General features: G+C 38.1%; 4 protein-coding genes across 6 annotated transcripts; all 4 read left to right on the top strand.

Moving 5' to 3' along the window:
* The first annotated feature begins 20,023 nt into the window (after positions 1-20,023).
* Positions 20,024-26,140, top strand: LOC108668041 (mediator of RNA polymerase II transcription subunit 29). Its single transcript, XM_047884719.1, has 6 exons — positions 20,024-20,135; positions 20,362-20,566; positions 20,876-20,937; positions 21,447-21,531; positions 22,143-22,268; positions 25,004-26,140. Exons 2-6 carry the CDS (start codon positions 20,534-20,536, stop codon positions 25,133-25,135), a joined length of 438 nt encoding a protein of 145 aa, XP_047740675.1. The 5' UTR covers positions 20,024-20,135; positions 20,362-20,533; the 3' UTR covers positions 25,136-26,140.
* A 6,822-nt stretch (positions 26,141-32,962) lies between these two features.
* On the top strand, positions 32,963-46,417 carry LOC108668040 (proline-rich extensin-like protein EPR1). The gene is made up of 5 exons (XM_018155169.2): positions 32,963-33,076; positions 42,279-44,669; positions 45,162-45,319; positions 46,004-46,087; positions 46,413-46,417. The coding sequence occupies exons 1-5, from the start codon at positions 33,051-33,053 to the stop codon at positions 46,415-46,417; spliced, it is 2,664 nt and encodes an 887-aa protein (XP_018010658.2). The 5' UTR covers positions 32,963-33,050.
* A 363-nt stretch (positions 46,418-46,780) lies between these two features.
* Positions 46,781-55,732, top strand: LOC108668054 (nucleolar protein dao-5). The gene is made up of 3 exons (XM_018155185.2): positions 46,781-47,048; positions 50,372-50,408; positions 52,632-55,732. Exons 1-3 carry the CDS (start codon positions 46,797-46,799, stop codon positions 53,177-53,179), a joined length of 837 nt encoding a protein of 278 aa, XP_018010674.1. The 5' UTR covers positions 46,781-46,796; the 3' UTR covers positions 53,180-55,732.
* Positions 55,733-57,507: 1,775 nt separating this feature from the next.
* Positions 57,508-69,807, top strand: LOC108668053 (delta(14)-sterol reductase TM7SF2). 3 transcript variants are annotated; one of them, XM_018155183.2, is made up of 12 exons: positions 57,508-57,583; positions 62,837-63,032; positions 63,519-63,732; positions 64,226-64,374; positions 64,797-64,982; positions 65,364-65,532; positions 65,721-66,013; positions 66,264-66,356; positions 66,698-66,849; positions 67,098-67,225; positions 67,582-67,704; positions 67,980-69,807. In XM_018155183.2, exons 2-12 carry the CDS (start codon positions 62,868-62,870, stop codon positions 68,138-68,140), a joined length of 1,833 nt encoding a protein of 610 aa, XP_018010672.1. In that variant the 5' UTR covers positions 57,508-57,583; positions 62,837-62,867; the 3' UTR covers positions 68,141-69,807. The 3 variants fall into 3 exon arrangements, with proteins under 3 accessions (XP_018010672.1, XP_018010670.1, XP_018010673.1); XM_018155181.2 differs by having other exon boundaries at positions 57,542-57,617; XM_018155184.2 differs by lacking the exon at positions 57,508-57,583 and adding an exon at positions 58,566-58,732.
* The last annotated feature ends 2,282 nt before the right edge of the window (positions 69,808-72,089 follow it).

Genomic DNA, 72,089 nt, shown 5'->3' with positions numbered 1-72,089 from the left:
GACAAGTAATTTAGATCACAGCAGGCATTCAGAGAGATAACAAAAAATTTAATTTAATTATGCAATCACCGGAATGGGTGAGTCTTTGTCTGCTTGACTAGAGTTCTTGGTGAGAAAGTTTCGGAGAATATGGCGCATCCGTTTTGTATAGAATCTTTATTTGTTTTCTGAATAACTGAAAACTCACTAAGGTCAAAATCAAATTCATGTTTGCAGTTGTTTTTTGAATAAGAAGGGATGAACAGAAACTGCGTTTGTATGTTTAGAGCTATTTCCCCTTCTAATATTTTATCTCAGATTTGAGGAATTTACCATTTAATAGTCTATTAAATTCACTGTTGGACGAGAACAACATTATTAACATGATAGGCGGATTAAAACGTTGGCAAACGAAACGATGAGATGGCCAGATCAACTTTGGAGATGTTGCTTGTCGATAGTTGATGATTGTGGGGCACATATTTTACTGCTCAAATCTGAATTAGAACAAAGGTCTTGAATAACAATTCTGGGATCGCTTTAAACTATTCAATATTAGAGGAATATTGAATACATCAGAAAATCATCTATATTGGTTGAAAATATTTTGGTTATTTCGCCCTCTTCGCAAACTATTTTTCATTGTCAACTAAAAATATTAAATGAAGAGCCATTATTTTCAGCATTTTTTCAACGCTTTAATTTCCTAAGCAAAAACATCGCACCTTGACGCAAGCTGACAGGAAAAGTCTTCCTCAATTTAAGCGGTGTATTATAAAGTTTTTAAAATCGTTAGGACTTTTCACAGCTCCTTCGTCCAATATATATAATATTATTAAGTTTTAATTTAAATAAGCACTAAATAATCCAAGATAATTAAATTAATTGTAAAAGGAAAATATTTGTATACCTGAAGTAAATCAGATATGTAAACAATACTCGGATTTATTAGTAACCAAGCATTCCCTACGACACCAGAGGTTTAATTTAGAATATCCTAAAAATTTGCAATTAAGAGAAGAAATTAAGAGACCATGAAATCTCATATTGGCTTCTAAATTAATTGAAATGTTTAAAGCATCAACTATTTCTACTTTTGTACTCCATATTTTGTTATCAATATTTGCAAGTTTGTACTCTATACTGTAAAGAGGAATAACACATGAACGAAAAATTCAGAGGTGTAGGCAAAATTATCTTCTATTTAAAAAACGCTCAAACGCACCGTAACCAATCTCGCCAGTATAATCGTATATCTTCTCAAGACACTGTAACTAATCTTGGTAGTATGACCGTAAATTTTCTAATGATACCATAATTAATCTAGCCATTATGACTGTTTTCTTCTCATGCTACTATAACTTATCGTGAAACCATGACCGGTTATCTTCTCTTGACACTATAACATAATCTTGACACTATGACCGTATATCTTCTCATGACGCTATAACTAAGCATGAAACCATGACTGTTAATCTTCTCCTGACTCTACAACTATAACTTTTTTTGACACTATATAACTAATCTTGATACTATAGATCGCATATCTTCTTATGACGCTATAACTAATCGTGCCACTATAATCGCATACCTTCTTACGCCACAATAACTAATCTTGACACTATAACTTAACTTGACACAATGATCGTATATTTTAGGAACTGATTTGAACAAAATATTTTTCCTGTTCAAATCTTTGCCCGGCAACGTAGAAAGTTTAGAGTTTTCAGTGGAAATAAAGACTCGTATGCCAGCGCTGCAGAGACTGTAAATTGTCTGTGATGCAGAGACGTCCAGTTCCGTGCGCATCTCAAACACAGAATATTTCGCTTGAGTTTCTTATGCATTTTTTGCAGTGAGGGTGGGCCTTGTGAATATCAAGATGGCTCGTAGCTGAATACACTTTATTTAGGGGGTTTACATTAAAAGAAAGGCGAATTTAAAATTCATTTACACGTGTGCGTTACGCTTCAAAAGAGCCTGGAGCTTCAACAATAAACCATGAATTTCATTCAACTATGAGAGGGCAAGGGAACCAGAGTGCCCATGAATATTTAGGGGAAAACATTTTTTTTTGTCAAACAAATGCATTTGTTCAGCTACGAAATAATCATTACGTAGCAAACGCTGAATATCAATGCGAATTTGTGAACATTTATTTTCATGCAACATCAATTGTTACTCAATCTTGTATACGTTTTTGTTTAGATGGAACCTAAAAATATTTTGTTCGTATGAATTAGCTCCGAAAAATTGGCATGCAAGGACGTGAACCAACTTTGCATTGTTATTCATTAATAGTTCTGAGTACGAAACAAGGACAATGAAACGATGCTAGCTTTGCTAATATTTCTTTACAGTAGCAAATGTTTTTTATTAAACTCTTTATATTCAAATATCAAAAAAATTGCTGTCGGGAACTAAACCTTCATTACTTTCATTTAAAAAGTATTGACAGCCCAGAGAAAATAACATTTCTTTTCCCTCTGATATTAAGGTTATGTTAAAAGTTAGAGGTAAATGAGAATTAGAAAAAAGTCAACTAAGTTTCGTTCATGTGGAAACACTGTTGAAAAACATTACATTCATAACTTAATAATGTGAATACCGCGAGGAAAAATGTTGCTCTGTTGACTTAGCGGTAATACGAGCTTACAGTCGATTTCAAATGCCAGAATTACTGCGGAAAAATTTCCAAACACTGAGTGTGAATTTCATTTACCATGCGAAATAAGAAGTGATTGGCCTGACTGAATTGAAGCGGAATGAGGGCTGAATTTTTCAGTTTCTTGATGGACCAAATATAGATTGTCAAACAATTGTTTATAATAATTGTACTGGAATTACATTTCTCTTGCAAAAAAAGAGAAGCAAGACTTGCTTTATATGTAGTAGACATCGGAAAACTATCTCATGACTAAAATAGACATCCAAGTGTGCGCACAATTACAGGCACAATTGGTGCAGACAATAACAATGATGGGTGTGACTCAGTATACGAGTCGTCATTGCGCTGGCATAAAGGAACACGCGACCGGCATCCGCGGCTGTGATTAAAGCCCTTGAACTTGAAATTCAAGGCTTGGCTTCTGGAATTTTTTGCAGGATTTCTCATCTGAGACAATAGGAACAGCAGGCCATCCTTCCGTCGTCACGGATCCTCGATGATGAGGACCTGTGGAACCGAACAGCTATTATGATATAAGAAAAATGTTGTGACTTCCTATATATTTAGACTGGTAATAATTTGGGACCGTGTAGTTTGCATGCATCAATTCCTCTTACTTCCGTACAATGTTTATATAATTCTGGGTCTCAATTAACACATGGTACTATCATCACTTATCAATAACTTTTCTTTTCAGGAAATTTTGTATAAGATACGAATAAAATGTTGAGTTTTGAAGACATTGAATTCATGTCGATATAAAATTGTCGGAACATTTCCATCGGATAAGCTACTCAAGAATTGTTCAATTGTTCCCTTAAATGTTCACAATGTTCAGTTATACAACAAAAGGGGTATTTGCGACACATTATACATCGAATTCCGTAATTATAGTTTCTCAAGCTCTACCTGTATATTAATTTATAAATAAGAACTCAATAAGGGACTGGGCTTGTTTTTTGTGTTTCACTAATAAAGTTTGCAACTGAACAAGTGAACCGTCCATGTTATGTTAATAATGAAAATGAAGTCCAAGAAAATTTTAGTTGACGCTCCCAGCAAAATGTTGTTGGCGCTCGAGTAACATTATTTCTTCAATGCCAGCAATTAGTCAGCGAGTTCTGAATTTATCCCGACCGAGCTCATTTCTAGGTTTCCCTGCCAGTAAAAACTTCATGCGTGATAACCTATTTCGTTAAAAAGTTATTCGTTGGCGAGAAAATTATTCCAAGGGATTAATAAATTACCAAGTCTCAATAGCATATTTCACAATTTCATGTATTTTTTAACGTTTTGGACTGCGTATCCACGATTTATTATCGGTAAATTTAGATATTTTTCCAGGTCTGTGGATGTGGTATTTCAATGCCCATGTTGACATACGTGCATAAATATCAAAATATAGTTTTCAGTTTTTATATGAAATTAAACAAAATTAATAAAATACAGCGGTATATCAACCAGATTCCCGGATTTGACTGTGTAGTTTAGTTTTATCTCATATGTCTGTGTTGTAAGTCTGATGATATAAGGTGCTTCTGGAACGCCTATTGGCAATATCTACTGTGCCAAGATTTGCATGGATTTGTTGTGTGAGAATCATAAAATTTAATCACGATTATCGTGATTAATATAAGGTAAATAAGAAATACCATTTTACCATTATCAAAAATTCTAACTAATTCTTCAAATTGGTGCGTGAAAATTTGATTTAAAAGCCAGATAACTATTTTTAGAAAGGGTTGAGTATTATCCTGAGAGGGGTGTTTAAACAAAATATCTCCAAAATAACAATACTTATTGTTTCATTTGAAAATATGAGAGTATACGGGATAGCAAGATTCTCTAACATCATGCAATTCGAAAGTTGGGATACGTGATTTTTATTTTCTTGGTTACAAGTTTGGTTTTCATACATTTTTTCACAGACGGAGACAAATGAGAGATAGACGTTGATTGTGGGTTCGAAAAGGTCACCCCTAATTACCATATCTACATTTCATGATTAGTATCGGTATTCAGTGTGGCTGGATTCGGGATTATAGGATTCAGATTTATAACATTTGGTATGACGAGATCTTGTTTGGCAGGATTTGGAATGGGGGACTCTATTCAGACGACTCTATTCAGAATAATAGTTAGAGTAATTAAAACTGGAATTAATAACGAGACTCCCAAAACTCAGATTATTTATCTCAAGCATGGCGAATTAAGCCACAATATTTCCACTAAGGCAATTTTATATAATTGAGTACGTAAAGAATCTGAGCTGATCAGAATCTTGAGTGTTTTCCAGAGACGCTTCGAAGATTTGTCCCATAATATGATTAATAATCAAAAACCTGCTATCCCACAATTGTAATTTACAGTCGTCATATTCAGACTTTATCTCGTGAAGACCTCAATTATGCGTTCGCTTGTGTAAATAGTCATTCTCTTGCTGCATCTTTTGCCTTTGGTTAACAACATCCAGTCCGGTTCACAGTTGCTAGTGAGAGCCTTTCCATCAGCACGTTAGCCCCTATATTAATTGGAATAGGCATACCCGCTATCGGAAATGGGAGCTTCCCCCACAATCAGCTTACTCCCTATTTATTGAAGGTTGTTAAGAAATTATCTGGAGAACACTATTATTATTATTTGTGAACTATTTGTGAGCTATTTTCAGAAAATTTTATCTATGAAGGAGGTACGTTATTTCCTTGTAATGTTTGATAAAAACACTCCAAATAATCAAATTCTGTGAGTTTGATGTGTGTTAGCTTTAGGAGCAAGTTACATGCAAAACAAGAATATGTCTCATTTTATTTATATCTCTGAACTATATTCGTTCCTGCATTGATTTTAGGAATTATGTAAATAATCGAGCTCAAACTTTATTTATTTGAATTAATATAATTAATTTTTCATATTGAATCAGAGTAAAATTTTCAAGGCAATTGTCAATTTGATAATCACAGCAATAGGAAGTATATATGTAACTTAAAGCGTGACTTGAATTATTAATATTTTGCATTCGTAAATAATAACTTTCAAATTTTTTTAGGCTCACTGAAGCATAATACTTTGCCAGAATAATTTCTAGGCAGGAATTTTTTGTTCTTGCATAGAAATTATTTTCTAAACTGACTTTATTGAACTAAGCAATATTACTTAACCAAGTCATGACTGCTCAATTTTTCTTTTTATTGAATTTCTTCTTAATATACTGAATAATATACATCAGTTATTAATGTTTTCTCTCGAGGCTGTGGTGAGTGACTACAAAATCGGAGTTTATGTAGCTTCGTGTTGTGTACGCTTTTTAAATTTGGTCACTACATGGAGTTACTGCTGATATTAACCTTTCTTTATTGTGTGAGGATTATTCATTATTAAACCACTCATCTTCTGTGTAAGTGAAGATTGGTTTTGCATGCTAATTATACAGCTAACTTATTCTTCATTTGGTATATTAACCTCATTAGTTACAATGCGTATTATCCTTCACCATGCAGGTGGGCGTCAGAAGCATATGTTCTTTGATTGTGGTATACGCCCGTTGTATTTTGTTGACTTCTGAATCTATGACAAGTCTCCCGTTGGGATCGCATTCTGGGAACGAACGTTCTGTCGCTAGTAACTGATATTTGACTGTGAAGCCGTGCAGAGATCTTAGTACATCATAACTGGAGCGTCTTAGCAACACGGAGCCGCTGGATATCCTTTGAAATCAATGAATTAAGTGTGGGGTAATTGAGATTTGAATTGGAAAACTCGTTTTCCCAATTCTGCGATTGTACTTTTTTATTCTCAGTTCAATCTTATGGTCCACAATCCCTATGAAGCAAAATATCTTCTGTGATCGTTTCTTCCTTGTCCATTTCAATAAAACTGTTGTTAAAATCTTTTATTGCTTCTCCGAAAATTGTAACGACTCTTAACTCGGTGACGTTAAGCTGATACGCTAAATCCGTACTCTTGGCGTCAATAAATGTCGTGTATGTGAAACGCTCTTCCGCAACACACAAAAGAAAAGTCACTGTTCAAAAATGGGTTTCAACCAAACACTAAACAACCTATTTGAAATTCTGTTATCGAAAACTGAGCAACCCTAAAGTTTCCAGTAAAATTGCATTTATCGAAAAAAAGCAACTAGTGTAAACATCTCGAGCCGAGCACTCCGTTTCAAGGCAGCCATCATCGGCGCAAGATAGCGGAAGAAGCGTAACTTCGTCTGATCAACTGACACAAGAGCGGCGCTCCCGAAAGAAATTCACATCAATTTCTTCTGAAAATCTCCGGAGTTTTCTCATTTCGAAAAAAGCATCCGCGGCCAAGTGGCGAGGAGTGCTTGTTGGGAATTCTGGCGCAACCCACTCTGATTTCACAGGCGCATCAGAGGTGGCCAACCGTTCGAATCCACGGCCGGCAGTAATAAGTCTATAATTTGCCATATACGGGTGCGAGTGTTCAAAGGATTGATTGACAGCTTCATATCTTCTGTCAAGATTATTTATGAACGCTTCTAGGCCGAGGCGCTTCCGAGAACTTGCTGTCGTAAAGTTAGTGTTGCGTCGGGCGCATGGGCCTGCATGCAAGGGAATTTTCTTATACAATACTGGTAATAATTCCAACTCTATTGTTGGACATCTGTAGGGAAAATATTCATTATAGTTGGAATTGTCTAAAATTCATCGTTAGAAAATTATCACATTAAAACCAATTTACATCTGACCTGGGATAACTTAAATGAAATTTAATTATATTGAATGTAAATTTAAATAAACTTCAATTAAATTGAATTTCAATTTAAGATAATTCGGAAGAAAAGATAGAAAATTAACTTCGATTGATACCTACTTATAGCAAGGATGTGGAATTGTCATAAGTGGCGTAGTTAGCGCTGAATATTATAATGATAAATATATGGATAATGGTGTAGACACTAAACATGGAATTAATTTAGATCAAGTACAACTTATTGACATGGAGCTTCATGTCAGAGATCAAAATTATAGTTAGTATAAAGTAAACATTCAAAACTAATGTTCTTCAGCCAGAACCTGCATGTTATGTAATTAAGGCATATAAACTTAGTAACATCTTCTCGCGGTCGCAAATTTTTCAAGCAAAATCATCAGTGATTTAAGAATTTTTTCAGCCAAACCAACACTAGTAACAGAAATTTCATCACCTGGTAACGATCTCAGGTCGATATAAAAATTGCTGAACATACTATTTGTTAGAAGTTTATACAAGATTCTTGCATGAGTTTAGCGATCTGCTGCCAGCTAATATTTTGAGACTGGATAAAATCGTTCCTAGAATGGCACTCGGTCGCGTCATTGCGATGTTGGCACGGAATATCTCCGCGTATTTTCCACTATATATACGACATTCGAGGATATGCCGTTAATCGTCTTAGGTTGCGTTCACGAGGCTGGGAGCTTGGCTGCCTGCAAGTAAGGAGGAGTAATGTGCCGTTGAATTTAACATTTCACTTTGATAACATTTATGATTCAAGATAAGATCGTACTACCTTACAGGCAAATAATGTTAAAAAAAGTGAGTGCGAGTTGCTATTGTCGAAACAATGTTTAATCAACACGTTTTATGCCAGTGTCTGGTGCGATGAATTCCGCATTGTACATGACTGTTCGCAAAACACGGCCAAATTCTTCAGTTTTCAGATATTATGTTTGTGAATAATCTGAGATGCTCAATTCAAAGAGAGGGAGTTCGACAATTTTCAGTTATCTCAGTCTAATGCATGAGGGTTCGGTTGAAAATTTGCAGCATTCGCTACCTTCAACCCTCCATATTTTCTTAGATTGGAATTCGAATAATTTTGAAACGGAAGACCACATTAAACTTATAGATGTATTTCTTGCTATGCTGCCTGAATTTGAATTTCTTCATGCAAATTTTATTTTAAAGGGGTTATTATCGATTGCACGATGAACTTGAAACGAGTTGAAATTAAGCAGCCAAAACACGTTTACTCAGAAAGGCTTTAACTCATTTGCTTTAACAGATACAGCTCGAACTTTATTAAAAATTGGCATTTTTGGCTTCGGATATGTGACAAGTTCCAAGCTTGTTCTTTGAAATATACTGAGTGATAAAATTGAAGGCATTTCCAAACTATGCATAACAACGTGCATATAAACGTTGCGACGTTTTATGTAACTAACGCCACATAAAACAAGATTTCGGAATTTTCAGTCCTGAGAATTTAATTTATAGAACTCATGTCATAAAACAAATTAAGAACATTTTTCCCTCCTTGCCTCATAGGACACACGCAATTGGAGTTATTCAGCTGATATATATTTTTTTCAAATATATTTTGCACTTGGAACGTTACTTTCGGATCGCGAAGCGCAATGAATGTTACAGCGCTGGTGTCGCGGAGTTTTATGGCCAACTGAAATTATGGCCAATCGGACCCCCTCCTTGTCACAGGTGAGTGGAGTAAACATCGCTACCCATAAAATAAATTCAGTAAAATACGTACTTACTAAACGATTAATCAATCATCAATTCTTGGAAGAATGTCGAGCGCGGTATTGAAAAAATAAGTTATAAACTTGGGAATAAATTTAGTGATAATATTCAATATTCTAAGAAAGCATATCACCACCTGGGTGCTGTGCTGCATTCATGTTCATGACTGGATGATTAGTCACTTTAGTTCCGCCCTGCAACTCCGAAAATTAGTTTTTCACCCCAGTAAATTTAAGGCTATAATAATTCTGAGAATATTTCATCTACTATTTTTCTGTGAAACACAAATTACCAATGCCTAGTAATCAGAAAGGAATGAAGATTTTATTATCTACTTATTCACTCATGGACACTTTCAGCCTCGTTTCTGTCGAGAAAAAACAAGACAGATCTAGGAAATTATAAAAAAATCATAATCTGTAGGTTCGGGTCATATTCGCCAAAATATTTAAAAGAAGAATGAAATTAAGTAGGTTCGAAGGTATTGAGTGTTTCTGTTGGTTTTTCTTCACGGTTCTCCAGACAAAATTTTGCTAATTTTGAAGGCCAGTTTAATAATTTTCAAATACAAGGCAATTTTATACATTGGTGATTTGTATCCCATCCATTCTACGTCATTTGAGAGGAAATTACTAAAGGAAACATGGCAAAATTGTTTATGTGTTAATGCAGTAAGGTTTTACTCGCATTCAAAATAAATAAGAGGCTCAGAATAGAAGCACCTACGGTATTTTTAAAGTAGACAATATAATATGACTTCCACTTGCCATATTTTTCAATATAAAATCACATTAGACTTTCACAAGTCACTGATTTTCACATGCATTAACAGTGTCAGCAGACTTTTACTAGTAAATACTTTTTATTATATTTAATTTTTACATAAACAATATCAACGGACTTTCACTATTCAAATTCTTTGAAGATTTATTTTTACAGCTCTCCTTACTTCGAAAAATAGAAGAATCGCTCAGTTTAAACTATTTAAAATGAACTGTTCACAGTCAAATTTCGGTAGCTGGAAGGTGGTTCGAGCGTTTAATTTTGAATCAAATACGACCTCGTTTAATCCGCTGCAGGCTTCTAACGTCCAGCCTGGTTTGGCAAACGAATGTGAGAAAGTATCTTCATGTACCAAAGAATGGCAAATTTATTTATAATGCTGGTCGAATTGCCATCGTAATTAATTCTGCTCAGTTACTTCCCTTAAAGTCCGGGTCATCGGAAATGTTTTTCTTTCTGAATCAGGAAATTGTGGCAACCGAATGAATTTATGACTCCGGAGCTCCTGTGGCGAGCGAAGTCGAGGAAAATATTCGAATTTAGGTTCTATTTTCTTAATCTGCTAATGCTCTGAATTTTCCTACGTGTTAATTTGAACTTATTTGCGATAAATTGGACTGTTCTCCGAGATTGATGGTTGTATTACAGATAAATTCTAGAGTATGGACAAATGTAAGCAAATTAAATTAGTTTATTGTTGCTCAAAAATCTGAATTCGATACTGCGGAACGTATAAAAATTGGGGATAATAACAATAAAATACTTGAATAACTTTTACATGGTTTTATCGTTAGTGGAAAGTCAATCACTGTATTGTAAGAGGCACTAATGTTCAGCTCAGTACAAAATCCTAACTTTTTTACAACTAAATCGTAATACATGTTTCAAATTTTAATAAATTTAAAAGTATATACGAAGGCATTTTGACATGAAGTAAGATCCATGATGACATTAAGTAAAACAGTCCATCCGCCTATTCATTTGTTGCTTCGTGTGATGGTATAATTACTTTAGTCAATAAAATTGTAGGTTGTTATTACAAAGCGACAAAATAACATGAACTATTTTCTTTTGGGTTCTTCCAGATTTAGTTATTTTAAGAACAAGAGAGACCGTAACGGCCTGCGTGATGCAGGTACTGGCTGTGACTTCTTATTATTGGAATTAAATTATTATTATTATTCTCTGGGCTGGAGATATTCACAAGGTGCGCTACTCAGACATAATTACGGTGCACACTTGCAGAAGTGAGCGCGACATTGTCCAAATAGTGATGCACAATTTCCTCTGTTTGGGTCATCCTCACCCAGTTAGGCCCGACAAATGAGTGTATCTGTGCTACGTCTGCTCTCTGCATGTGTCAAATAGTGTCACTTCTTGCACAACATGACCCTATAATTTTTCTGAATGTAGCTACAGTCAGTCGTTGAATTCGGAACAAATAAAACTGATATGATTTTATCAAAATTGATTTTATTGAGCCAGTTTTAATGAAAATTTCGATCAAAAGCTGAAATGTATCTTCTGTAAAATTTCCAGATATATTGTCAGTTTTAGGTATTACTTATTCAGATAGGAAAAGTATCAAAAGTATCGCATATGGTTTCTTGATTTTGTAGGTTAATTCCTGTGCTCAACTAAATGCTAAAAAGTTGCACATAAACGTAGTCTGATAAAGTGACGTTATGAAATTTTTTAATTCTGACTTACACGCTTTTACATGTTATAAAATTTCAAATTGCACCGTTGCCTTCACCAATTGCCTTCGTTAATAAAGATATATTACAAATAAATATATAGTATCTCAATATATCATAAAATCTATACAAAATAAAATAAAATATATATAAAATAAATAATGAAATATTATCAAATTACCTGAAGATGTACTATCTCAAGCTGGAATAAAGATACATGACAGTCCCTCTAATTATCGTTTTGCCAACAGGTTCATTAACCGTCATGAAAATGAACCGCAATTTATACGATTTTTTTGTCCCGCAATTAATACGGCAGTGCAGTACGTGTTTAGCCCCAGGGCGGTTCTATGAAAAATAGTTCCGAGTTTCTAACTCTGTCAGCCAATCACTGAAGGCCTTGCAAGCCATACCCACCGATTACTTAATTACTTAATTAGGCAGTTACGTGCATAAATAGACTGCTTCGCGTACTTAAGTCACTTCGTGTACTTGATTAGGCCGCTACGTGTACTCACGCCGCTACGTGTACTTACGCCGCTACGTGTTATTAGACTGCTACATGTGCGTAGGCCGCTACGTGTACTCAGGCCGCTACATGTTCTTAGGCTGTGACATGTGCTTAGGCCGCTACGTGTACTTGTCGATTTTTGATATTACGGCACCAGATACGAAAACGCATAAGAATGTTCGTACTTAGGAATATTCACGGCACGTGACAAATGTATAGAAGTTAATTCCTAATTGAGGAGGAATGCTGAGAGATTCATGGTCTAATTAATGTGGTATTTCAGTGGCATGCGTCTCTGTGCCACTCATGTTAATGAATCTCTGGACTCATGTTAATGAGTCTGGAGTCTGCTTCATTGTCCCAGTTGCAGACAAGTCCATTGTTCTTGTTCTCAGGTTTGTCAACTTCGGTAGCAAGCTATTTTGTGACATAAAGTTTAAACACATATGAACTGAAATTATTTAATTTCCTGTACAGTTAGAGCCGTTGCTTTGGTCCTGACATGTAATACGTGAAATTAATTTAATTTAGCGCGTACATCTCTGAATTTGAGATTAAATATTGCATTGGTTCTGGTGATATTGTAATTTTATCAAGGCAAAGATAATTGCTTATAATAATCCTTATTCACGATTGAGGAGGTCAGCTAATCGATCAATAGAGAGAATAAGATACTCGTGTAAATGATTGCGATTGGTTATTTTGAAAAGCCTTAATTATCCATTAGCACTTACAGCGATTCATATTATTCCTGAAACGGGAACAATTATAGGTATGAAAGATAACTACTTACCCTATTTTTTCTTCTTTATTCCATCCTGACTCAGGGTGCAAAATAAATCTATAAAATTTACTGAATTGCATATACTGAAATATTCGATATGGTAGCCTCGATGGTAGTCGTTTGTATTACTTTGACTTGATATATTATTTTAGAATCATCATCATGATGATTCGCAACACGGTTGTTGTTAATTGCCAGGGATCGCTGCACGGCGGCGCCCCAGCAGAGGCGGCGGCTCCGGGGGAGGGGGAGGGAGCGGGGGTTCCACTCCAAGGATGTCGGAGAAGGATGGGAGCGATGAGAGGAAGGCCGCAGTCGGTCCGGGGTTAGACCAGAGGTCCAGAGGGGTCAGCAAGGTGGGATGCGAGGGGCAGCTGAAGAGGTGATGAGTGGTGTGGTCCAAAGTGCCGCACTCTGGGCAGAGAGGGCTGTTAGCTGCACCAATGCGGGCAAGGTATGAGTTGAGCCGCGATGAGTAGCCGGAGCAGAGTTGGGAAAGGGTGCTTCTGGCCGCCCTGGGGAGGGAGAGCTCGCTGGACGAGATGGAGGGGGCAGGGGTCAGCAACACTTTGTTAGGAGCTGCTGAGGCCAGGTGAGAGGAAACAGCAGAGCTGTGCAGGGTCCTGAGGGTGGTGGAGTAGGAGTCGGGGGGAAGTGAACCCTCCTCCAGCAGGTGAGAGACTGAAGGGAGGAAACGAGTCTGAAGCGTGTGCTTCATGGAACGGGGCCCCGATGTCTGGGTGACGATGGGGTAGCTGGGATGGTGCGGTCGTAGGGCACTGGCTAGGTATTGTGAGCAGAGCAGAGAGAGGTGTTCAGCCACGGGTAGGACCTGAGCTTCGCTGTGCAAGTGGGAAGCGGAGGCCATTTGAAGAGATCCCGTGGCAATGCGGAGGGCAGAGTTTTGAATGGTTTGCAGCTTGGAGATGGACGAAGGAGAGGCGTTGGGGAACCACACTGGAGCAGCGTAGGGGAAGAGGGACTTGATAAGGGCCTTGAAAGTCACCAAGAGGGTTTCCTTCTGCTGGCCCCAGCTGGTTCCGGCAAGAGACTTCAGGATGTTGAGGCGCGGGCGGGCTCTCTGGCATATCGCAGCGATATGTGGCGAGAAGGTGAAGTGGGGGTCAAAAGTGACCCCGAGGAGCTTCGGGGTCCGACAAAGTGGAAGGTCGGATCCCTCCCAGCTGACGTGAGGGTCAGTTTGTGATTGGTGGGTATCGGAGGTGAAGAGGGTGGTGTGGGATTTGGGAATGGATACAGATAATCCCTTCCGGCGAGCCCACGCAGCCACGTCGGAAGCGTGGGAGGTGAGGACTGCAGACGCGTCGGCAATCTGGACGGCCCCCGCAGCGGCAGTGAATGAGCTCATGCCAGCAAAGAAGGAAATGAAATTGAGAGAAACATGATGAAGACTTCAACTAAATAACTATTGCTGAGTCCAGGTGTTACAAGCGGTCAACGTGCGACTTCTTCTTCACCTACAACCCGCGACCACCACCACCAAACCGAAAGTGTGTGATAATCGATCTTAAAATTTTCATCGGATGTAAAATTAAAATGGCATTTTTTCACGTAATGTAATAATATTGCACATCATAAACGTGGGAAAAATCCCATTGTTTAACTGGGGTGCACGATTTACTCGGTAATTGGTATAGCCTAGGCTGCCTAGCCTGCCTAGGCCTATACTATATAAGGGCAGGGTGGCACAGTGGTTAAAAATTCAGAGTACCAAGATTGGCGCAGAGAGGCGCGGGTTCGATCCCAGCTCTGTGCGCCAGTTTCTGGTCAGAATCGGCGAGGAGGCCAGGCGGTTAAGCACAGCAGAATTGTAGCCTAGCAGTGAGTTGTGAGTTCGAGACCGCAAAATGCTGTGAATGTTCTGTGATGTTAAGAATCGGCAACAGGCCTACGGCCTAATAATGCTGAAACCGCTATTATTATTATACTAGACTCTAGAGTAGAGCACTGAGCACTGGACTACACAACAGGTTTCAAGTGTCAAGATAGGTATACCTACACCTTAAATCCTTGTCTCCTTACCTTACCTGCAGTTCTCTGGCTGGCCTGCCCAAGGCTCTGCCACCCTGGCAGTGGCAGGCTGGGAATAAATAAGGGTCATTAGAAATTAAAGACATAAATAGCCTCTGACAGGCTGTGAGAGCTAGGTATGTGAATCTGGCTGGTCCTTTTTAGAAATTCTGAAGCTAAGTAATTTAAAGTAAAGTATGCAGATGAAGTTTAAGGGGGGGGGGTCTAGCCTACAAGTTGTAAATATGGCGTTTTTAGGTTTTATACTCATCTTTAAGCTTATATTCTGCCATATTCAATGGTAGGTAGTAGGTACCATAGAGATGGTAAGAGTATAAGAGAGATGTAGAGATTGTAAAACAACATTTTACCATCTCTAGACTCTGTACGTTGATTTATGCATTCAGGACAGATCATGAAAGGAGGAAGGGTGGGGGAGTTCTTTAACAAATTATATAGGAGGTAATTCAGTTCCCAGCACTTTAAATAGTGTCTGCTTGAGCCTGAGGTGCAGCTTAGTTACTCATTTAGTCTCAATCATGAGACATGAGACTGTCTCATGCTGACGGTGAGTGTGGTCTCATCTTAAAACTAAACATTCTGCCCTATCCAACGGTACCATTACCATCTCTATGCCGTAAAATGGGATAACTTAGACCTCTTTTTTATGAATGATGCAATTTTTTTACTAGCTAAATTAAACTTGAATTGAAACGTGCAAAATACAGTTCTATACTCTAGCTTCACTCACCATAAATTACTGGCTCCTAGCCTCCTGCCTCTCATAGTCTTTATGTAATTTCAAAAAAAGTGATGGTCTTTGTTACCCCAGCTCTTGGGGCATCTTAGACCGGGTGGTAAAATCAATTATATTTCTTGGTAAAATAACTCCAAATAACTCCAGGTTTTGGTGCATTGTAGTAGAACTCTTCTAGTTACATATGCAAATGACAAACTTGAGGAAAGTGTCATAGTTTGCAAATGGGGGGCGCCGCCCCATAATTGAGGAAATGTGACTACCTAATGGCAGCCCTGAGGGGGTAAATATTAACTGGCTTGGAAATTAAGTTAAAATTACCATATATAAGACTCTTTAGAGTCTGAAACATAAAGAAAAAACATAAATAGGCTGTCAAACTCAAACATAAAATATGTTATGTATGGTAATTTTATATTAACTTCCAAGCCGGTCTATGTTACCCTGTCTGGCCTGTCAGGACTGACATTAGGTGGTCTGAGTTCCCCCATTTGGGGGCAGCACCCCATTTGCAAACTATGACACTTTCCTAAAATTTGTCATTTGCATATGTAACTAGAAGAGTTCCACTACAATGCATCAAAACCTGGAGTTATTTAACCAAAAAATAAAAAAATTGGAGGGGGTACTCTGACAGGCTTTAAATAATAGTTTTTTTTTTTTTGTGGGTTACATTTTTAATTTTTTAACCTATTAGATATGCAAACTTTTCAAATCTTTCTATTGTGTTATGAAGCCTTAGTATTAGGCCTTTAATGCCCATTGACAAAATTTTTCATGTCAAATAGTTTTTGAGTTTTGGGGGTTTTTGTTAAAAAAACGAAAAGTGGTCTAAGTTACCCTGCCGGTCTAAGTTACCCCATTTTACGGTACTTAATTTACTGCAGTGGTTCCCAAAGTGGCCGATATCGCCCTCCTAGGGGCGATGGAAAGATTTTGGGGGGCGGTAAGGGAGAAAAGGGCGATAGGGGGGCGACAGGAGGGCGGCAGTCCGAAGCCGAAGTCAGAAGTTCGAACGTTTGTTTGACGATTTGTACACAACACGTGCAGCACATGACTCCCAGCGATGGTTTTTTTCACCCAGATCTGTTTTTAGCGCATTTACTCATTTATGGAAAAAATGCAGTATTGTGCTCGCCATGTCCGTCCGTCTGTCTGTCCGTGTGTCTGCCTATCTTGTCAGTCTGTGACTTCACGTTTTCGTCGACGAGAAAATGCACTCTATGTCACTCACTGTAGTGAGTACTGAGTTATATTTTTTAACCTCTCCTGGGTTTACGTCTCCGACAAATTAACGGCCTGACTCGCGGCCGGTCTCACGGCCAATTTCCAAATTCAATGATCAAGGAATACCTCTCAAACTAATAAACTTAACTCAATGAAACTTGGTACACGTATTCATTAGGACCTAACAGTAATGTAATTATGTAGAGCTTGTGGAAATTTCTTTTAATTTTGCCTTCAATTGTTTTTGCCATACTTATATGGCAATATATAGTCTGCCAGCTGTGTTGTTGCCAGCCTTCAAAAAATGTAATCTTTTTTTCAACACATTTGAGTTGTCACAACTTTCAATCACAATCAGAAAAGCTTTTTCGTTCTTTTTGCCTATCTGAAATATCAGACCAAACTTTCCTAAAATGGCAGGTAAAGACAATCATATCATGGATAATTTCAAAAAATTGCATGTGAAAATAGGCCTTTTTCTATTTTTAGTTACAGAATAAATTGGAAAAGGTTGCAGAAATTAGTGAAATTTTTCATATTGACAAGCGTTTTTTTCAATTTATGGATGGCAATGGAACCCTTCAAATTTTAATTTTGACCATTGTTATATAAAGTTTTTATTTACGAGTAGCAAGTTAAGTGCAGACGCTGCTGAGTGGCAACTCATGTGTCATTGACAGTAGAAAACGAGATAATTTTAGCAATGAATAACAAACACAAGGCCTGCTAACTGGCAACTTCCATGAATCAGGTGTGGAATATATGTGCTTTACTGCCATTTTTGGAGCCACAAGATACCAGCTTGTTGAATTATCTCCTATCTAATTGTAAACAAAAGTGTATGATCAAGGCTAAAAATTCTAAAGACATAAAATGTCACTTTATTGTCAGCTATGACATATTAGTATTTAGTAGGAAATTTCCATTCGTGTTATGACTCATGAATGATACACAAGTTGCCACTTTGCAGATATATGCTGCATTAACTTGTTGCTTTTCATGTTGTCAATTTTCAACTACAATTTGCAGGATAGTGGGTTGTGTTTATCCCATAATAACTATTACGTTCCTGTGAACTGATGGGAATATGTGATTCAGTTTGTTTATGAAATTAACTATTTATTTTGAAAGGTTATAACTAGCAACATTGGTGCTGTGGCAACTTGAAGGGGAGCATCTGGGTCCAAAATAGACCATTTTTGGCTTTTCCTGTTTTTCTGCTCATCTTAAAGCTGGCATTCTGACCTATCCAACGGTAACCAAAATCAGCTCTACATTGATTTATGCCTTCATGACAGATTCCAAAATAGTTGCTTTTCATTGCATCCTCCACAAATCCCTACCTGGAATATTTACTGAACCTGCACATATAAGCCTTGTTTGAAAGCCTTCAGCTTAGTTAGCCCCAAACTGTTGTGCGGGAAGGTATTCTCAGCATTCTCTACATTGCTGACTTGCTTTTAAGCAGTGTTGGCAACGATTAAATCAAACTGACTTAATCATGTGAATAAATCATTTGATTTTTTATAAAAAAATCCTGATTTTTTAATTTTTTTATTTCTGATTTTTTTATATATTTAAATATATTGTTGAGTGGCAGTCTTTAATTTATTTTGAGGCATTATATTCATAGTTTAGTATATTGGCCATTCTAGAAGGCAATAAGTGCCCTTTTTTGCCATCCATTATGATCCATATACTGTTATTGTTAGTAGGCTATTCGCAACATAAAAAATAACATTTCAAACAGACAAATAAGCTGAAAGAATCGAATAAATAAATAAAAAATCATGAAAAAATCCATGATTTTTTATTTTTGTTTTTGAATAAAAAAATCACCCACCCTGCTTCTAAGTGAAAGAACACATAACTCTGCTATCACAACTACGGGAAACGGCTATATTTAGCGCTGTGCAAGCGGCTGGCCATTGTCGGCTCTCCTGTACATTCCTGAATATTGCACCTATTGTCACTGAGAACCTATCTCCTCCTACAGTTTTTAAGCTACAGAATTGAGAGATATACCATTTGATTATAATTTTGTTATAGTTTTGAAGTTTTTTTGAAAAAAGTGGGGGGTGGGGATGGGGGGAAATGAAAAAGGGACAAAAAATGCTCCATCATCTACAAAAATGGGAATTTCAAAAAAAGCTATGACCAATTGATAGATATGGTCTTTATGCATCAAATTATGCGCGTCTCAAGGTGGTAGCTCAAAAATCCTAGGAGATAGTTTTCTACGGTACCCTCTTATTGTCCGTTTTCTAAGAATTTCACATTTTCTTTCATTTTTTTTCATTTACACAAGCAAAAAAGTCTTAGATTTCTGTTTTACACATGTGTACCAAGTTTCAACGTGATCCGTCTGTAAATAAAAAAGTTTTTCTGGGACCCAGGTGCTCCCCTTAAATGGCTTTTTCATCAGCAGGTTAGCACTTCACAGATAATACCTCCAATATATCAATCAATTATCCCTTTAATCTAAATCTTATCCATCTTGATTCTTGTCATCCCAAATCTTCTGACATTGCCTGGTATTTATCCATGTTATGGTTTTTTTTAAATGTGTCATAACTTTATCTGAAATATATCCGAATGTATGTTATCAGAAATTGGTTCAAGATTTATCTTAATCTATGTTGTTTAGGATGGATAATGCTTGCAATGATGCAATCATAAATATCTACAATAGCTCAGTCTTTTAATGTTGACTTACTCGCAATATAATTGCAGGAATTAAGTTTTATTTTTTGCATAAAATAAATATGATTGCCCTTGGTTTGGCAGATTGGTTCAAAGCTTAAATGTTTCTAATATTTTGCCTGGTCATCCTCATGATGCAAACTATGTAGACCAAGTAATCTGATTTGCTCTTCTTCCTAGGCTACGAAATATGCTTTTTCAGGCAGTCCGTGCAGACTGTTCCTAGTGGTAAAGATGATCTCTGACATGAGTAAACATGTATATATACCAGTTATCTCTTTTCATTCGTTATATGTGAAAAATGTAATTCTATGTAAGATTAATACTCTCATGTTTCAGATTTTGATATTTCTTACTCTAGAGTTTAGCGCTTTAATCTGAGATGTATAAAAACGAAATGAACAACATGTTAGCTCAGCAGCAAGCACAGATGCAGCAGCAGCAGCAGCAGTCACAAGTTCAAATGCAGCAATCTCAGCAAGCAATGATGATGCAAATGCAGCAAGGTAAGCAAACATCATCAATTTTTTCCAATTTCAGATGCCAAGCATTTAGGCAATAGACCAAAATATAATCTTGTTAAGAATTTTCATGGAATAAAATTCAATGACATTATGGTTAGCATAATTTGGTGACGTTTTCTTTTGTAATAAGAAACTAGGTATGCCCTTGAATCTTGCTTTAATTCAGTGTATATTTCTTCATCATGTAAATTGTTGCTTTGTGTGTTAGGTGGTCATCCCATGCAACAGCAAGTGCAGCAACAGCATCTTCAGAACCCAATGAGTCAAGATCAAATGCAGCAGCAACCCCAGCAACAGCAGATGTTGGCACAATCTGCAACACAACAGCTCAACAACAACAACAGCAGGAGCAGAAGCATGACAACATCAGCAAAGTGAAGATGCTCAGCACTCAAATGAGTGATACTCTGATGGTGCGCTTCATAAACCTTGTCATTCTAGCAAATTGATTATGAATCATCTTCATTATGGAACAATAGTAGTGCAGCTTTATCATGCTTGAGATAGGTACAATGCTTGCAATTAGAATTATTGTGTTGTTACGACTTGTTCGCACAAGTAGTATATAGGTACTTTTCCTACCTATTTGTTATATTGATATATTACCTCAAACATCATGATTTCATTCCTTGTGATGCCACATCTTATTTCTTCTTCTTTTACAGTAATAAATCATTGTTTTAATTTCACATGCAAATTATCATGTCATGTATTCAATGCAGGAGACTCTCCGCATGGCTGGAATAAATCTGTCCTCCAATGCTCAGGTAGAGCTTGGCAACAAGTAAGTCTTGCACTTCTGTTTAGCAAATCTATCTGTTGTTGTATGATGATTTGCATAGTTATTTTTTGATGAGTGGAAATGCTTGTTGGTATTCTCCTTCATGACTAAAATTCAACCTATTCTAATGTCTTCTATAAATTTTGTTAATTTTCCAATAGAGTCAATTTGCTTTAATGTTATTTTCATTCCTAGAAATAGTGAATGTGCCTCGTCATATGGGAACTTTTTCCTGTTCATGTAGATTTTTCTTCATTTTTAATGAAATAATTATTATGATGCATATATGTATTGTTCTTGTATTTATAATTATCAGATTGGAATACCATATTGTATTTTCAAACAGTATTTAAATTTCATTTACAGCATCAGTGCTAAATGCTGATGCCAATCTGAGTGTGGATTAGCAATGCAATCAGGAAAGCAAGGTCTCTTATACATAAATACACTCTTGATTGTAGATGTGTCTCAAATGTTGACAATTAATTACTGAGTAAACAATTAATTTTCAGGCAAGGGGGAGAGATGAATGCTGCTAAATATGAGGAGTGTCTAGAGAAGTTTTATTCCATCTGTGACCAGATGGAACTGCACTTGGTAAGACCTCTGCCTTATAGATTTTCCAAGATTTTCCAACTCATGTATTGCACAAAAGAAACTTTTGCTTACTGTGATGAATTCCTAGAGAATTTGATTGAGTCGTTAATCAAATATTTTTATCGTCACTAAAAATAAAATAGCTTACAACCAAGCATGATGACTCAAAGAATTCACTTTCACAATGCAGTAGCCTATTGTTTCAAGTACAAACATTTTCAAAGCAGATGCCAGATATATATTGCACTTATATTCTAGGTGCAAATGCTACTTTTTTATTGTAATTTTATTATTTAAATGCAGGCTTGAAGACATTTCTTCTGCGGATTCATGAAATTTGGATGTGCATAAAGATTACCTCAAGTTAAGGTTTGATTATTCTGTACCCATTATTTAGTTTATTGAATATGTTCTGTTATATACAGAGCTGCTGCTAGCTTTTTAGATTTTGAGCTATCATACTTCCCAAAGTTTGACTAGGGAAATCTTCCTATTTTTCAATCTCTTCTATTATCATAATCGTGCTGTTTATATAAAATGGTCAATTTTCTATAACTCATTTGCTCTATTTGGGAAATTCTGGTTAATTAAATTCCTCATGTTCTCAACAGAAAACTGCAAGTGCTCACCAATACCAGAGCCAAGCCTCCCAGCGCTACACCCCATCTACTGTCACTACAAACCCGCCCCCTGACATCCACAAGTACACACTCTACACAAGCAACGTCAGGCAACAGGTAAAATCAATTCCTCAGCTGCTCAAATGCTCATTTCTGAATAATGTCACTAGCAAGGAACTGCACACACGCAACACCCAGTTGGGCAGTCAGGGGAAGAATGCCTGTCTCAGTGTGGAGATGAGAGACCAGTTGCCATCCTCAAGGCTGAGTTCTGTATGGTCTGTTGGCTTGCCACAGTGGTGCGGTTGGCAGCGGAGTTCCAGATGAGAGGAGAATATTTTATGATTGGGCGTGTGTTTGTGGTAATGGTATTTTCCTTAGAGAAATCCCTGTAGGTGCGGATGTGCGTGGTGCCGGTCGCCTTTGTAACTGGTCGTGATGGGGGAGGGGACTGCTGCATTGTGTATCCCAGGTAACTCTCGGAAAATTTGTTGATTGGTCCAGGGTAATGATTAAATTTATAATGGAAAGGCCCATGCGCGGCTGATCGGTTCGATCAGCAGTGAAAAGTGTGATGGAGGGTATCGTTTCACACAGAATCAGTCTGACATAAATGAAAGGATATCTGTCAGGTCCGCCTGTGCAGCATTGAGCACAAAACGAAAACTAAGATGGTAAGGCGTATGAAACACTGTTTGAGACTAATGTGGAGGAAGTTGAGGGGCACAAGTAAAATAACTTATCCCTAGGGCAATCCTACGTGGACTGACCTGAAGAGAGATCAGGTTTTGCAATAGAGGCAAGATTATTGCCTGCCTTTTAGGGTACAGTTAAGCCAGTGGACGAGATTGGGGTGGAGGTCATATGCTTAGAGGTGGCAAGCGCTTGTCAGTGCTGTTGAATGTAAATGGCGGCTACTGTGGTGCGGGCTGGCAGTCACGCTGAGTTGAAGCCCGTCTCATTCGAATATGCAAGAAGTAGGAGAGCAGTGACAGCTAAATAACAAAGTTTGAAGCCATGCTGCGACAGAGCAATGACAGGAGAGTCTAAAAGTTTTGGAACAATGAGCGACTCTTAGACTGCTGGGGCCACCAGAGGTGAGAAATGACGTGGTATGAGGATCATGAGCTCTTGAATTTGTAGGCTTTGTAATGGGAATGATTATTGAGTTCTTCCGAATGGCTGAGATACATCATACAGGGTACTGATTTGAAAAAGTGAGTGGGGATCTGAAGGTCAGGTACTTCAGATGGATCACGGTAAGGCCCGTCTGTTCCTTGGGCGGAAAAGTTGCTGGTGTCGTTGGTGGCCACAAGCAATGTCTATCCAGAGAACATCCAAATAGGATGCAACGCGCAGTCTGGGTTGTGAAACCGTGAATGTGGAGGGACAGTACAGGATCTGGCATATTTATGGTAACGCATGTTTTTCTTATTTCCCAATGAAACAAATTGGTGAATTAATTTTTCATTGGATGAGCCAATGGCCAAGAACTAGGCACCTAAACAATTTTCAAACGTATTTATTCAATGTGACCACCATGAACTAACTGGCCGTTATGACTGAATGAGACTCAAAAGATGCCAGCACATTCTGAGTCTCACTGAGGATGGCATGCTGCCCAATTTGGTGTCCAGTGACGAGAAGAAATTTGAGATTGAACAAAGCGTTAGCCATCAAAAGGTTAAAGCGTAGGTTGAAGTCCGTCGTTAAAAATAAGTGTGGTCAATTTGAATAAATATGTTTGAGATTTGTTTGTTGACTGTTGATTTACCGATTTGTTGAGTGACTGCAAAAATGGCCATCTCTTAGTTGAAGTATTTTGGTGAAATCTGGGATTATTGGGGTGCCGAGCTCTGATCATGTCCCGTTGCTCAAGGAGCCCCAGGCAGCCAGGGTCTGTGGAGAGAGAAGTCTTTCCTAAAGCCGGAGACGATGAAATGTTTTGGCGCTGATACCATGAGGCCTCTTAGTCTTCATTGTCCCTCACTAGTCCCGGACTATCTCAAATGCGACCGTAAAATGTGTGTGGAGGCAAAGTTTAGGGTTTCAACAAGTTTCAAGGAGGAGGTGTGCGCCGACGATTAAAAGGTCCGCTGATGGAGCCGTCGATGACTATCGCCTTGGCAGCGAGATAGCTTAGCAGCTGAAGCGCTTGTAATCATAGGGTCACTAAACTAACTAACTATCGCCTTGGCACACCTCTGTGGTGGTCTATGAAGCAGTACCAGGATGCATGATGGGATGAATGTTTGATAGGTATAAAGAAGAGGTAGTACAAGCAGCCACCAAGAGGGATAGTGGGCCGAAGCGGCCGTGATTCCTTGACCCTTACTAGAAAAACGGAGATGCATCCTCCAGCGCACATGATGTCAGCGGTGTGGGCCTCCTCTGCCATGTGGCCTGGTAGCAACGTCAGCCAAGTCAGCCAGAGTTTCAGTAGGGGGCGCAGACTAGGATTCTCCCAAGACGTAGATGCAGAAGAGATCTGGGGCTGGTGATAGTTCTTGAATTAAATGTGAATCAATTACTGTTCTGTAGCATATATCGACAAAAGTGAAATTGAACTTTTGTAAAACGCCATTCGTAACGAAAGCTTGTTCAATACTTTCTTTAAAGCTATCACGAGCAAAATTTTAGATAGTTTGTATCACACAGCGCACGAGTTCCTCTGCACAATTTGACTGAGACGTAACGAACGATCACGACTACTGCAAATGAAGGCTTAAATTAGCAGGACCCCAATAAATTGATGGGAGTTGGTTTCGTTTTTGCAGACGTAAGGCATCACTCCGTAGAGATGTGTTATTCTGAGAGGAAATTCACGTATTTACCTTACTCGCTCGTTTCAGGTCGCTTTTGCTAAGGAATTGCACAGTCTTCTCGTGGATGCCACATCTAGTTTGGCAGCACCTTTGCCTCCTCCTCAGCGTCCGCAACCGCAGCACCATGACTCCATCACAACAATGGATACTCAGTCATAATCACTCTTTAAGTGCCAGCACCATGCCAAACACAACTTTATTTTGACTCTTGAAACTCCAAGCCTAGCCTCATTCTGTTGTCTTGCAAACTAAACCTTTTATTTTGAAATTCTATTTTCCTGAACTATTTTCATGAATTCTATTTTCCATTAATGAGCTTCTGGTCAGGTTATCAAGTTAAAAGCAGTTAGCAAACGTTTAAACTTTTATTTATTTTTACAAATATTTTTCGTCTCAACTTCTTCGAAATAGTTATAGATGAAAAAAAAATAATGAATGTCACTCGAGTTCTATCAAGTATTAGCCTGTTCATCTAATGCGACTTGGCAATTGACTGAATTCTCAACCAACTTCATGCGAGTCCAAAGTTTATCAGTACATATAAATTTTGGTTACGCCAACTCTATTGAAAATTGCGCTTCTCATCTTGCCAATGATCGGGTAATGGTTCTGAGTTACGATAGCTGATAAGACAGTATTTCGTCTCAGTAATCAGTTGACCAGATAAATTATCAACTGAGCTCTGCTCTCATTTATCTTGGCTTTACTTGCTCACATTAAATGTATCTGGTGTTTTTTTTTTTCTCCGTAGAATCTAAGTAGTGTGTATATAAAAAACCTACTGCTTCGTATTTTCAATATTTATTTATTACTTTCTAAGTGTAGCTATTTTTGTACGAAAAGATATTATGCGTTAGCATATAAAATGATAATTTCACTGAAGGATTTTATCTCTATATTTTTATATAGTCAGCCGAACAATAATGTTTGATAATGTAAAACTTCTAAAATAAATGCATAAGAAACGTGCAGTGTGCTAGCATTTCATTTACTATTAACGTCATTAGCTGAAGATTTTGAATCGTTCGTTGAGATTATACACATAGAATAGAAGTGTCGACACTGAAGAAATAGGTCCATGGCCTGTTGCCACATGGTCTGAAGACGTATTTATCTCGCTTTTCAATAAATTGAATTGAAATTAAAGAAGATTTTTAATGTAAATTGTGATACTTTCCAACAAATTCATTTTTCCTGTGTTGCTTTGTTGTTCGACTCGTGCAGCATGTGCGTTTTTAACTTGGCGTCTACACCTCACTGCGCCTCGGTTGACAACAGCGCTAGCATGCGTTTCAGACTACAACCTGACGCGAATGGGTGCTTGGTGACTGGCAAATTTCAAATCAGTGGTAGAGTACAGTTTTATTCCACCCATCACATTTTCCTCTGCACTGACTTCAACATTTACTTTCAAACTTGACAAATCATTGCTGAATAGTAGGTGTTCTTTTTTTGGTAACTTGTATGCGTATATCTTGTTTATTTTTCGCTTTGTCAATAGACATTGTTGGCTCTATGAGTTTATAACCCGATTCATTGAAACTTCGTGATTCGTTTCTAAGGCAAAACCTCTTTCTTGTATCTCAGAATTTGCATACGGTCGGTCAAACCACATCTTGATCATGTAATGAAATTTCACACAAATTCCGCACACGCTAGCTTGAGTTGCGTAGGTGGCAGTTGCGTGGCGCTGTGGATTAGTGGCCGAAAGAGGGCGCTGCTGTCCGCGTCAAGACGCGAGTTGCTCTTCCCGCCAAAACCGGTCTGTCGCGAATACCTCGTCTTCACCATTCTTGCTTGATTTTGGTGCAATTCTAAGCCATCACCCCGAACACATGATTTTTTTTAACAGCTTCAAATCCTTAATGTAATAATTATGTGGTCCATAATAGGCGCATTGAGACACGTGTCTCACAATCATCATTTACTTCTCCAAGCTACTGGAAGTAAATATGTTCGGAATTCACATTGTCATTTGTCACGATACAATATTCCCGAAGAATTTTTTTAGCAATCTATGTAAGTGGTACGCTTCGCGAGTTTTTGAAATGAGGAAGATTGCAAATGTGCCAATGAATGTCGTCAGAAACAACATGTTCTTTGTTTGGAACGTGAAAAATTAGGTTAAAGTTATCATCCGCCACCATATGTATCGTAAGCAACTAAAAAAAGTAACTATGAAAGTATACTGAAAAGCGCGATACTATTCATTTTGATTTTGTAAACTTATATACGGGCTGGAATTAATTTTTGCAAGAAACTTTGTTGGTCAAACATATTATTTTTACCTGTAATTTTTTTTTGTCGTGCAGCAAGCTTACTGCCAATTTGCCTGCTTACAAATCAGCGTCTTTCTTGTCATATTATGACAATGATATTCTATTCAGCAATGATGATTGTGCTTGAAATTAAAATAGAAATCTTTCTTGAATTCTTGCCGCATCTTGTGTGTCTCAGCCTCGAGCCATGGTGACTCAGCATTTCCTCGGTTCCCTTCTCTTTAATCTCGTCGCTTCTGCTTCTTCGTATTTCACGTGGGCCTTACTGGTAATAAATATTCGACATTATTTTCCTGGGTCGTAACTACTCAAATTACGAATATTTATTTATTCTGACAAAACTTATAAATGCGCTTCAGTGATATTACATGATTGAATATCAATTCAGTAAATAATTTTAATTCTTATTGCAATTCCTCATATAATACCGCATCACTGATGCTTGCTGTGTTACGAAGTATTATTCTATTTTTTTTTTTTTTTTGTAGCATCAATTTCTAAGGTTCTTATGATATATTTTTTCAACTCAACTACCTAGTTTTGTTTTGTTCAGGTAGCAGATAAGTATCCACACATATTTTTCGCGATAGAAAAAGTAATACCTGCTGTGTCCGTTACTTTTCTAGAGAGGTTTTAGTCATCTGTTATATATACGATGTTCTATGCTTCATGAGTGAACTTGTGCTACTTGGTGAAGCTCTTCCGCCACCACAGCAACGCTCCACGGGAGCAGCAGCGGCCGAGATCGATAGTGAGGTCGCGACTCAGCATCTCGGCGGGCGGGAGGGAGAGAGAGTAGGGCGGAGCAGGTGGCTTACACGACTTGTTTTTCTGCCTCGTAAAGAATAAACTTGAACGTACCATAATGAGAAAAACGTTAAAGTATTGTTATTTGCTTCATAACAGCCGCGAAACGTACTTTAATGATATTTTTAGAGCATAGTGTGTGGACGCGAGAACCGAGATAGAGAAACCAAGCCAAGTCGTTTTAGCGCATTCATTCGACTGGAGCGAAACTGAACGCACTTGACGATACGATATCAACTCCTGCTGCACTTCATGTCAGCATTAACACATCCAACAAAAAAATAATTTCATAACGTATCATCATTTGAATTTTGCATAGGCCTGTAATTACAGAGTAAGAAATTACTAATACCTATAAACGAGTTACGCGCCAGACCACAAATGAACGCGGCATAGATTTTGTGATGCAACGGGCGGGTGAGGAGGGGGTGAATTGAGCAAGAGGAGGTAGGGTGGGCGGCGTTCTGGCAGCTCCAGGGAGACCGGCTGGGCGATGGCAACATCGCAGGCTGTAGGGTTCACAACACAATAACACTTGATGTGTTTTCAAAGTTGAACCTATACTCTTTTGTAGAATAATGATCTTTATCGTCGTTTGAACTACTCCAGTTTGAATCGAGTTCGAAACCACGTGGTATGGAATTCACCGGGATTATTTATTGTGCTTTTAAACGATGTTTAGGGATTAAAAGTTAGTAATTTGATAATAAGTTCTACCAAAGTATCTGTTGAATCTGTGAGGTATCGCTTCAAAACTCTGCATTGTATGCTCTCACTGCAGAGTTGTAAGGATTAAAGATGACACCGCCAGCAGAGAGACCGTGGTTGCAGGGCGGGCAAACGATGCAGGTGCTTGTAAAGAGCAATGTGTGCGTGAATGATGACCGCGCATGTGCGTGAATGGTGAGCGTGCGTGTGCGTGAATGATGAGCACGCGTGTACGTGAATGATGAGCGCGCGTGTGCGTGAATGATGAGCGCGCGTGTGCGTGAATGATGAGCGCGCGTGTGCGTGAATGATGAGCGCGCTGTGTACGTGAATGGTGAGCGCGCGTGTGCATGAATGGTGAGCGCGCGTGTGCGTGAATGATGAGCGCGCGTGTACGTGAATGGTGAGCGCGCGTGCATGCGCATGAATGGTGAGTGCGCGTGTGCGTGAATGATGAGCGCGCGTGTGCGTTTGAACAAGCACGCAAGTGCGGGATGGTAGCTAACTAGGAAATAACTGAGTAACGCAGAGCCTAACAGCCACATCTGCATCCGCCTCTGTGAGTGCTCGTTTTCCGCGCTTCGTGAAGTCAATTATCCGGTGTTAACAAGTTTCTGGCTTAGTTGTTATCTGCAATTTTTGCATTCAGCCACGGTAAGCAAATAATTTAAATTCAAATCAATCATCATTGCAATAGCTTGAGTTGCATATATATCCTATAATACTGATTTTTTCTATAAATAATTCTTGGCAAGAGTCAATTTGGCTATTTTGGTAACTTATAATGTTTGTATTAATTGTATAACTATTAATTTTGTCATATCTGTTAGCAATCGGCTTACTACTCGTAATATGCAATGAGCTTTACGTTAGTAATATTTCTTAAATGCTTACAATGGTAGCTTCAAATTATATTCTAATAACGAGACGAGTTTAATTAAAGCGTAAGCATTCAGTGGCCGGCAGTGAACTAGTTTTAAGATTAATTGAATCTTATTGAAGCTGTTTTTATGTCTTTGTTTTTTTATTAATTAACCTCGCTATATTAGCCGACGGTTTATTGTTGAAAATTCTTTTAATAATTCCATTTATCTGCATTACAAAGTTATCATCGTACATAAATTTTCCTGGTGATTCACACGTTACTCTTACATACAAAACACAAGCAAGCATGAAGAGTGTATAAGTTGTAATGAAACGTATTCAACCACATTGGACTAGTCTTCAGAGGCTCCCGTAAATCGGGGGAAAAACGTCTTCAACCGTCGCAAAAACCATTAACTGCATCTACAGCCTGGCAACCTGACCCGAGATAATTGTAGGAGCTCATTGCGGTGATTTGATGCCCAGCGATAACTTCACCGAATTTGACGTTCGATCATCCTTGAAAAGACAAGCCTGTGTTTATGGGGAACAGCTTTCGATCACAGCGACGTAAAAACGGAATATTTCCTCAGGCGATGAGCTAGAGACAGGTCCAGCCCGTCGAAGAGCAATTTAGTTTGAATCCGTTTAAAAACTGTATTGTTTATAAAAGCGTTTGCCCACCTAGCGAGAACGGTGGGTGAAGAGACTTGTAGCCCAACCTAACCTTAATTAGGCTATGCGTGCGCGGCTAGAATTCAGTCATTGCACATGTGAATAAATTTACCCACACGTGCAAAAGTATGATGTCTGATGTTGATCTCTTTTGCCGCTGCCCTTAGGCGATGCAGCTTTGGTGATGCCCAGCAGAGTTATTTGTATGCAGTCAGACATGTTAAAAATATATATAAATTTCATGTCTTCATACCAAAATAAAGAAAATTCTTTGTGCAATAATGTATTTGTGTACTTGGTGAAACTGTTGTGGAAAGTCTTGCATTTTTTCAGCTCGTGCATGCATATGTATCAACGTCGTGCGCCTGTCTTTGCCCAAGTCTCTTGTTCTTACTATAGTGCACAAAAAGCATTCATGTCTCACCACCATACGGGCTCCGTAGTCCGTATACTCTGAAGACGTTGATTTTTAGAGGTCAGTGCTCAGTAAACAAATTTAATTAATTAACACCTTGAGATAGTTTTCAAATCTGATAAAATTAACTGACCAAACCAAACCACTTGCCCCTTAAGGCGAAAACTTATGATCCTGTAATGAGAAAATTTTGATTTTCATCCCGGCGCTCAGCAAGCTCATTCCACGCTTGCTGCAAAGCCACCATACAAGCAGTGCTTGGTAGGGACCGACTCAGACCATAGCAAGCAAGATATGCAGGCAGGCAGTGTCTTGCAAGCATGGACGAGCGTCGTGCCTAGCGTCGCCTGCCGCCTCAAGTGTACAAGCTTTGTTGCTCTCAGGACCTGTTTTTGGTGCGTTGCTTGCTGGCTGCGGGCACCATTAAGTGGTCAGGGCTCCTCGGAGCAGGTTCTTGCGTTGAGCGTCTTCTTCTAATAACTTCAATCAATGGAGTGTCGTGTCTAAAATGACGAACGTTGCAGGGAGTCTAAAATAGAACGAAGAAATGGAAAAGTAACGTAAAGCTGAAATCAGTGCCACATCGATCGAGACGTTCTGGTGTATCTAAATAATACAGTATACTCAACTATGCTCAAGTCAATGTAATTGAAAATAAAATTTAAAAAATTCTAACATGGACGCACATTCTAAAAAAAGATGAAAATGGTAACCCGCTACGTGTTTCTGTATTATGTTTAATATCCATCAAACGCGCCAAAAATCGTGATATACCGGTAACAGATGTAATCGTCTGAACTATATTTTATTTGCACCGCACTACGTCATATTTATTACCTTATGCTCTTGCAATCATCAAATCATTAATTTTCATTAGCTTGTTTGATTACTATGAGAATTAATATTCCCGACACGAAGTTTTTTTTGCGCCGGAAACACGAAATACCTTCACTTAATGTCGTTCTGAATAATTTTGATCGGCCGCGCCCTGGCATACGATATATTTTAACACGCATTACATTGAGACTATATTCGGACTTTGAGAACAACTGTACATGAACTACCAAGTAATTTGGTTTGCATGTGATTTCTAGCTTTTTTCCAATTTATTATGGCATTGGTGAGTTTCCTTCGTATTGAATTTTTTCTATATCGCATTACCAAACCGGAAACATTCATGTCAGATTTTAGTCGCTTCGCATAATCTGTAAACCGCCATTCCAGAAGGGAAGAATCCGTGGCTAACCCAAAAAATTTAGAATCATTTCCTGTGTAGCCCGAAGACTGACCATAGGCCATACCCATGGGTATGCAGTTGGGTGGGTTGCTGTTGGCTTTATTACGAAATGTCGCCGGTGAACACTTTCTATCACTGGTATTATCTATCATCTTTGACTCTTCTATTATGTCCCCTTGCCATAAACTGTCCTCAATAGCGCACACAAAAAAAATTAAATTTCGCTTCTGTCATTATTTCAGTTGGGTGGGTTGCTGTTGGCTTTATTACGAAATGTCGCCGGTGAACACTTTCTATCACTGGTATTATCTATCATCTTTGACTCTTCTATTATATCAGTTTATTCGTTCATCCCCTTGCCATAAACTGTCCTCAATAGCGCACACACAAAAAATTAAATTTCGCTTCTGTCATTATTGAAAAGCTACGCGATAAAGTACGCGATAAAGCTTTGAACGCCATCGTTCAAAGTAGAAAAATTTTCCGAAATGCATAGATTTAATGTTATAAAGTCAATGGAATGGACGCGAACCCACTTTAACTCAAATCATTTCTACTTAAAAAAAAATGACTTAAACTTGGGTGATTTATGCCCACGTGTGCGTCTGAATTGCCAATACAGCAAAAAGTTCATCCTCATTGAAGTTTCGTCTCGCTCTTTGTTAGCCCAACAAACACCGTAACTAAGGGTTAATCCCTCAGAAGTTTTTGCTTGTGCCTCCTTGAATGCAGAAATATTGAAATAGAATTATGCACGACGACGCTTCGACACGCGGTTGAAGCTTGAAATAGTTTCAAATCATAATTAAGTTCAATCGAATTTAAACGAAAATTTTTGATAATTATAATTATAAATGGTAATTTTAAGGTCGATATGGAAAACAAGAGTACACGAAGTGTTTCGATGGCTCATTAAATGTGCTTAATCAGATATTCATTTCGTTTGTGCATGAGAAACTTATTTGAGCGTTAATTAATATGACATCATTCCTCACTATACAGAGAACAGACTGTGTAAAAAAAAAAAGAGTTATATCAAAGGAAGCTGGTTCGTTGTGAAGGACTTTCGATTCGTGACTCATCGTTTCAATGGATCCCATGTATTTCAACGCTTGGTGAGTAGATACAAATCATACAATTAACAATCATTAAATGACATCTCATTTATTGTTATCGATACAAAACGATGAGATTATAAAGTGGCATTTCTGGCATACACTGAACAATTGATTTTTGTGGATTTTTTTATTGGTTGCTCGAAACAGTCAATGACAGTTGAAACATTAATGGCAAATTGTTATCTTTGTGAATGCTGGTAACTTTGGACAGAACAAGATGATACGTCTATCTTTAAAGGTGATACGTCTTTTAGTCCGTTATAGCACTGCTTGTGCATGGATTCGAACACACCGGACGCCCTGCTCAGTGCCTACTTAGTTCACCAAAATGTTCATAGTAGTTTGGGATTTAGCTCCTTTACCTCAAACTTCCCCAATAAGCTTGTGAGTATGCAGAAAATCACTTATCCTTATTTCTTCAAACAAAACCAATTAACAAATCAATGCCAAACAACGCTTCAACAGAGCATTTGGTCAGCTTCAAATTTAGGCGCCACATGCAAGTGCCAGAAAGTTTCGTAGCGCCAGAAGATATCGTTCAATGGTTACAAGGCGCGACTGCGAGTGCCAGAGAGTTTCGTTGAGCTAGAACTTATCGTTCAAAAGTAACAATGCACCACGGTATTTCGCCGTTGAATATCGACGTCGTGGACTCCCTAGCTCTCCTTCCCTTGTTGCCTCCATCATCTAGTGATTCTAGTCTTTACTACATCTACACCTGCTTTGTTAGTTCGGAACCAGTTTTGGGTTGACCAAACTGTTTTTTTATTGATGCTAAATTGTTGTTTAACCCCTTATTTATTCCCACCGTTGGTGCACGTTTTACTATTTTGCTACAGATGGGCAGAAGTTCCCCATTTATGCAATAACTTGGTTAGAGACCACAGTGATTTCTATTAATGATCATCTTGTTTGTTCTTCTATGAGTCGAATGATCTTTATTGCTATCGTTTGCAGATCAAAAAGCACGTTAACAGAAGACATTTTATAATACGCCGTTCCAAATATACAATGTAATGAATATTCATTATCAAGCGATTGATGGATTTGAAACACATGAATTTGAAATTTTGTAACATAAGTACAAAGTAGTTTAACTGTTTGAAGCATTTTTATTTCTAGATATTTTTATCAATGTTTAGCTCTGGTAGGTACTCAGTGCATTTGGCTTTACATTAATTTAGTTTACTACAAAATATGGAATATAATGTGTTGAACATTCTGTGAAAACGTTTTATCTTAGTCTCTGCTTTTTCATTCAAATTATAAATCAATTTAAATCTACGTGGCCGCTAAGCAACATTTATATTTTTTTCATAAATTATCCACAGCCCGTTCAAATTCGACATTAAGTTTTACGTGAGATGTAAGATCAATATTTTAAATGATCTAGTGAGATTTTGACCAAAACAAGAAAATCTGTACTTATCCTTTGACTTATAATCAATCGTCAGTTATGGAAAGATCGGGTTCCAAAGGCCGGATCCCTTGTGAACGAAAATTCAAGAATCGGGCCGGATCCCCAAGTCACGAAAAATTCAAGAATCGGCAACAGGCCATGGGCCTATTTCTTCAGTGGCGACACTTTTATTCTATTCTATAGCGTCCTTCCTTTGTTCCTGAAATGCTCATCCAAAGTGCCTCCGCTCGAGCGGCGGGCGGGCGCTCTCGTGTCTTGCTTGCAGTTGCGCAGTTACGTTGACGCGTAGATTGGTTGCTCATCAGAGGAAACATTTCATAATTGACGCATTTCATCATCGTTAAATTTTATCCTTTACCAATGTAACCTTTCCTACATGCACTTACGTTTGCAAAATGTATTTTATGCAATGATGAAATCTTATGGTGGATTGCACTAGTGATGAAATCTCTCGTATGATGAGATGTCAGGGCACCATAGATTTCATGTTAGCCTACTCATGAATCAAATGACGTTGAGACAGAATTTAATTAATGTTGATTCACTGCCACATGTTTGCTGCTTTGATAATCGATAGCGGCATTTGTGAGCAGTAAACATTCTTATTTGCCTTAAAATTTTTTAGTTGTTTAGTTGAAATAAAATTAACTATGAAAATTATTTAGGAAATCCTGCTAATAAATTAATAAAACTTAAGAAGTGAGTTGTTCTTTATTACGACACATAAATATCGTAAATGACCTTTTGTAATGCCCCAACTAATCTATTGCAATATGTAATTTCTTACGTCTGACTGACCTACAGTGACTGCACCCATCAAGGTACATAAAATATTTGGGATTAATTCCAAACTTCATATTTAAATCGGCTCATACCAATCAAACCAACCAAACTTTTGAGTGAGCTTTGGCAAGCTCATGCATGCGATTATTTTGATGAGTACTATAGGTACTACAGTAAAAGTAACTAAGATCTGAGCAGATTTTAGTTGTTTTGATAATTGTCCATCCTGGTAGTGGCAACCATCTAAAGGAGAGGTGATATACTACACGTCGGGCGTTTGCTTCTTCCTAGGAAAGTTGCCTTTAGCAACATGGCTGTATCTTGTAGTCTCCCCTATCGACATGGAGACCAAGCCGAAGTCAATGATACACGTTTGAACGATTTCGGCGTAGAAAATGGCGGACGCGATAAATTTACTATTACTGTGCGATAATAAAGCAGTGTTATTTACGAAAGTTTAGCAAAAAACTTGCAATAACATTTGCTAATAATTTCATAATCTATATATCTACAGAAACAATTCAGAATTGCAAGTGTTGTATCTTTCATCCTCTGCGTGAGTAATTCATACGAAATATGTTGCTTGAGCCGGTTCAGATAGAATTTAGCTGCATTTATTATCAATTTTTGTAAGATTTCTTGTTAACCTGTAATATTCCTGTATAATGTTAACTTGTTAAGTAACTACGGTTGAAGCAGTAAATGTATGCCTAGCGTGCTTTAGACGTGAGGATTATTACGCACATTACAGCGCTATGGCAAACGTGAAGCTGACTTGAAATGCCGGGCGGAGATGTTTTACTTGTTGAAATACCTAACGTTTTCTGTACGTTTGTGAGTTTAGGCTACTGAGCTACTTAACATCCAATTCAATGACTTAAGTAGAATAATTCAGGTGTTACACTTGCACAAAACTCAACAGTCATAGTCATAGTGGCAAAGCAGATATTTTCTAGAATTAGGTAGGTAGTTAATTTTTAACATTTTTAATTGCTTCATCTACTAAAGTCTTGAGGCCAGGGTGCAGAGGGTGGAAGCAGGGTCACCCATAGTGACAAACCAGAGATTTTTTAGAATCAGTTCATTTTTAATTTCCTCATTTACTCAAGACTTAAACCAATTTTTTATGTATGATAATGATGGTAGGGTAAACGCGGTATATTCCGACATCGTAGGTAATTCCGTCACTTCTCTAGTTTTTCCTTTATATTAAGCTTTGTTTTAGTTCCATGCGTTCATTGATGGTTGACATAGTGGCAAACCATAGCTTATTTGGAATCAGTTCATTTTTAATTTCCTCAATAACCTGAGATTTAAACCAATTTCTTAAGTATGGAATGTGGTATCGATGATCCTTTTACACTATGATGGTTGAAATAGTGACGTCATACATTTGCGTGTCGAAATACTGCAAAAACACTAGGTCTTGGCCATCTAGTGGGAAAATATTGAGATCCAAATCATCTAGTTTGGCAGCACCTTTGCCTCCTCCTCAGCGTCCGCAACCGCAGCACCATGACTCCATCACAACAATGGATACTCAGTCATAATCACTCCTAAGTGCCAGCACCATGCCAAACAAAACTTTATTTTGACTCTTGAAACTCCAAGCCTCGCCTCATTCTGTTGTCTTGCAAACTAAACCTTTTATTCTGATATTCAATTTTCCTGAACGGTTGCCTTATGTAATATCATGAACGCCTAACATGAAAAATAGAACATCCAGAAATTTTGATGTTTTTCTCCAACAAGAAATTTTCGTCACACATTACCCGCAGTAAATATGCGATGGCCCTGAATTAGTAAGCTTCCTGCGATGCAATTTTATTTGTAAAATGTACATGCCTCCCAGTCAATCAGCATAAATTTTACTTAGTTTTCTATTATATACATTCTTGGTGTGATACTTTTGCAACCAAAATATAATGAGCTTCTGGTCAGGTTATCAAGTTAAAAGCAGTCGACCGCGCTTCAAATTGTACTAATACGTAATTCTGACATCCACGTGTTTGAATTCCGATCGCTGTGTGAGCTGTATTGGAATACGACACGGCTTTGAATTAGAACACTATTGAATATTGAGCACAACTTAATTAGGCTTTTAAAATTAACAGTTATTAAGCTTTTATTTAAGAAAATTTTAATTTTTGCACACAGCTTGGAACGAGCTGTGTGTGTCCAATTCAAGTTGTGTCGGAATTAGTTTTTATGTGTCTAAATGCGTTTCTCAACTTAATCATCTATTAATTTATTTACCACTCGAAATCAGCAAAATACAAGTGTACCTAAAAGATTCCTAATATATTCACAGACGTATTTAAAAGTCTCAAACCATAATATTCTTTCTACACAAACAGTTTATCACTATTTGGTAGAGCAAGGTCAACTGTCAACTTTGACACATTTTTCGATGATCTCATTGGTGGCATTATGGATTATTGGTGATCTTTGGATCTCAACATTTTCCCACTAGATGGCCCAGAAATATCCTGCAGAATGTAAGACAAGTTAACCCAAAACAATTCCTTGAAGACCGCACTGCCATGGTCACGTCTGAGCGGTCAGACTGCATTATCACTTGTTCAGTTGCCACTTAAGTGAAGACAAATGTTAGGCCTAGCTTTGCTGTTTGACTTTTTTATTGTAAAATTAGAGATTTGAGGTAACATGTGCATGGACTTTGTAAATAAGTCTGCAGATTGTAAATGGCTATTCTTCATGGCCAAGATATGGAATTCATAGCTCAAAAAACTTTAATCATACCAGGCAAACCCATAAAAAACACAGCTCAAAAAATTTAGTTGGGACTCACCATTCCATGTCTGTGGCCAGCCTACCATGAACTATTGAATAGAATGAACAAATTTTACTAGCCTCAACCAGAATTGTTTCTTAGTGGCTAGTGCCAATAACAATTTAGGATATTGCAGGTTGTAATGTTTGTTTTATAGGGGATTCCAAAATATTTTTGGCAAAAATGTTATATTTCATACATTTGCTAAATAAATTAAAAAGGAGACATGGAAGTGGATATAATTGTGTGATCACAGTTTTTTTGGGTCATTCATGTGGGGTACCAGGGTGCAGTTTGACAAACGAGTCGCCAATTTTAACCTTTGTAGACCAAAAATGTTGCCAAGAGTACCCAAGATGCATTGCCTGCAGTCCTCAAGATGCATCCTTCACAGTCTTCAAGATGCATTGCTGGCTGTCTTCACGATGCATTGGCAGCAGTCTCCGAAATGCATTGTTGCATTGCTGGCAGTCTTCAAGATTCATCACCGCATTGCAGGCAGTCTTCAAGATGTGCTGCAAACATAATTTTCATCAAAATTCTTACAAGACCAACTTTGATGAGTGTATTTTAAACACCCCAGATATTGTAATAGGCAATTGCACCACAACCAAAATGACCAAATTGTGGATTGTGCTTTGCAGCTTCATCTGTTCTATGGTTAGCATCAGCATAGATTTGCAAATATCTAAAATGCCATGATTTCAATCCAAATGTGTCACCAAAATATTCCAAAGTTGCAAATTTTTCTGCTGGTGCATCACTAAAGATCTTCAGACATTCATCCACTTTCTGCTGTCTAGGCTGGGTAGAATTCATGATACACTAGAAATTTAAAAGTAAAGAAAGCTCCACAAAAATTCAGCATATTTATGTTGAAAACGTTTTGGAGACCAGCTCCATTGTCAGTTTGATAAATCTAGAACACAATTACAGTCAGAAAATTAATAAAGTTTGGAGTCAAAAGAAAAGAACACAGAAGTTAAAAACCTAAATTTACAGGGGTAAGGTAGGTTTTACACAAAGGGTAGAATAATTAAGTAAATACCTATCTATCTGTTTGGCGTGAGTTCGCACAGCCAAATGAGGAGGGCGCAATAGTAACTGCCCAGTCCTATAACTCCTCCCTCTATGCTCAGCAATCCTAGTGTAAAGGTTGCATGCTGTCATCCCAATGTTATCAGATGCACATTGTGCACAACTAAATTTATAAACTAGGGACGATTGCATGTGGGAAGGGAAGATATCTTTGTACCTAGAAAATTAACATTTTTGAAATTATTGACCAGTAAGATACAAAGGTTAATGTCTGGAAAGTATTTCATTAACGAATCTTTTAATTCTCTTGACATAATTTTGGACACATGGCCAAAGTATGGAAGAGAACAGTAAGCAATGTTTCTACTGTCAGGCACTGGAACAACTTCAGTATATTGCTTAGATGTGAATTTTTTAATCTGGGTAAACACCAAGCCAGAAGGAAATCCATTAAGCAAGAAGATACCATAAAATGGGGTAACTTTGACCACTTTTTTTTCAAGATGTCATTTTTTTACTAGATAAGTTAAACTTGAATTGAAACATGCAAAATACAGGTCTATACTCTAGCTTTACTCACCATAAATTGCTGTCTCCTGCCTCTCATAGTTTTGATGTAATTTAAAAAAAAGTGATGGTCTTTGTTACCCCAGGTCCTGTGGTTTCTTTGACCGGGTGGTAAAATCAATTTTATTTTTTAGTAAAATAACTCCAAATAACTCCAGATGTTTAGGTCGTGATTATTTTTTAATTGCGCCTTTAATTAAAGGTACACAAAAAGCCTGTGCAAGAGGATAGGAGATGTTAGGCTCACTGTGAATTTAGAACCGTTTAAGGCGCACCAAAGGTGAAATTGAAAAAAATGATCATGACCTAAACATCACCGTTTTTTTAACATTTGCTAAGTTCATTAGTTTGAGAGATATTTTAGGCTTAATGAGGAAAATTAATTGATGCGGGGAAGAAGTGAAAAAAATGATCATTTATCACGTTCAATCGCTTGAGGGCATTGCGAATGAATAGTTTCGTTTGTAATTTGGTAAAGATTATTAAATTTGTCATGTAAGTTTATCTTGAAAATTTGTTCACAAAGTGTCGGATCAATATATCATTTGCGAAAATCCCCTCAACACAGTGTTTGCTCTAAATCAGGAATTAAATCGAAAGGGAAATCCGGATAGGCAAGCACTCGAACGTCTGTCTCCTCCTATGACAAACGCGCCAGTTATTTCTTTCCTGAACGAGAGAACGTAAGCTAAATATGAACTAGTCCAAACGGCCAATCATAGCTTGATGCGTGTTGTCGATATATGTGTTGCCAGCTGCAGCCTGCAGCCAGCCAGCAGTGCATTTTGAACTGGAGCCGCGTATGGTTGTTGATGCACGTGCTTCCAGTCATGCACTGTCGTCTGCCTCGATTCTACTAGCATATGAGTCAGAGGTGTCTGGTGCGTAAAAACTAAGATTTTTTGTTAGCTGATTTTAATGAATTGAATTATTATTGTTTAACATTCGCGTTCGTAAATTTAGTCTGCAATGCATAGGCTTAATTTGCGTTCAGAAATGGGATGTTTACCCTAAAAAAAAAACGTGTTCTCGATTGCCACCATGATTTCAAGATATGCAAATCGGAAGCACCAGAACTATAAGCTAAAACCTTAGTCAGTGTCTGACGCTGGAGCGTTGCACTGTTTGGCGTGAGTTTGCACAGCCAAATGAGGAGGGCGCAATAGTAACTGCCCAGTCCTATAACTCCTCCCTCTATGCTCAGCAATCCTAGTGTAAAGGTTGCGCGCTGTCATCCCAATGTTATCAGATGTACATCGTGCACAACTAAATTTATAAACTAGGGACGATCGCATGTGAGAAGGGAAGATATCTTTGTACCTAGAAAATGAACATATTTTGAAATTATTGACCAGTAAGATACAAAGGTTAATGTCTGGAAAGTATTTCATAAACAAATCTTTTAATTCTCTTGACATAATTTTGGACGCATGGCCAAAGTATGGAAGAGAACAGTAAGCAATGTTTCTACTGTCAGGCACTGGAACAACTTGACTGTATCGCTTAGATGTGAATTTTTTAATTGGGTAAACACCAAGCCAGAAGGAAATCCATTAAGCAAGAAGATATTGCACAGAAATTTAAATTCAGAATGCATGGCATAGAAAGTCAAGCAAATACAAAAGCTGTGGTGTAATAGTGTTTGAAGCCTGTTAAACTTGAATCTATAAAACAAAAACTAAAAAAGCAGGTGCTTAGGCCTGTGGAAGTTGATTTTCTGAAAACAGATGTTTGAAAATGGCCATTAGATTTAGTAATATTGCAGTCTAGAAAGGACAAACTATGGTTCGATTCAAGTTCAATGGTAAATTTAATAGAATTATGTTGCAAGTTTAGGTAATCAAAGAAAAGTTTTTCATGGGAGGGGTGCTTGAAAATAAGAAAGGTGTCATCGACGTATCTGTTGAAAAAAAAAATGATTTAAAATCAGAACAATTGTCAGCCATGAAACCTTGTAAAGTCGAGTTGAGAACCATGAAGTCTAGTCGAGAACCATGAAGTCGAGTCGAGACCCATGCCCAAACCGTCAATCTGTCTGTAAAATTTACCAGCAAATATGAAAATCAAATTTAGAACTGATAATTCACGCAGGGATTTAAAAAAATTGCTGTTAAAACCAATAACAGTATCATGAATATCTTTAAACAGAGTATTTAGACAGATCTCTATAATTTCAAAAAGCGGTATATTTGTAAATAAATTTTCTATGTCAAAAGAGGGCATTATTAAGTCTTGAACATCAGTAAAATCCCATAAGTGGTCAACAAAAGTATAAGAATTGTCTACTGTGTACTGGTTGGTTGTAAGACAGTTCAAGACAGGAACTGAGAACTTAGCCAGTTTGAAACTAGGGGTATTATATGCTGCAAAAATTGGTCAGAATTGAAACTTTGAGGCAAAATCAGACTTGTAAATTTTAGGCACTGTGTAGCGGTTCCCGGTAAGCCCGCACAAATATGAGAGACTTTATCTCTTGAGTCCTTGGTCATGGAACAAATACTGAATGTGGTCAGAAGGAGTCACATTCAGGAAGGCATGAAACATGGAAATGAAAATCATTCAACCCATGTGGCTAACTCTAATCATTTTGTCTACAGGTGGAATAATCCAAGTCCAACTCCTCACCTTGCAGCCAGTGGCTGGTACATGCAGAGTCCCAAAGTTGGCAGTGGCCTTCAGCCCCCTCCTCCTGCCCACAACATGTCTGGTCACCCATCCCACCCTCCTGCTGCAGCAGCTCAGCTGAACCACCCACACAACTCTGGCCAAACCCTACAGCAGATGGTGCCTCGTCCCATGCAACAAGCTGCTCCTGTCTACCCTGGGAATCTCCAACCAAGGCCTGCACACACTGGAGCCTTGCCCTCAGCAGCTAATGTGACAGCCACAACTATCCCGGGTGCTGTGGTACCACCAAAGCTGCCTCAACTTGCGCCTGTTACCACTGACTCGCCATATACTGCTACTGCTGCAGTCCAAAAGCCTCCTCCTCAACAGCAACCACTCCCTCACCCACCATTTGCCACACCAATTACATCAGCTGCAGCAAATCCCTCTCTTCAAACAACACAATTGCAGACACCACCACAGCAGCCTAAGCCCCCAGTGCTGTCTCAGCAGCCAAAATCCGCAGCTCCTGCACCACAGCAGCCTAAACCTCCTGTATCATCCACTCAGCAGAAAACTTCAGTTGCACCACCTACTTCTGTTCCCATTTCAAAGGAGAGTTCTGATCAAGCTAAGATGATATCTCAAATAGGTGCTGCTGTTACATCTGGAACATCAAATGCAGCACAACAACCAAAAGCACAACAAATTCCAGGCCTCCTTCCTGTTACTAGTAATTCCGTCCAGGTTCCTGCTGCTGCTAAACCTGCTGTGACATCTACACCCAAACCTACACAACAAGTGCCACAAGGTGCTCCTCCAATACAGCAGGCTAGTCCACAGCCAATGGTACAGTCCAAGTCTTCTTCACATCAATCAGGAAATGTCAACACACTAGTTCATCAGCCACAAGCTAAGACAAGTGTTGCTAATGCTCCTCTATTACACACCCCGAGTTATCAGCCAAGCTCCAACAAGCCCAACTTGCCTAGTCTTACTAGCATCAACAAACCGCAGCAGCAGCCACTAACACCTCAGCAGCAACAACCACTGCAACAGCAGCCACCTCCACAGCAACCACCTCCACAACAGCAACAACCATCACAACAGCTACTACCATCACAGCAGCAACAGCCACCACAACAGCAACTGCCACCTCAACAGCAACCATCGCCACAACAACAACCACCACCACAGCAACCACCACCACCACAGCAACAACCACCACCACAGCAACAACCTCCACCACAGCAACAACCTCCACCACAGCAACAACCACCACCACAGCAACAACCACCACCACCACAGCAACAACCATCACAACAGCAACTACCTCCACAACCACCGCAACAACTACCACAGCAGCTACAACCCCTGCAAGCTACACAAATGCATCAGCCTCAACAACAAACGCAAGTTGCGGTGCCCCAGCAGCATGTACCACACCAGCAGTGGCCGCAACAACAGCCATGGCAGCCGACCCCACAGCAACATCAACAGCCACAGCAGCAGCAACAACAACAACAACAACTGCCTCCACAACAACAAGCTAAGCCTTTGGCACAACAATCACAGCCTGCAAAACCTCCTACTGCATCTCCTAATAAGCCCACTCATGTTCCACTGGCCACAGCTGCGGCTGCTGCCGCTGCAACAAAACCAGTTGCTGCTACATCAGCAACACCTGGTGCAAAACCCAATGCAGTTACGGCTCCTCCTGCCAACACCAAAGCTGCCACCACCACTGCACCTGCAAGCAGTTCTCCAAAGGTTGGTGCACCAGCTGCATCACCTCAGCCTGCTGCCGTAGTGAGCATGCAGCAGTCTGGTAGTCAGCAACAACAGCAGCAGCAGGCTCCTCAACAATCATTCCGTCCATCACCTCTGAGAGGAGCTCCCAGCGCTCGTCCTCCTGCTGCTGCAGGCTCTCGTCTGGAAGCGGCTACTGCCAGACTCACGGCCAATCAGCCCAGCGTCAATGGCGTTCAAAGCAATGCTCAGACACCAACCACTAAAATTTCTCCTGTTAAAGCCTCTAGTACAACAACACACACCGTGACTTCTGTCACACAGGCACCTGCTGGCAGAACAGTTGCTCAACCATCTGTTAATACTAGTAGTGCTATAACGGATACTGCTACTGCTGCTGCTGCTACTTCTCCCTCCAAAGCTCCTGCTCCATCTCCTACTCAACAGAAACCTCAGACCTTTTCACCTGTCAGAAGTAAAGAGGCAGTTGCTGGAGCAACACCTAATGGATNCAGCAGGCGACCTGCTGAGCAATACCAGAGCCCCAGCATTGATCCGGCAACATCCAAGCCTAGGAAAGTCAATTCAAATAAAGCGGAAGACAAACCTGAGGAGTTGACGGTCTTCTTCAGGTGAATATACTATCTTTTGCGGGGTTAGACGAGCAGGAATCTCTCGTATCTTGGTATTCGTTTCGGACGTAGCAGTCCCTGGCCATGATGGATCGCCGCCTCTCGTGGAGGGATTATCACGGCAATCAAGATATCAATAGGATATTTATAATCTCAATTACTTTCTTAAGATTTTTATAGCATATTTTCATAATCCAGCTCCTAGAAGTACTCAGTACTTGAAGTACCTACTCACTACTTGAAATACTCACTACTTGGAATACTAATTGAAGTACTATAGGCAGAAATAGATTTATTTACAACATTGATGAGCGATTTTTTGACAGAAACGAGTATCTGGCAGTACGGAATTCTGACGCGGGTTTCTACCTGTGCCAGTTTTTATAGCATATAATCCAGTTCTTAGAAGTTCTCATTGCTTGGAATAATCTATAATTGAAGTACTATAGGCAGAAATTTATTTATAACATTGACGGGCAATTTTCTTGACAGAAACGAGTATCTGGCAGTACGGAATCCTGATGCGGGTTTCTACCTGTGCCAGGCTTGCCAGAACGTCAAGAGACGCACCACAAGCTTCAGCATTCGCTGGCTCTCACCACAAGCCGACAGCCCTGACCTCTTCTCTCCTGACTACTACGACAAAACCGGCATGTTTTTACTAATTTTGTCACCAAGTTAGATCTTTGGACATTTATATGATGAAGTATGGCTGCAATTACTAATAAATTTACAATTTTGTTTTAACGGAACTAAGAAATATCTTGTGCTATGAAGTTGAAAATACATTTATTTTAAATCGATGTCTATTGTGTTACACCGTACACGTGTGGTTGTGTAATGATTAAATATTTCCTCCGATCATAAAACTTTCTTCCAAAAAGGTGACTTTCTTCTTTACCGTCAATCCTTCAGCTGTTTTTTGTTGCATCGGTCTTATTTCTTCTTCTATTGTTCTTAAGAGTAACGATTTCAAATACCATTCATTGTAGCAGTTTTTTTTTTAATAATTGGAATAGGATAGCTAACATAATAAAGAATCATCACTTTTGTCTGTTTGGCAGTGACAAATTCGAATTATAATCTGATTTTGTTGCTATTCTCTTCTACGTTATATAAGGAAATTTTAATAGTCAATTTTTATTAGCTATTCTATTGTGTGTTGAAATACGTCATCATTCATGAGTCGATTTAATTTAGAATCTCTCGTTTACTATCGTTTGAATCATAGTAACATGAATAGCTTGGTCGATGTAAATAAGTTATTCATAAAGACTTAATATACGTATTATAATATAAATATAAATGATGAATGAGTAATCCATGCTGTGCAGTGGACCTGTCGCTCTACAATGATGAGTCGCAGCTCAAGAAAAGGAAGAGAAAACCCGAGGACAACAATGACGAGGATGCTGAGGGTAAATCATTTAAAAGTAAACTCATATTTTTATTCTCTTCAATTAGATTTTTTAATATTGATTAGAAAATACTTGTGTCTATGGTATTGTTGATAGGATATCTTTATCTTGAATTATTTACTTGAAGGCATAAATCGTACAATACCTTTTCCTCCTGTTAGAAAATATTAGGTGTAAGAGCACAATGATATCTAGGGCACACGCTGATACATATAGCTATCCTTTTTGTAGCCCTGTATTATTGATGCAATCATATCTGTCTTATGATGATAAGCATTTGGCACGTCTTGTCTTTTGTATGTCACGCTTGACGTTTTTTGTGCAGGCTAGACGTTCGTTTGTTGTTGTTTATGACGTTTTATGTTTGTTCATGCTAGAGGTTTGTCGTTGACAAGCATCGCATATCCACCCTAAGGAAAAAAAGAAGATTTAACCTTCGGTTAAGTCTCCTTCTATCTGATCAGGGGAATAAAATAAAATATAACGATATAAATTATTCTTCTAAAACTGAATATTAGTTAGTCTTCTTCATTTCGACCAATAATGGAGAAGTAATTTGCTTCTCTAATAATGGAGAAACAAATGTAATGGAGAAGCTAAGAAGTATTTGCTTTTTAGTGAATGCATAAAATTCTTGTAGCAATGTCGACATCGTCATCCGAAAGCCTGAAGAAGAGCGTCACTTCTTCAGATTTCGAGGAGGAGTTCGATGACGATGAAGAAGAAGAGGATGACGAGAAGCCGAGAAAGAGGAGGAGAAGCACTCACAAGAGCCCTAAGAAGAGCAAGAGGAAGAGCAGCAAGTCCCGAGGGCGAAGAAGTACAAAAAGTGAAGCCGATAAGACGCCGGCCAAGGGGCGGAAGAAGGGCGGCCGAGGCCGCAAGGCTGCAGCTGCGAAGGCCGCTCCTGCTACCGAGGAGGTGGTGCAGAAGGAGGCCGTCGCTGCCACGCCTAAAGCAGGTCGGCTATGATTACTTTATTTATTGCATGTATAAAGTATGGGTTCGTATGAGTCTCAAATTTGCTCTGGAAAGGACCGACGATGTGGGCATTTCTCTGGAATCCAGGCAGCTGCTACTCGGAGTAGAAGGTGAAATAAGCGTTTTCATCACAATCGATTTTAATCCATCTTAAGAAAAGCATGGCGATATGAACATGGAACATGGGGGATCCGAATCGTGTTCCATGCTTTTGAGCTGCATCTTCATTCTTGTTCTGGAAAAATGGGGACACTTCATTATGACATTTTCATTTAATTTCTCTCCCTTTATTGTTCGGGCCTCATGATTACGATGCACTAGGTCTAACATTCGAAGCGTATTGTATTTCTTGAGAATGAAATCTCTTAGCTATGCTCCAAACATCACTTCTTTTGATGACTTTGATCTTGTAGTTGGAGAGCATGACACTTGAAAATATACTGCAGAGTAGAAAATTTGATTTCTTTTCTAAAATTTAAACTAATTCTCATTTTGAATTTCTACTTCGTAGATAAAAACGAGCATTCAAAACTATGTATGGTAATATCCGGTCTGGATTTGAAAGACAGACCAAATTCATCTCAAGAAAACAATGTTCATTTTCTCGATCCAGGGCAAATTTCACCAACACATTCGTCTTGTTATTTTATAATTAGCATGCAAACAAAATTGCAGTTTTGCTTCACGTGTGTTGCACGTCACTTTCTAGCGCACATGTTGGTGAGTCATGTTCTGGAGGATACATTTGATCTGGAGGATACATTTGATCTGTAGGATACATTTGATCTGGAGGATAAATTTGTTCTGTATGATGCATTTGATCTGGAGGATACAATTGTTCTGTAGGATACATTCGATCTGAAGAATACATTTGTTCTGAAGGATACATTTGTTCTGGAGGATACATTGGTACTGGAGGATACATTTGTTTTGGAGGATACATTGGTACTGGAGGATACATTTGTTCTGAAGGATACATTTGTTCTGGAGGATACATTTGTTTTGAAGGATTTATTTCTTTTGGAGGATATATTTGTTTTGGAGGATACATTTGTTTTGGAGGATACATTTGTTCTGGAGGATACATTTGTTCTGGAGGATACATTTGTTTTGAAGGATACATTTCTTTTGGAGGATACATTTGTTCTGGATGATACATTTGTTCTGGGAGTTACTTTTGTTCTGGAGGATACATTTGTTCTGGGAGTTACTTTTGTTCTGGAGGATACATTTGTTCTGGGAGATACTTTTGTTCTGGAGGATACATTTGTTTATAAATTTAGGACCACATTTAACGGGGTACATGAGCTTGCTCTGCATAGCTATAAAGCTGTTAATGCTTGAAATTCGCAAACTGGGAATAAGTAACTTGGATTTGAAGTAATAAGATAGGTACGGCTAAGACGTGGAACTTAGCCCTGTTGAGTGTGCCTAATAGTTTTAATTAATTTGTGTACTACACGCAGTTGATAACGAATAATAATAATTCTTCTAAGATCATTTCGATTGGGCAACTTGGCGATAACAAGAACCGAAAATTGATGTGTTCCTGTTGAAAGTCAAGTACCAGTCTATTACGGGGTAGAATAAGATAATGGAAACACCTGACATTTTGATTTGTTGCTGCTAGTTGATATTTTATCTTTGCACAGATATTTTTATAGAATTTTTGTGTCTATAACATAATCTATAAATGACAAACCTCTCTAACTTTCAAAGAAGCCAAATTGTTGGTGCCCGTATGTATGGCAGGTGCTAGTGTGACAGAAACTTCCCGAATGCTTGACGTTTTGAGAAGTTCGGTCTCAAAAGTAATGATTGCTTTTAAAATAAAATGAAAAACGTCCTCAGCAAAGCACAGGTTTGGCCGAAATTCGAAGTTGTTTGAGAGGGACCGTCGGTACTCTAATCGAATTGTGAGGGACAATCGAAAGACCACGGACGGCAATTGAAATTACTGCAGACCTCTATGGACACCTACAGAACACAGTTTCCATAAAGACTATCGGCCGAGAACTGCACAAATCTAGATTCTATGGAAAAGCTGCAATTAGAAAACCTCTGGTTTCAAATACAAATGCTTCAAGGCGTTTAGAGTGGTTTAAAAACCTTCAGAATTGGTCCCTCGAGCAGTGTAAAAATGTAATTTTCTCTGACGAACCATCGTTTTCTTTATTTCTAACCTCTGGCCGAGTTTACGTGTTGAGACAGCCAAACGAATCATTTAATTCCGACTGACTCCTTCCAACCTTGAAATAAGCGACGGATCTGTGATGATCTGGGGTGCTATTTCTTGGAAATCCGGCGGAACAATGATTTCTCTTCATGGAAGAATTAACAGCTGTGACTATTTAGGAATTTTGGAGGACCAAGTTGATCCAATGGTTCAAGCACTGTTTCCGAAGGGGAACGGCATCTTTCGAGATAATTGCCCCCGATCCATACCGATAGAAATGTTGAAAAATGATAAGAGAAACATTCTAATGAAGTTGAGCATCTTATTTGGCCACCACTATCACCAGACCTGAATGTTATCGTACATTTATGGTCGATTTTAGAGATGCAAGTCAGAATTGATTCCCACCGCCATCGTATTTAGAAGAGCTGGAGGGAGTTTAAAGAGAATAATGTGCTAAAATTCCTTTGTAAGCAATTCACAATTTGTATGAATCAATACCTCGGAGATTTGAAGCTGTAATTGCCGCACTGGGTGGGCCTACACCATGCATACTAAAATATTTCTGTGTATTTCTCAGGTGTTTCCCTTATTTTGTCTAACACTAGTAGCTTCGTTATCTTTCTGAAGGTAATATTTTGTGAGTTTAAAAAGCGATTATGCATGCATAACGGCGCGCTATTATTGAAGTACCGGCAGAATTGAGGCGAAGCGTTTGGTACGTGGATGCCGTGCGTGCCTCCACGTTAATCAGGTGGATGCCGTGCGTGCATCCACGTTAATCAGGTGGATGCCGTGCGTGCATCCACGTTAAGCAGGTGGATGCCGTGCGTGCATCCACGTTAAGCAGGTGGATGCCGTGCGTGCATCCACGTTAAGCAGGTGGATGTTGTGCGTGCATCCACGTTAAGCAGGTGGATGCCGTGCGTGCATCCACGTATAGCAGGTGGATGCCGTACGTGCATCCACGTTAGGCAGGTGGATACCGTGCGTGCATCCACGTATAGCAGGTGGATACCGTGCGTGCATCCACGTTAGGCAGGTGGATACCGTGCGTACATCCACGTATAGCAGGTGGATGCCGCACGTGCGAGTGCGTGGCATTGATCACACGTTGTTCTTTGCAGGACTCTGAGTTGACTTATGAGCCTCGTGTGTTCGTCGGTACGTTATTACTCTTCTTGACTTTGTTGTTAATGTTGTTGCTGATGCTTTTTACTTATCTAAAACTTAACTGTCATACACTACTTCTATCGTTCTGTGTGAACCTTGTAGTCGCTACCCTGTTGTTTTAATCTAACCATCACACGGTGTTCGCCCCCTGATGATGGCTGTACACGAGTTAATTTTTGAGTTTTAGCATGGAGTTATCGCAGCTCATTTTACGAGGTTCTTGTGTTTTTTCTATTATTATTGTACCTATTATTTCTGTTCATGTTTGCATAGTTTTAAACTTAAACTCTTATGAACTTGGCTCGATAGGTTTGGCATTGACCAAGTGAAAATTATGTGGAGTGAGAGTGACAAAATCTTGCAGAAATTTCCGCAAAAAGCATTAAGGAAATACCATCAGTTCAAAATCAAATGATGGCTCATTAACTTGCTGTTTATATAATTGTGTGATCATTGAAAATACGTTATTTGGATATCGGTGCCGTCATGTTAGATGATATCTTATTGCATGCGTTCACATCCTCACTTCTATTGAACTCGTTCGCTTTTATTTTCATTTCACTCGCGTAATATCAACTACTTAATTTTGAAAGTTCTGATGTCTGGCGGAACGAAGCATGCCGTTATTTTCTTTAACTAAAAATTGTAACTACTTATTGCGAGCATCGCTCATATTTTTGTGCCACTTAAAGCATTTATTTTCCCAATTGGAGTATCGATTTTAAAATAACCATAACTTGGCGGATATAGCGAGGCTTTTGGCACGAATGTAAATTATTTTCTGATGTGCGATGAGAATAGTCAAGTTATCGCACGCTAAAGATTAGTTAAATATGACTTTCCTCTTTCCAACTGCATACTAATCATTATTATCACCATTATAATTTGTTTTATTGTTGCATGAATGACGCACGTGTTGTTTATTGAGCACTCACAAATACTTAATATATCTGACAGTGTGGCTTGACCTTTCAGTTTATATTTGATTCTAATGTCTAGTATTGAAATGCGCATGAATGTTTTTTCGATGCGCACTTTTGTTTGTCCTGTACACTGCTTAGTCTCCAGCCTAATGACTATTTTTCGTCATAACCTATACTAGGTTGTGACGAAAATATATTACTTTTATTTCGTCGTTTCATGTTAGACTTTTTTTTTTTTGGTACGAGGTACGTATTATAGACGTATATTACACACCAATTGTACAAACTATTTTATTGTATTGAACACTTTCTGCAGTGAATGATTTAGCAATATTGACACATGACGGTTTTATTAAGCTCCAGCGAGCCGCTTATGTTACTAATTTCTTTGTGAAGAGTTCTGTCAATTTAAGGAGTCGAGTTTCGAATCACTATTGATGAATTATGGATATCATTGATTTATTACAAACTCAGAAATATCGCAACACAGTCAATATTTAGTGAATCTGAAACGTGCGTAGCCCTCTGGTGAGGAGGTCCTACTTGCGTTATAAGGCCATTGCTATTTTGAGATGAATTTTTGATCGGTTACCAAGATTTTTTTACGAATGCCACATCAATTCTCTAGTGTGTTTCTGATGATGAGAATCCGTTTGGATTTTTATTTCCCGTTTTATTCCTTCGTGTGAGTTAATTAAGTTTTTTTTTATCTAATGCAAGGTATTTAAAAATTCCGTGTTTTAAACTGATGCAAGGTCTGTGAAAATTTCGTTATTCTGCACATTTTTCTGTTCCACTTCAGTTTTGAGGGCCTGAAGAATTTACTTTGCTATGTGGCAACTATGCTTATTGGTAACAGACGGAGTTACCTCTGTTGGGCCTTTACCAAAGTGTTACTCTTAGACTTTTAGATATATTTTGTTAATTGAGTTCACTTTTTCTACGGTTTGATTTTAAGGAACGTGGTTAACGTAAATCATCCTTACTTAAATGGTTTGTATTGAATTTTCTCTCATTTTCCGTTTCATTGACGTTAATTTTTTGTGGCATCAAGAAAGTTTTGCTCAGCTTGAATGCATTTATTTGTTGTTATTGTCGGTAATCTTTTATAGACACAAGTTTTGGTTCGTCAAGTTGGGTTCTACAGTTATCATAAGTAGTTATGGTGTCACTCTCTTTCGATTAGTGGAACGTTTTTTATCAATTGTAGATATGTCATGTCTTTCCATTTGTATGTGCTTCAAGATTTTACAGTAAATATTTTGTTAATATTGTGATATTCGTTGGCCAGGTGGAAGAAGCCGAGGTCGAGCAGCGGCTGCAGCTGCTGTGGATGAAGAAGTGAAGGCTGCTGCTTCTGAAGCTGCTTCTGTTGCGGTCACCCCTGCAAAGTCAGGCAGAGGTATTCGTAAAACTACCACCAACACCACCACCACTACTACTGCTGCTGCTGCTGACGCTGACGACGAAATTGAAACTAAGCCCGCGAACGCCAAGGAGAAGAAAAAACCAGCAGCCGCCAAACTCAAAGAGCAAGAACCAAAAAACGAAGAACCCGAGGAAGAAACCAAGACGATTAAAGGCAAAAAACCTCCAGTAGCTGCCAAAGCCAAGGAGTCTAATAAAACTGATGAGCCTGAGGAAAATAACAAGGCTGCAAAAGGCAAAAAAAATCCGCCTGCTGCAAAAACCAAGGAGCGGCCAGATGAAGCAAAACAAGAAGGAGAAACTAAGGCCACTAAGACCAAACAACCAGCGGCTGCTAAAGGAGGCGCTAAAGGAGCCGCTGCTAAGAATACTCCTGCCACGGAGCGTGCCAGTCGCCGTGGTAAGAAGTAATGGCAAGACTATGTATATTTTATACGAAGCATTACCAGTTTGACTTGATTAGTTGTCCTTAGATGTAATCTGTTGCGCATACTACCGCGTTTCTTTACATACGTGATTTGCTGCATAATTGAATTTTTAGTTGTCTTACTTACTCAATGGTAATTTCAGGCTTCGTGACTTTCATGTGCACCTTTGTTACTTTATTGTTTCTCCAACGAAACGTTTGCCTTGAAATGTTGGCTGATTGCTAATGAACTCTCAGTTTTAGCTAGCAATCGTAAAGATATACCGTATGCCGTGTTCCTCCTATGTTCTTCCCACTGTATATTTTTACCATTGATATTGATTGTTCATTGCTCGTCGTTTGGTATTGCACGAAACTTGGGTATATTTTTAGTCAACTCAAACCCTATTATGTTATTGTACATTTACATAAAAGGACTGGGAGTTTAGCGTGAAAATGCTGAGCTTAACGCTTTAGAATCATTGAGTAACCAGCGTCCTACTCTTCAAAGCGCTAAAGCTGATGTTCTTAGATGCCAATCACTCATTTATTATTTCCTTCAAGTTTAACTGCTTTATAGACTTGGTGAGAGGCGTTACTACTTGCATTTTCTCGATCAGATGACTACAAGAGGTGGCATTAGGATGAAACTTGTGGTTCTTCACAAAAATTTTGGCTTTAACTACTTTCTCGTTATTGCCGTCTCATCGATATCATTGCAGTTTAAATCGCGCTAGTTTGCTTATTATTTGTAACAAATTTCTACTTTCACAATAAACCCTCACTCTTTTCGGATAAACACCGGAGGCCTTTCTCCGAGTATACATTTTACACGTTTTCGAGTCCGCTGTTTTAACAATGGTGATTTTTTTTGTTGATGTGAAATATTCACTGCTTTGGTTTCCTTTTTTATCATGCAAGATAAGATAAATTAATTTTCAATATTCGCTGCAGCAGTAAAGGAGCAGAAGTAACAGCAGTAGCATCAGCAGCTGTAGCTTTTTCGAATAAATAACTGGAGTCGTGTGTACTACTTCTTAACAGAGTACTTGTATAAGGCTACTATTGTCTACTGTAAAATAATGATGTACTATTGCTTAGTAGTGTGGATGTGTGAGCGTTTGATGGTGAAAGATGTGTGCGTGGAAGTGTTTTCAAGTGCGTGTTTCTAATATAAGTACACTTTAAGAGCACTTACGCGAGTGAGGGCATTAACTTTGTTCCAAGTTTTACGGTGATAAGGAGTTGTTTTAGTTGTGAGTGTGCTCGCTTTAGACTTCGACTTACGTTGCAATAATTCTTATGTATTTATCCATTGCCCACCCAGCTTTGTTAAAGTAATAGCGAGCTTATCTTTTTGAGAGCATAAAAAGTAGTCATAACCTCCCCTTTATTATGGTAATAATGGTAACTCTTCAGCTTGGCTCGTGCTCCCTGAAAATCTGCACCGCAAGTACATCCTTTTGGGTATATTATGTTATTATTTGGATCAAAGGCATGACTTTGTTAGCGTTTCATTAGTTCAACTTTACAATGTTCCTCGCAGCAGCTCAATAGAGCGTTGCGAGAAGCCTCCTTGTTATTTTGTTAAGAGGTACTCTGAGCTGAACGACGGGGGCTTACTTAATTTACTGAATTTGTAGAGTTGCCTCGTGGATGTGTCGTTGTAGTTATTCAATGTATCGACCACACCTGCACTGACACTTAGATCGCTATTGACCGGCCATTGAATTAGAAAGTAGATTTTAAAATCCCGTCTCGTGTCAATAATCCCTCCTCTGCAGTTTGTAAATTCCCTCATGTCAATAATCCCGCCTCAGTAGGCAGTACATTAGCAACAGTTTCTAGCGTTGGTAAACTTTACCACGTAGTCGTATAGGTAGACTTTTGCCTGCCCAGATTTTGGTATTGACACGAAATGTGAACTCTATTATATCATTACCCTTTTGTATTGTTAATTCAGTTCATTTTTGTACTATGTAGTGACTCACGATTTGTTCAAGCTGTCTATTTGCCACCGTATTTGAAATTAATTCATATCCTGCCTGGTCTTTTCGAGATGTTTCAACTGAAATCTAATCCTGTTCTCTGAAACTGACAAGCTTTTTCGGACTAGCTTTGCCTGGCAAAGAAATGTTTTCATAGTCGATTCAGTTGCAAAGATTTCTCATTCTAACTTGGCACGCGTTTTCAGCCCATGGAAGTAAGTTGCCATATATATTAGGAATTGAAGTTTGAATTTACACTACGTCTTCTGTTAACTGAATTTCTACTGTGCCAGTAAATTTTGGTTTCATGGTTGCTATCTGCAAGATTAGTAGCGATCCTTATTCTGGTTAGAGACCGACTAGGATGTCTCTACCATTGAGTGATCGCATGCATTGTGTGTAAAACACGTTTTAAGCTTGGTGATAGTTTGGTTTCAGTGATAGTTTTATAGGTAAGTGCTACATCCGCTCCACCAGAACGACTATGAACTCTTGTACTTCTCCACCTGCAGCCTGCCGAGCGTCAGGTCGTGCTTTGTAATTAAAGGATGTCATTAAACTGTATGTTCACTTGTACACTTCATTCTCCCTAAAATTTTCGTTGTGAGAAACAAAATAACCGTTTTAAAACGTGTTACCAGAGTGATCAACACATTCAGTTGAGTAAAGCTGGGAAAGTTTGCTGAGTATTTGTAGCTTTGGCAGTCAGGGAGGAATTTTGACGCGTTACTGTGCTCGTCAGAATACATATATGATTTGGCGTTCATAGGAGCATTGTTCCTCAGCGACCCAACTCAGAGGGGAGCGCAGCCGTAGGTAACAAAATTGACTCTTAAACAGGCCCTGGGCCTAACGCCAACCATCAGCATGCAATATCTACACATAGCCTCAGACCAATGAGCTGTGGGTAACTCCGGCTAACAGTAAATCCGCTTTGCACAACACAGCCACTGCTTCACAGCGCCGGAACGCAACAGGCGGCGCAGGTTAGGTTAGGTTACGTTAGGAGTAGCTGTTGCGGTAGGCGGGTAGGGCCTGCTGCGCTCCGGCCTGTGACTGAACTGCGCTGTTGTGGTGGGCGCTTGTGTCAAAAGCCGTAAAGATGCCCGGCTGCGTTACGCTCGGGAAGGTATATAAATCGCACTGTGGACTTAGGCTATGCTGACCTCTAGCTATCCACCCACTCAGAGCTCGTGGTGTCTGACGGCTGGTCTCAGTTATGGGTGAGGCATTAGTAGGGTTATGTCGTTATCTAGGCAAGGCAGTTGTGGGATTAAGCTATATCTTGTATGCAGGATTCCTTGCAATTATCTTCTCTGACTCTCGTTTGGCAGACCGACGTCTCGTATCAGCGTACTCTTGTTCGAGTGACTTTAATTCTGATGCTGTTCACTTCTCCCTTCTTCAGTTCTTGTCACTTCGTCTCTCCCTGAAATGCAAACGTTGCTTCTCTCGAGCCAGCTTCAGCAGGCTGGACAATTGTGACATAGCCCCCATTTTGGTGAACATCAATTTGGGAAATTTTCAGTAATTGAGACCTACTGCCTTGCTGGCGATGTTAATTTTTGACCTCCGGCGTGAAATAGCTTGATAGCTGAAGCTCTGCCTCTAGCAAATCATCCTACTTATACTCTTCGCCTGGAATTTTTTAGGAAAAGAGCACCAAAGTTTCAACGATTGGGCTTAACTCGTGCATGAAAACAGTAATTTTTCACGAGCTAAGCAGTACTTTGTGTGCATGTTACATTGTTTTGTCATGTGGGGTAGACAAAGAATTTCTCTCCTTGACATCGTATGTTTCCAATAACAATTTTCTACTGCACGATGATGCACGATGCAGGATTACAGTTAATATTTACGCGCCAATGGCATTATTTGCACATAGTTTTGTGCGTTTGATAATAATCCTGATCCGCTTCTGTTAAAAACATTACAATCTTTCCGTCCAAAGAAAGATTGTATTTAGCGCGTATTTTACGTTTTTCAAGTTAGTGCAGACTCTGTGCAAGTTTCAATTAAACGTTTGCCTGCCTTATATTTTCATAAAATCTGGTTAAAAATAGATTGCGCAAGTTCAAGGGAAAATCTCTGAATTTCATATGTTTACAGTCACGGGATTTAAAATATGTGAATATTTTAGAACCATTGCCCATATTCACTGTCGACGGAAGATCTCGTGTAGTTTCTACTACGCCCATTACACAACATTCTTTCAAAGCTATGACAAATTTCAACCAATAACAGCGCATATTACAGAGTATAGAGAGGCAAAACAGCGAATCAGGAAGAAGCTTCTATACATGTTGGGCGTTAGATATGGCAAATTGGCCCCACATTTGAACTGGCGACCAATAACAGCCATCCGAGGTAGCGCGCCAAAGCGTCCGTTAGTAGAGCTGTGGAAGTGTGGCCAACCATTCGGTTAGTGATTCTTTGTAAAAGTTGCTTGATTATTGTGAGTTGTTTAATTATGCGTAAGAAATTTTCTACAAATTCAGTGCAAATAAATGTCTTTCATGTTTTGGATCATAATTTTCATCTAATAGTTAGTATCGTTTAGAAATAATTGATTCTTAATATTCTAAACACCGGGCGGCGCTTTCAAAACCATGTTTGCCTGTTGCCGATCGAAGAAGCTAGTATTGTAGAATTTTCATTATTTGCTTGATATGTGTTATTTTTCGATAGCATTCGCTTACTTTGCCAGTGTTTTGTTGTTATCCTGCTAAGTACTGAGCTTTAAGCTTTTGAATTGTATCGAATGTTAATTGTAGTTGACATAGGTCGCCATGTTGCTCAATGCTACTGACGCTGTGACGCTGCTGCCTCTCGTAAACACAAGCTGCGTTCACGTATCGAGAATTACATTAGGTTACGGGTTACCTTGTGCTTATAGTCACATTAATTATTTAATATGATAGGCTAACTCTGATTTGCTTGTATTGAAATGAATATGTTGGCTTTCTTTTACGTAGGAGATTGAATTGTCTAAAATTTATTTTAAAATTGATGTAAATAAGACATGAGAATGAAGACTTGCGTTTTACTAAATTACATTTATCAATAGAGTGAATAGACCACAAGCTTTAAACGAAAAATAGTACCAACAAGTTTTCATTTATAAAGTCTCTGAATTAGTTTTTTACATTTTGCTCACCGTTTTCAATTTTGTAATGGTAAATGCCTCTCAATTATACCAACGTTTCTTCTCGCCGTGTGTCTGGAACAATAAGATTTCCAACATTCGATTGACCGTACTGAAGTCTGAAGTCACGTGGTTTACGTAAATATCTGAACTACTGCGCTTGTGTAGAATATCTTTTTAAAAAGTTTATTAAAGTTCTTTGATATTTATGTTGGCTTCGAAAATCGGTTAATTTAACGAGCGAGTTCCGTGAATTTGCATTTCCATGGTGACCACTGACCGATGACTTCCATCCCTCAACTGTGGTATTTTGTCGCTAGTGTTTTGCTAGCTACTGCACTTGAATCATGTTTTAGTAAAAAATACCGGTATATAATATATCAATAGTATTTTTGTTGCACCTACGCAATAAAAAAACAGTCAAGGTAGACAAATTTCCTATTAAAAGTTCTTTCTTTGATCAATTCTATTGTTTATGTTTGCATTTTTATATATTAGGGTGGCGACTTGAATTAGACTAGGTATTCTGGCAACTCAGGTGTCACTGATGGTTACTCAGTCTCAGGTGGTTCAGTGACTCAGTCTCAACTCTCAGGTGATGGTTTCTCAGTCTCACTTTTTGTGCTAATAATAATAATATCTTCTTATGTCAAGTTAGCTATGTTTAACGATGACCTGAAGGAATACTAAAATTTACTAGGAATTTACTTACAGCTTAATTGTTCTGTGAGTAAACTTTGAGTAATATTGTTTACATTCAAATTAGATTAATATTATTTCATAATAATAATATTTTTAATTGTCTCAGTATTTGAAATAATCATTATTTAAGTTCTTTTTATGTTCTCTAAAAGGCTAAATTGTGGAGCAACTACATGTATTGAAGGCATTGTTAAATCTTTACTTCTATTAAGTAAATCTGGCCCATGCTACAAAAGGAGTCAGTTGGTTCAGTTAAAGGAAGACTACTTGTTCAGTAAAAAATATTCTAATATATTGACCAATGTTAAAAATAAAGATTTCTATTAAGATTTTCAAAGACCTATTTTTTTAACAAAATACTGATCTTGATGCAACTTCTCAATTTAGCTAGCTTGATTTACATGTGCATGCTCTAAAACAAGTGTAATAATAATTACTGTTGCCAATATGTCTTGAAATTTACTATAATTCCATATATGCATTTATACTTATCTATTGTTCCATTTGTTGGTGATACATTTTCTAGCAATCTAACCATATAAAGAATAAATCAATCTTGTCCTTTATTTTGCATGCTAAATCTATGAAATGGATTTGTGATTAAGTGCTAGTTAAGCACCAGTATTAGTCCTAATCAGAAAAAGCAAGTCCTTGGTATTCTGAAGAAGGTGGAATTCAAAAGAGATAATATATGAACAAGTGCACATACCATGTTGGATCTACAAATCTGAAGCTATATTTTCTTTTATATTTCTCTGATATTTTGCAACTGATTTAGTTGCCTGACTGGATTGCTTTTTAGTTTATATTTGAACCATTGTGTATGGAATTTCAAAAAACATTCATCTAAGCCTCTCAAATGTTTTTGGGATGTGAATTATGTCTGATAATTACACAATAGATTCTCTATAAACAGTCATAAGTATTAATTTTTTATAAGAAAGGGAAATAACATCGTATCATGAGTAAGAACCAGCACTGATTTCAAGCCTAAATGATATGACAGTACCACATTTATTAATGTTTTCCCTTCCACTGCAATCAGTTGTGTATTCAATGTTAGCATGTTGTATTAAGTGCCTACAAGATTGATAATAACTTATTGCCTTAAATGATAAGCTTTACATGCACTCAGGCTATTTGATTGTCATCTCTATGTTTGTTGATATTTAATGATAACCACGCACACTCTTACGTTATATCTATACATAGTTAGCGAGATTTTTGTAGTGACGTTCAAATCAACTCTTATGTTGTGTAAATACATAGTTACGCAGCGAGATGTTTGTAGCGACGTTCACGCAAACTCTTATGTTGTATCTATACACAGTTATGCCGTGAGATGTTTGTAGCAACGTTCACGCAAACTCTTATGTTGTATCTATACACAGTTATGCAGCGAGATGTTTGTAGCGACGTTCTCGTAAACTCTTATGTTGTATCTATACACAGTTATGCAGCGAGATGTTTGTAGCGACGTTCATGTAAACTCTTATGTTGTGTAAAAAACCTAGTTACGCGGCGAGATGTTTGTAGCGACGTTCATGTAAACTCTTATGTTGTATCTATACGACGCCTGTGTCTATGTTATGTGTATACATAGCTACGCATTTGATAGTCCCTGTCTATGTTATGTGTATACATAGCTACGCATTTGATAGTCCCGTGGTCGGACTCGCCTTCAGGCCTGCTTGTGTCAAGTCTGTTGCGTCGCCTGAGGGCCACTACTGCCTCGAGTTCTAAATGAAAGCTCTTTTGTCTTGTGCTGCCTCCGCGTTACTGGCTGCTGTATTTATTTTTACTCTTATGCTCGCAAGCCGGCAAATACGTTCAGAGAAACTTGCCTTTGGTGAATGGAGCATCGTGATGGCATTATACTTGTAATACATAATATCTGCACCAATCAAGTCTAGTCAGTGTGGTGTATGTATCTGAGCAATAATGTAATTGATAGACCATATAATTGTTCACATAGATGACGTTCTTTCGAAGAGGACTTTCGAAAAAGTCTGTGGGACTATTTATATGACTAATTTAATGTGGTAAATTTCCTGTCTGAACGATACATCTAATTTTATTAACAAAGTTTGGCTTGTAATATTGATGCGAATAAGCTATTTTGTATATATTGTGTTAAATGTCGAATCCGAGCGTCTGTTTTAATTTAATTCTGGATTGAGTCATCGGCTGGTCTGAGGCTTTCATACAACCCACTCATGTCAGATTTCTTACAGTGGTATTTTCGAGTCAAACTGAAATGGGTACAAAATGGGCAAATGTTTTTAGAAATTCTAACAAAAAAAACTCGTAATTAATCTTAAACTTGGTTAGCTTGTATGTAGTCAGAAAAGTGGTGCTGTGGTTTTGTGCATCATCGTATCCTACTTTACGTGATAGCTAAGGATTAGTGCGGACTATTCCTGAATTAAACAAATCTTGACCTCGCTGCCGTTCAATGGCAATGACTTCGCAGTTGCAATCGTCGGTTCTATTATTTATTTCACGCCATGAATTCCTAGTAAGACTCGTGAATTCCTTATATACGTGTAAACATGTTTTTATTTGAGTTAAATGAAGCTATCATGGCAATTTTTCTAAGGTTTTATTAACTTGGCTGTTACGTGCAATTATAACAATTATATTTTCTTAGACTTCTTAGTCAGGAGGCCAAGCCCTGAGCCCACGTGGACCAACAGAGAATTAGTCGAAATATAAAATAACTTTCGACTAAGAGAAACTATTCATTCGTCGAGCCCAACAAAAACTTTTACCGCAACTCCTATGCTAGTGTAGAATATTTATCTGCTGGAATTACCTACGGTAGACATTAGCGGTCTAGCTAACGTGTGAACATAAGATATGTTCCAATGCAACGCAAGTCAGTCAACGCATGCTGCCGTTCCGATACTGTGATTCTAAAAAAAAAGTCTTATTACAATGCTTTACTACGCCGTTACGATTCAGCGACTTGAATTTCCTCGCAGCACAGAATGAAACGTGGGCCGTTTCCATTTATTATTTCATCACAGTCAGTTTCATATTAATAGAGGCTTCATCAAAACTATTGTTGAGTTCTCTGTAGTACCAACTCTTGGCAAGAAGTCGGGTCATACGTTGTGGGGCGCAATTACATACATATTTGTAGTATTTTTTACGCTATCTACAGCAAGACTTTTTACTGTTTATGGGATAGAGATCGACATAAAATACGGTGTACAACATTTTGAACTCTACATATATGGAAGGAGGTTGTCGAACTCGAATGATTTCCTAAGTAAAGCTGAAGCAAAATGGATGAATAATAATTAACGTAATTGGAAAATTTAATATAATCCTCTTGATGAATTACGTGAAGTTATTATGACTGGGCGTCGGCGGTGTTTTACCACGCGCTATGTCCGTTCCTGAAAAACGTACCCTTTGGGGCATGACGTACCGAAAACTTAGACCTTTGAAGTGTTATTATCCTTGCCCCGGCCTATTCGCGTTGTGAATATTTTGGTCAGGTATTGGGTTTGCCAATTTCTCCCACGCGATACTACGAAACTGAATTGTTATGCAAGACTTTCTATCCGAAAATGAATGAAACTTCATTTTCATTCATATACATAGTTAACAACCTTCATGCTACAATTTCCTGTTTTTTCTTATTTATACATTTTTTCCCATTAAGGGTTTTATCAGATATTTTTTAGAGAAGATTTTTCTTCATCAGATTTTTCAGAAGGTTGTTTATCAGATTTTTTTTACATTTATTGAATGAAAATTATTAGATATTCTTGAATTTACATTGTAAACTCTTTTCAAGTTTTTTTTTTTTTGTTCAGGTGAAGGAGGTACGAGGAAACTTGAGTAGCTATGACGGAGCGAAAGTTCAATATTGGTGAGCGAGTGAGGGCGAAATGGCCGGGCAGTGGCTTGTATTTCGAGGGAGAGATCGAAGACTTCAACGACATCGAGTACCTCGTCAAGTTCGATGACGAAGATGAAAGCAAGTTGGCCGTCAAATACAGAGATGTTGCTGTGAGTTTCTTGCTTTTAGTTGTCAATGCTGGCGAAAAATTTAAGTTTCTCTTGTGTGTGTGACGGAGAATGATAATTTTTTTCTAGTAATTAATGAAATTGCTCAATTAATTAAAAAGTTACTGATCGAATCGTATCCAGTTCATTCTTTCTTGAGGTGCGTTCTCTTCGTGTGCTTAATTTTAGTGCTTCACTGTGCCTTTGGAATTGGTTATAGTGAAGCTCTTGAATCCTGTTCAGTCATGCATGCCATTTCATCGCTACTCAAAATTGAAAAAAATTGATCGAAGCAAAAGTGTTTTGTTCCGAAGGTATACTAACTTTGATGTTTATTCTATCGTTATTGATTAACTAAAGATGTTATATAAAATTAATAAAGTTTTCAATTGAGACCATTTGACAAGGAAAATTTGTTACCATTTCCTTATTATTTATAATTTCCTCCATTTAAAGAAAAAATGAATTTCTTAAATTCATTTCATGCAGGCCCTGACTTCGTTCAAGCGCTCTCGCTCCCGGTCTCGTGGTCGTAGTCCCACGCGTGTCCCGAAGAGTCCCAACAAGAAGACGAGCAAGAGTCCCGGCAGAGTACAAGCTGCCAAAAGGAGCCCTGGTCGACCAAGAGCTTCTAGTAAAAGTCCTGCCAGGATATCGAAAACTGAGATAACCATGTTAAACTCCACGGCGAATTCCAGTGAAAGTTAGTTACTAATATCCACTACGAGTACTAGTGTAATGTGTAATGCTTCATTTTCTCGGAACTCCAGCATTGAGTTCCTAACTTCCTACCTTTCAAAAGTATTGGAACTATCTTGTTTCATATATTTTCTCACATTTAGTGTTTATCCTGAAATCTTTGTTCATATGCCTGGGTCCGATGGAAGAAAATTTGAAGCGACTTTGAGAAAATAATGCAATTTCAACCCTTCTGTTCTAATTTACCAATTTTACTTGAACGAAAAATCGATTGCCCCATTATACCGGGAGATGATTTGCAGTGATATGCTGGAATAGTTGGTGCATCCTATTCTTTTCATGATTAACTTCATCAATACTAGTTGATAAAAGCACCTATTATTTAATTAATGTAATTTTTAATTATGAATTGTCATTGTATGCAAACTTGAAAGTTTGTCACATGTGCCTAATTACACCTTTTAGAAGAAAATTAATCTCTTGCTTCTCTGTTGCAGGCAACAAAAGTCCATCTCGAGCAAGCAGCAGACGTATTGTAAACAGCAGCGCGAGCAGTTCCTTCTCGCAGAACTCACGCTCCTCAAACGAAGAGAAAACTCGAGTAACATCACTTAGACAGAGCCCCAGACTGTCTTCCGACGAAAAGGTAAGGAGATGCTCTGTTATTGAAAAAAAATTTGTTAATTTTTTGCGGGGTTGTACACTTGTACTTATGATCATATATTGAAAATAAATGGACTGCGTTGCTTTCGAGCCTCATTGAAGTAATCCTAGAGTTAACATTATTTGGGTTGTGAAGTTTACATGGGTAGAGTATAAAATTTTATGATACACTACCGTCAGGTGCTAAAAGTATAGAAAAAGAAGATACGTACTAAATACCTAATAAGTCATGCCGTTGTACAATGAATAAGGCTTTACTTTATTCGTTATGCAAAGAAAGGAAAATCTTTTCTGACTTCTTTCCAATGACGTATAAAATCTTTTTAGAGGAAAGACCATACAAACTTTCTTTGATTTATACTCTTTTTTCAGTTCCGTGTTTAAAATTATTGTATTTTATTTCAGTCCAATGATGTAAAGAACTTATCGGCGAAACCAAGCAGCAGCAGCGGGAGTAAGACAAGACGATGGGCAAGCATCAAGAGAGCCCTGGCTACAGTTTGGGACGTGCTACTGCCAGCTCTTACTTCCCTTCCACTCATCATCTTCATCGCTCTGGCCCCTCTTACGATGTCTTATGCTTGCACCAAAGTTAGTTTGAGCCGCAAATGGAATTAATATTCATTCAACAATGTGATCAAATTGTGTCAATTTCCCCATGAAATGAGTGTTTTTTTTTTTTTGGAAGTCCAATAATTTTTATTAGTCATCGTCACGACCTATGGATTGGATGCGTGATAATTCATATGAATTTTGTGAGTCTCGTTATCGCAAATATCTAAGAAATTATCAATTTTTTCTGCAATCACGCCTACGTAACCTTTGCTGTGAACATCTAGTATTTTATGTGTAAAGTAAATTTCAAAATTTTCCTATGCCGTTTCTGGCTGGAACGCCCTTTGAATTTTATAAATATCTTGGATTCCTGGTGATTTCATTTGACTAAGCTGGTTTTTAATGTGATTATTACAGAAGAACTGCACCGTTTTGGAAGTGCCCACCTTCTCTAGCCAGGTGAAACAATACTATGACATCCGTGCCGTGGCCATAACTCTGGGTCTTCTGGTGCTACACTTGGTGCTCTCTTATATACCAGTTCGCTCCAGAGTGTTGCCTAACGGTGCAAAGGCCAGGACCAACGGTAAATCCATCAACTTTCCATTCATGAAAATTATTTGTTAACGAATCTATAGTTATATTATACTGTGAATTTCTTATTTTAAATTTAAACTTTTAATTATTTGTTGTAATTTAGGTTAATACTTTTGGTGATTCGTTTAATTAGATTTATTATTCTCTTTTTTTTAATGAATCATTTCCGTTGTTCAGGTTTGGTGCTGTTGCTCGTATCCTGTCTACTGTTTCCTCTGGCCCACTACTTCAAACTGAATGTCTCTGAAGTGTACACGCTTCTGCGTCCCCTCATTGTCTCACACGCCGCACTGGGTCTTGTCTTCGGCCTCGCCCTCTACATCAAAAGCTTCTACGCCCCCCGGAGCAACCGCAACCCAAGAATTGTGGGACATTTCCTGCCTGACTTCATCGAAGGTCGTGAAGTGAACCCGCGCATCGGCAGCATTGATATCAAGAGCTTCTTCATAAAACATTCTATCATCGTTTCTGTAAGCAACATTTTTGATTCGATTTTTTAATTTAATTTTTCTGTTTCTTGACTAAAATTAAATGTAGCAAATCAAAACAAAAAATGGAAATTTATATTTCCCTACTAATTAATGTTCCAAATGTTTGCAAAAATTAAAATGATAAAAAACAGGAAATCTAGTTTGCTTGTATGATAGATATATCATGCTTATTGCGATGACCTTCAAGCATTTGTTATTTCTCATTTTTAAACCTAACCATATTTTGCAGTCGCTGCTTCTGCTTGTACTTGTCATCCGCGAATTTCAACTTACAACAAAGGCAAACTACAATAACGAGTTCTTCGTACTTGCGGCGTTACAGGTATGTCATATTGAGATTATTTCTCCTGGATTCAGATTCAATTCCGCATTCTTTCTTCCAGGATGTTTGCGAACAATTTAATGTTGTTGTTTAAGGATTTGCACAGTTTAATTCTTTAAAATACTTGTATAGTTTCTGCAATAAAATATTTATCTTTCCACGAAGTATCGAAACCTATAAATCCCATTTATCAGAAGTATAATAGATTTATGTGATCATCTCTTATTATATGGGCCTTGGGCCTAAAGATTAAAATAACACTTTCGGGCCTTCGAACGTCAAATGCTAGTAATTTCAAATTGCATGTATATTTTGTCAACTAATGTCGTCTTTTTTTACAGTTATTCTATTGCTTGGATTTCCTGTTGTTTGAAGAGAACTTTTACTCCACCTGGGAGTATACTCGACAAGGATCAGGATATTTCCTAACTGGCTTCTACCTGACCATGCCATACTACTTCATCGTCAACACCCGCGTCCTCATGATGTTCAGGTAAAGCATTTTGTATTTTTCCTTCCCTCGTTTCATTACGAGTGACAAAACATCGTTTTTTTTATTGTCGAGTCTGATAAAACTATCGTAACCTATTAATTCTGGGAATTTTAGATTCACTCGTATTGGGTCACATTATTGACATTGTTAATTATTGAACCACATAGCACATGAGAAATGTGTAATAATATCACTTGGTTTAGCTGTGATCTCATTATTCACGTTGCACGATTTTACACATTATTCAGATCACCCTTGCCGTGGTACTGCATTGCCGGGATCGTGGTCATTTACCTGGCTGGTTACATCCTGGTTCGTGGCGCCAACAACCAGAAGCACGCCTTCCGAACCAATCCTTCGGACCCGAACCTTGCTCGTGAGTCCCTCGTCGTACAACTATACATTTTTTGCTACTTAATTAATCTTAATTTTTTTGGGTCTTTTTACCGTCGTATCTCGTGCAATAAATACACTTTATTAGATTCTCTCCTCTTAACGTAAACCTTTTTACCTCTAATCGTATTTCACTATTTTGATGTTGGCTGTAATGTTGGAAGCAATTTCAGTCAACGAGCTCTACAAAACCGTAATGTTCCGCCTGTATTTTCTCCTATCACAGCTTCAATATAACTTTTTTTAGTTACACGCTTCGTGAACAAAATTAGTATTGCATGGCAGAAAATGTCCTTATTTACACGGATTTTTTAAATCATAACTCCTGATATCCTTCAGACCTAGAAAGCCTGCCGACTTCTGCTGGCACGCGTCTGTTGGTCTCAGGCTGGTGGGGGGTTGTGAGGCATCCCAACTACCTGGGAGATCTGCTCGTCCAGCTCTCGCTGTGCCTTCTTTGTGGTGAGTTTTGAATTACCCCAAACCACTGCAAAATTATTTCTCATTGCGTGATGATAGATAATGTCTTAAGATTTTTGATGTGTTGTATTGAAAGTGTTCTACAATGTTCAGACGCTGGTGTAGAAATATAAATAAGGAATATCTTCTCGGTGCAATAATGTATCCAATCCTGTATTTTCTTATGCTTGGTTCATATTTTCAATAAATTCCTTGCTTAATTTACTAGATGATTCTTTCACTTCTTTAGTTTTCGTAACGCCGTATTTTATTGACAGGTTTCAAGCACGGTCTACCATGGCTAAATTTGTTCCTGAGCTTCGCTTCGTTGCTTCACCGCATCTACGAGACTGAACGAACTTGTTCACTTAAATATGGACTATCATGGAGCACCTACACTGGCCGGGTCAAATACAAACTTCTGCCTAAAGTGTTCTAGAAATAGAAATTTAAAGCTCCCTTGGATCTACAGGCGCAATGACCCCCAGCACATTTTACACGAATTTTTCTTATTCGACTAATATCATTATTTATTTAAAATGGCCATTTAATTTGAAACATTGGTACAAAGTCACAAATCATTGGCTTAAAGGAAAATTTTTTATCGTTTTGACGCTTTAGATCTCATGTCCTGATTTCATTGACAACTTGCCTAGGATTAGCGATCGTAAAGTTGGCCTGAGGCTATTTATCACTGGTGTGCATGGAATGAAACTTATTCATTCCTCCGGTTGAATATAGAGTTCAGCCGAAGAATCTCCAGTGCACCTCTTGCGAGGGACATTTCATCACATAATACATTTAGTGTTCATATCTCAGTTTTGACTCGCTATTTTTCAGTAAAGCTGACATTTTTATGTTATTTGACAAGTTTTATGCTCTTTGGATAACGTGTCGTAAAAAGATCTCCAAACATTGCCTTCACTTGCCATTGTCATGCCAGCTCAGTACAGCTTTTTTTTCAAACATATAATCGATCTCTAGAAAAAATAGAAAATGTTTTGACCCCTAATACATTGAAGTGATTTCTTTCAATTAGTGAAACTCGGGAAAGTAATGCCCATTTAGCTTTGCACGTTCGACAGTCTTGCCGGTTATCGAATTTTAAAGGATTCCCGTCTTTTTCGCACCCGTTTTTTCATATTAGCAAGAAGCTGTTTTTTAACTCTGGATTCTATTGTACCCGATATTTTTTTCTTAAAACGATGCATGTGTTTGCGGGTTTACATTTTTTGAAGGTAGTAGCATTGATGGACCAAGTTATGTATCGTCATTCGCATTGCGTTTAATCTGTTGTCTGGTTATTTTGAATTAATGCATGGTTTTCGAATTTAAATATTATTTTAAAACATTTATAATGCTCGGTACGATGCATTGCTGTACAAAATCACTCATTTAAGCCCACTCGTGTGTCGCTTTTTTTTACTGCTCCCAGACACGGCAAATCATGAACATCTATATGCATTTGTGAAAATATCGTTTACTAACATAAATCCCAGTACGCATTGGACTTATGTTAGTAATTAAGTTCCATTTCTATTTCATTCACTCTGAATCATGCGAATAATTTAGTTGAAGATTCATTATGGCTCTCTAACTTTATGTTGACTTGCCATTTATTTTCACGTTAAGATCAACCAATTCTGCAATTAGATATAATGTGCATCTTAGATGCTTTAATTTAAATATTGTATAACCTGTTCATTAAGGCGGTCTAATGTTAGAAATTGCAATGCTGGAGTGTCATTCGACTAAGGCGTTTTTTGTGTCTGATTGACTTGGTGTACAGTATTTTTAACAAAAAAAAAGCTAAGGTTTTCTCAAAGCTTTGAATAAACAGCGAGATCTTTTTGTGTAGGTATTTCGGGACCAATTAGCTTCCAGATGTAAATTTGATTCATTTCATTGAGCATATCATTGTTAAATTTGTCAATCTTGACGTATGAAACATTTTTTGCAATGAATAAGTACAAGATGATAGTGTGTACATATAGAAAACTGTGTAATTTGTATATTGTGCGACAGATGTTCATTGTGTGCATTCTTGCACCACGATGCACATCGTAACTGCTCGCATTTCCAGATTATGAGTAAACGTTTCATGAATTTGGCTCCTTCATTAGAATAGAATTTGGTAATTAGTTATAGCACTGCATTCAAAATTCGATAAAACTGAGTTTCAAATATTTGATTCAAATAATACTAAGTGCGAGCGCATATGTATGAAATCACTTGACTATTTTTGATATTACATATCCGCTCGTTCGCTTCTCATTTCGTTGGTAAATCTGACCGTACGGTAAATTTGAATACTAGCGATAAAGCACAGAAGGATTGAAATGCATGTAATGAAGTTCGTTCCCCTTTTATTTGCTAACACAGTCCATGACTTAAAGTTCTACAGGCGTCAACACCTAACACCGCTCCCACCGAACATTTATAAGAACTTCCTTCAATGTAGTATGTGCACTAAACCATTTCATTATAATTAGGCATTAATGCCTATTTTTATGTATTGGAGAGAGATAACAGTAATAGAACGTCAATATTAGCTAGTAAGGTAAGAAATTGAAAGAACGAAAAACGTAAATGAAACATTTCGCCTCGTCTTCAACTTGCCAAGAAATCTGCTATAAGCAGTTACTATATAGATCAGCAGAGGTACTACATATAGAAGCAGATAATTATGATGAAATTGTCTCACAACATCAACAACTAAGATGGTAACACTTAAGCGGTATGAACACGAGGTGAGGTAAATCATCATCCCATAAGCTTCACACCGATGCTATGAGGTAACATCTCTAGCCTCAACTAGCACTGTGTGCTGGCGACCGTACGAAGCTGAACAGAAAACGTGTGAACTGGTTATTTATTAAATTATCGATTCCACTCTTATGATCACAAGCATACAAATTAGATTTATCCACAAATCATAATTGAATGGGATATTTATATGAATGATATATAATTCTATTTTTTAACTCTTGAAAAACGGAACTCTCAAGATATTGAAATTATGCCTTAAAAAATCATCTAGAGATGCTGGTGCTAGCAGATCACGTATAGCGAAGGAGAAAGGAAGCCAGGTTGCTTCCTAAACTCAATATTGCGCAGTGCAACCAGAGAAAAAGCAATTAATGCCAACAATTCTAAAAATTATGTAACTCATCTACCCCCATCATCACTGTACCCCCAAAAATGTATTTACGTGGGACATTAATCCTCAGGAACATACATTTGATAGTTTGCTTCACACGCAAACGTACGTACCAATGCGCTAGCATTTTACAAACCAGCAGTGCTAGTTTTTCAACGATACCTAGGTTGCTAAATATTCTCGCTGTCAGCTACTACCTCATAGTAAGATAAGATACTGGATTTTTTAATTAAACTAAGGACGTTTAAAAAAATAAATGCTAGATTTACTACAGAAAATGAAGCATTCGAACAATTTGAAGAAGTATTTCAAGGAGTACATCAGGAAATTAGGACAGGTATACAGTATACCTCGGTAAAAAAGTGACCACGGCGACAACGACAATTCGTACAAGGATTGTTGCAAAGTTTCTTTCTAACCACCAATGTTTGGATCGCATTTAAATTTACGACACCACTCGAAATGCGTCTCAAACTATTAATTCTAACGCCCCATTAAATAATACCCCACTAAAATTTTAAAGATAGTCCGGATATCATTTTATCCCAAACTTTTATTTTTTGTAGGTGAACTCGTCGACGAGGCAGGAAACCAGTTGGCTTGTAAATTTTTATCAAACAAGCTCATTCAGAAACGCTCCATTTAAACTTAAAAAATAGAAACAAGCATTGGAGTTACAGCTCTTGATCAATGAAAAGTTGGTCTATTCCTTCTTTATTAACTATGAAACTATCACCGAGCGAAAATGAGACGTCAGCTGCCTCATGAGCAAGCAGAAAGGGGCACTTGGGATCTACCTAACGTAATTCTATCACAAAATGCTCGTTGACGATCCTGCTCGCTCGATACCTCAGTACAAAATATTCTATTTTCATAACCTACTAAACTTGCCGACCACCAGGCCTTAGCGTGATGTAGGTACCCGTTTCATTTTACTTGAACATCCCATGTTACGACAGATAGCAAGACCTAGGAATATTTCTTGTTCCATAACTCCATCTTACAACGCATTAGCACTGACAACGGAAAGAGGAGTACAACACCGACCAATAAAATGGAAGGCAGCCCAGGTCGGCTAATAGGCAATGAAAATATGATATAACTTACTTTCCCTTCACAGAAATTTTCCATCATAAATAAAAGAAAAATGTATGCTTGAAATTTTAGGAAGGGGAATTTTGGATATAGCAAACTCTTGACTAAAGTAATAAAAGAAAACTTGGCTTTG

The sequence above is a fragment of the Hyalella azteca genome, unplaced genomic scaffold (assembly GCF_000764305.2).
Source record: "Hyalella azteca isolate HAZT.00-mixed unplaced genomic scaffold, Hazt_2.0.2 contig16054, whole genome shotgun sequence".
Lineage (NCBI taxonomy): Eukaryota > Metazoa > Arthropoda > Malacostraca > Amphipoda > Hyalellidae > Hyalella > Hyalella azteca.
This window is presented reverse-complemented; position numbering and strand designations above follow the sequence as displayed.

Bases quoted from the DNA above. Each gene is read 5' to 3' on its own strand.
- LOC108668041 (XM_047884719.1), top strand. From the start codon at position 20,534: ATGCTCAGCACTCAAATGAGTGATACTCTGATG. The intron at 20,938-21,446 runs GTAAGTCTTGCA...ATTAATTTTCAG, and splicing joins CAGGTAGAGCTTGGCAACAA to GCAAGGGGGAGAGATGAATG. The intron at 21,532-22,142 runs GTAAGACCTCTG...TGTTCTCAACAG, and splicing joins ACCAGATGGAACTGCACTTG to AAAACTGCAAGTGCTCACCA.
- LOC108668054 (XM_018155185.2), top strand. From the start codon at position 46,797: ATGACGATGAAGAAGAAGAGGATGACGAGAAGCCGAGAAAGAGGAGGA. The intron at 47,049-50,371 runs GTCGGCTATGAT...TGTTCTTTGCAG, and splicing joins CGCTGCCACGCCTAAAGCAG to GACTCTGAGTTGACTTATGA. The intron at 50,409-52,631 runs GTACGTTATTAC...TTCGTTGGCCAG, and splicing joins TGAGCCTCGTGTGTTCGTCG to GTGGAAGAAGCCGAGGTCGA.
- LOC108668053 (XM_018155183.2), top strand. From the start codon at position 62,868: ATGACGGAGCGAAAGTTCAATATTGGTGAGCGAGTGAGGGCGAAATGG. The intron at 64,983-65,363 runs GTTAGTTTGAGC...TGATTATTACAG, and splicing joins TGTCTTATGCTTGCACCAAA to AAGAACTGCACCGTTTTGGA. The intron at 65,533-65,720 runs GTAAATCCATCA...TCCGTTGTTCAG, and splicing joins TGCAAAGGCCAGGACCAACG to GTTTGGTGCTGTTGCTCGTA.